The sequence below is a fragment of the Papaver somniferum genome, chromosome 10 (assembly GCF_003573695.1).
Source record: "Papaver somniferum cultivar HN1 chromosome 10, ASM357369v1, whole genome shotgun sequence".
Classification (NCBI taxonomy): domain Eukaryota; kingdom Viridiplantae; phylum Streptophyta; class Magnoliopsida; order Ranunculales; family Papaveraceae; genus Papaver; species Papaver somniferum.
The window spans coordinates 119,075,429-119,147,517 of NC_039367.1; the positions used below are offsets into that span (position 1 = coordinate 119,075,429).

At 40.4% G+C, this 72,089-nt stretch overlaps 1 protein-coding gene and 1 pseudogene across 1 annotated transcript; both read right to left on the reverse strand.

The window, feature by feature from the left end:
- Positions 1 to 8,136: 8,136 nt before the first annotated feature.
- On the reverse strand, positions 8,137 to 32,808 carry LOC113317215 (annotated as a pseudogene).
- A 509-nt stretch (positions 32,809 to 33,317) lies between these two features.
- Positions 33,318 to 37,832, reverse strand: LOC113318238 (CRM-domain containing factor CFM3A, chloroplastic/mitochondrial-like). Its single transcript, XM_026566373.1, has 9 exons — positions 36,848 to 37,832; positions 35,854 to 36,343; positions 35,642 to 35,772; positions 35,068 to 35,418; positions 34,633 to 34,789; positions 34,226 to 34,518; positions 34,057 to 34,116; positions 33,834 to 33,923; positions 33,318 to 33,742 (listed from the first exon to the last, which is right to left on the reverse strand). The coding sequence occupies exons 1-9, from the start codon at positions 37,682 to 37,684 to the stop codon at positions 33,590 to 33,592; spliced, it is 2,562 nt and encodes an 853-aa protein (XP_026422158.1). The 5' UTR covers positions 37,685 to 37,832; the 3' UTR covers positions 33,318 to 33,589.
- Positions 37,833 to 72,089: the final 34,257 nt, after the last annotated feature.

Consider the following 72,089-nt stretch of genomic DNA (forward strand, 5'->3'; position numbering starts at 1 on the left):
ATTATTTTAATTTTATTTCTTTCTTTATTTGGGATGTAATAATTAGTTTTATTTTTATTTCTTTCTTTATTTGGGCTTGTAATTTAGTTGTTTGTTAGGCTTGTAGTTTCTTAATAGTGGGCTTGCTCTAAACTTAACTTTTTGGATTTTGGGCTTGCCTCTTTTGTGAACCAAACTTAACTAAATTTTGGGCTAAAAAAAAAAAAAAAAAATTGCTTCTGATTTCAAAAACCAAATTTTTTCTCCCCATCTTTAAAAACCAAAATGGGCTTTGCCCCTGGCCTTTAAAAACCAAATTTTCATCAACCAAATAGTGGGCTTTGTGTCACACTAGTTTCCTTTTTTTCAAATATGGGCCAACCTCATTCTCTCCATGAATACATGTTTCCCACAATAAAAACTCCATTATCATGTATTGTTTTACCTCAAACCGATGACTTTTTTAAAATAAATGCAAGCATGATACAAATACTTCCAAAATTTCGAGGGTTCGATTCTGATAACCCCTACACTCATGTAAGAGAGTTTGAACACACTTGTCGGACTATGCAACCTGATCATATGTCCGAAGACTCTCTGAAATTGCGTTTGTTTACATTTTCTCTAAAGGAAAGGGCCAAAATATGGTTTTACGGTTTGAGACCACAATCAATCAACACTTGGGACCAACTCACAGATATATTTTTCAAAAAATTCTTTCCACATCATAGGACCATCGCTATTCGTCAAAGTATCAATTGTTTTGTCCAATTGGATGAGGAAACTGTTTTTGACTATTTTGAACGTTTTAATGATTTGTTGAGCGAATGTCCACACCATGGATTTGAGAAGTGGAGACTTGTCGCTATCCTCTATGAGGGACTAGACTTTAAATCTCGAGCCATGGTTGAGTGTATGTGTAATGGTGAATTTCTTGATAAAACTGTGGATGATGCATGGAAATTTTTAGCTGAGATTGCGGAGAAAACCCGTCAATGGGAATCCATTAGGGAAACTGAGACACTATCACATGATATAGGTGGTAATGAATTGAACTTTGAAAATAGCATGTCTAGTCCTTCTCATGTGTATGATATTGAATATGAACCTAATCTAGAGGAACATGAGTTGACTAATGACACCACAACTGCTAATAGGGACAACTATGCATATTACTATGATGATGATGATGATAATGTTATGTTAGAAGAACATGTCTATGCTAAAAATGTTGTGGAACCTTTGGTTTCAAATACATTAGGCTTTTCTGCCCCGACCTTCATGAATGATATTTCTTCTAATATTCCATATGCATGTGATGTTGATACTGATTTTGATATTGTGCAATTATCCTGTGAAGAGCATGACTTAGGTAAATCTTCTGTTGACACTAATGATCCTATGCAGGAAAACATAGTTGATGTGTTTGATTCCATACTTCAACCACAATATATTGCTTCTGTTGATGATAATTTGAATATATCGGATAACCACGATTCTGAATTAGGACTTGTGCAAATTTTTTGTGATGATGAGCATGCTACACATCTTGAGTGTGACTTAGATAATGCTGATGTGACTGATAATATTGATACTCTTGATCTCATGCATGTGAGACACTTAGATGTCACTTTCTTTCCTAAGTCACAATCTGATAGCCTTCCACCCAACCTAGAGTTGGTTTGTACCCATATTGTCAAACCAATTTTTCTGAGAGTCCCTAATCTAGGTTTGGAACTGTGTGCTTCCCAAGTCCTTTTGGACTATTTTGCATCTAAGTATAATATCTTTGAGGAACCACAGTTGGAATTAGCATGTGTACCCGTCCCTAGCAAAGTTCATTTCGAATTAGACCTTGTGCATGATGAACCCCAAAAACTGCGAGATTTTGTATCCAAAATTTTATCTGTTGAAAAATCCAGGTTTGGGGGTAGCTCATTTTGTTTCACAGCTTCACTTGCATGCCTATCATATTATTATTGTGTGAAGCTGTTGAAACCTCTACACTTTGTCTTTTGGGTTGATCCTCAACTCTTTAGATTGTTAGTGTATGGTGAATTTTTTTGTATATAATCCAGTAGATAAAAATTTTAAAAATCCTTTTGTTCCTTTTGTATATATTTTGCTAATCCAATATGATCTCGACTGACATATGTTGGATTCTTGCCTTGAATAACGGAGTTCTAATCTTGCTTTCGCCGAAATCGGGTATTCTCTTTCCTTTTTCTCTACTCAGCATGATCCTCTTCATATGTTGTATTATAATATTGTTCATATTTTGAAACATTGAGGACAATGTTTAGTTTAGGTTTGGGGGTGAAAAGTAGATACTTTGATAATATGCCATAATTGAAAACAAGAACTCCTTCTTTTTGAAAAAAAAAAAAAAGAAAAAAAGAAAAATCATAAAAATCGAGCTCATTTACCTTGAAATGTTGACTCTTGTACAAATATGTATTTTTATTAGGATTCTTAGTCTAGATATTTAGGCACCCCTGATTCTAGCACAATCTACATGTGATAAGAAACTTGCACGCGCACGATCTACCAATACATGTATAGCCTCGATCTTCAAGGTGTTTGATAGGAAGTTAGATTGCCAATCACTTTAGAATACTGAATGAGACTTGACTAGCTTGTTCTTTGGTTGGCTGGGATAGAAGTTGGAGGATACGTTAAGAAAAGCAACCATAGAATTTGACCGGATGCATTCGATAAGGGCCACCTCTTGCTAAGAGTCATGTAATTATGTTTTTCTTTTTGTTCATGTATCAAAAGTGTCACTATGTTGTAAAGATCAAAGTTATTTCTTACAAAAAAAAAAAGTATTTATTCCATGTTTTGTCATGTTAAAGAAAATAGTTCTCTCTTGTTCCAAAAATAAAAGAGAGTAATCAATGTAAATAAGAGTCATGTAAAGAGTCATCTTTTTGTTGTAAATAGTCTTGTAATAAGCAAGGAGGGTGCAGCCATCGATGTATAACGCGGGTAAACTGAAATATCACCAACTCATTGGGTGAACATTCACAATTCTCGTAAAGCCGGACAGCTAGCTTGGCTTAGAATTCGGTTCTTAGCCTAAAAACTATCTCTTGGTGATTAGTAGTCATAACTTCAGGTCATTCTAGAAACATGTGTAGATACACTTTACACTCTTATCACGTGTCTTTAGTTGTTATCAGTGCTAGGATTGTGCCTTAGATAGCTAGATTGACATCTCCATTTTGCTGTGAGCTTCTACTGTCTTGCACATGTCACATTTGATGGAATCTGAGCTTATATTTTGTCCTAGAACTTTGTAGGTACGTTCTAAGCAAACCTTCACGAGACTTCACTCGTCCACTAGGGACACTTAGTGGTTTAAAAGGCTTAGTGCATATGCTAAATGCATTCGAGAGACCAACGACAGTGGTATAGGTAGGATTTCCTTAGTTTTGTTTTACTTGAGGACAAGTAAAATTCAGGTTTGGGGGTATTTGATGAGTGCTAAAAAGTGCATATTTCTATATATTTTTCTTGGCATTTAACTCATCTTTTATGCATTAATTCTACATTTTATCCCATATTCTGTATTTTCTTTGTTTTCAAGAATAAATATTTTTATTAATTAATTTTGCGTTTTTAGGTAATAAATAAAGTTTGGATGAATATCGGAGCGGAAAAGAGCAGAAAAGCGGTGAAAAGCCGGGAGGAATTACACAAGGAAGCCGCGAAGAATGTTGTGCACAAGACCAAAAGGCTAGAAGTGGGCTTGAAGAGGAAGAATTGTTCTTAAAGAAGATATGGGCTTGACATACCCAAGGCCCAAAACCCTCACCCAAATCCATTTCATATATCCATACCCGTTTCCCTTTCTAGCCGTCATATTGGATCATCTCAGCATCGTACGGTCGCTTCATCATAGTGCATCAAAATCTGAAGATCATGAAAAACACTATAGCACCTAACTCCATCTTGAGCCGTCAGTTTCGTTGTACTTCCGCATCCAACGGTCGCTCCTCGCTTCCTTACATTTCGTCGTTAGATCGATCCATCATCTCCACATCCCACGGCTCATCCTCGCTGTTCATCCAATTTGCTACAACCGCCCAACACCCGAGCACCTAACACCTATACCCGTCAGCCAAACAGACCTTACCCAATTTTCCATCGACCACCTTCTTCTCCATCTTCTCCCCCATCCCTCTGCAACAGATCCACCAACTCCATCGCTACCACACCCTCGTCTCTGCCAGCCACCAAATTCCACCGAAACATCACAACCACTCCAACCACTAAAACCCATCATCACCCTATTTCTCTAGCCATCTATATCATCGATTTCTCACCTCACCTCTCCCTGAAACCCTAGGTGAGAAATTGATGAAATAGGTGAGTCTATAGACGTAATTGGAAGGCATGGAGAGGAGAAGGAAGAGCAGAAGAAGAGTGGGTCGAAGAGATGGAGCAATTGTCCCATCTAATTAGGTGAGAAATCAGAAACCCTAACTGCCCTGTTTTGAATTTGGGTGAAAATTTCAAACCCTAATTATGTAAATTGGGTATAAATAGAAGGTGTGGGTATGTGTTGTGGTTATGCCTGGATTAGCCAGAGCACCATTTGGAGGCCTGGATTAGCCAGTGCTCTCCACTGTTAGGTTTTGTAATTTTCTGTTTTAATTCTAATTCTAAATTTCAATTTCAATTACTCTCTATGTTTATCATGTTCTAATTTCATATGCTAGGGTTTAGATGAAACTCTTGATTGTATGTTAAGATAGTTAGTAATCATGTCATTGTTCTTGTAGTGCTAAAAATGAGTTAGGACTGCTAGTAGCCATTTGAACAAGCAAGCCTGTGATCAGCTGTGCTGTAGAAAGACAGCTGATGCTAGGGGTAAGTGAGTGATAATGGTTAAGAATTCAGCCCATTAGAAGGATTGTGCTCAAATGACTTAGGATTGATAGATTAATTGCTTGTTACAAGTAAGCCTGTGATCAACTGTGCTGTAGAAAGACAGCTGATGCTAGGGGTATGCTAGTAAAATTAGTTGATAAATCACCCATTATAGTATTTCCTGAGATGAAACAAGATATGATTCGATTATATGCTGCCTTAGCTTAGGACCAAGAAGTGGATTTAATGCCTTAGTAACTTCACACAGTTCTGCATCTTTTTCATTCACTGCACTAGTTCACTGCCTTAGGCTCATTGCCTTTGTTTAACTTCCACTGTCACTATCACTGTCACTGTCACAATCATTGATTCATTAGTTCACTGCCACTGCTTAGCTTAGAGAACTAGCTTAGCTTAGGAAAGCTTCAACTCACACCCAAGTCCCTGTGGAAATGACCCGTATTTTCCCTGTATACAATCGACACCGTGTACTTGCGGTTAACAAGTAGGCTTCTTCATTGTCTTATTTTCTTACACTCTTAAAAGCCTACCAGGAGGATCCAAGGATATGATGTCAACATAATTTACTTCGAAATTGAAGCTGCGTTGTGCTCTTTTTCCCTTCGATCGAGAATAGTTTTTCCCAAAGGGGTTTGTTACTCGACAAGGTTTTTAGCGAGACAATACTGAAAGCATCAAGTATGTTGAACGTTGAAGACATAAAGATCGCGTCGATATTATTGAAAATATCTGAATCAAAGAAATGAAACACGATAGTCCGTTACGCAACGTAACTTCCAGAATCGACAACATGGTTCTATAAACATCAAAGTCACCAAAGTAAAGTGTGATAAACTCCTTTTGACTGCATTAGACTAATGAAAATTGACTGACATCAGGGGGAGCATCTAATGGTGTGTTGAACTCTTTTCCTTCACCGAGGTTACTTTTTCCCAAAGGGTTTTGCTGCTCGGAAAGGTTTTTAATGAGACAACAACAAAACACTGAGAAGTAATTTCCTAGCTAAGGATGTTGCCTTTCCGACGAGCATTTTCTGCCTTAGAAGTTGTGAAACAACTAGCCAACTTCAACGAAGCAAAGTGATCATCTGCAACGGATCACCTTTACTTGCATCTGTCTGGTTGTACTCTTTTCCCTTCGTCAAGGTTTGTTCCCACTAGGTTTTCCTTGTCAAGGTTTTAATGAGGCAACATATTCAAGTCTAACTATGTTCTACGTTTACGTAATATTGTACTCTTTTTCTTTAGTTCAGGTTTTGTCCCTTTGGGTTTCCCTGGCGAAGTTTTAATAAGGAAATTATCTTAGACTCGTCGATCTTTGAAGATCGTATTGCATGTGATGAACTACATGTAAAATACGAGACAACATGTGAAGTACTACATGTGAATAGTTGTACCAAGGTTTTGTCCCACTGGGTTTTTCCTTGTCAAAGTTTTAACGAAGCAATTGATTTCGGCACAAGTCATCAAGGAGAGGACGATATTTGAAGAACTATATGTGAAGCACTATGTATAAAGTTTTGTTTTGTTATTGAACCGCACAAGGGGAGTGTTACAGGGCCTACGATCCATGGATGTGCGGTCCAACTAGATTCCTAGGGTTGTATATAAAGGAAAATATGTAATGCTTCTACTCTAACCTCCTAATAAGATTGTTCTTCTTCTTCCCATTATCTTTATCTGTTTCACCTATAATTTTTACTACAAAAATAACCCATTAATACTGCATAAAATTTCAAAGGCTATGCAATTGCAGGGGTTAAGATACTAGTCTCTAAAAAAGCCTGGCTAAATTGGGGCCTATGCCACTTAATTGGGGCCTATGGATTTTTTCATCCACCCCATAAAGAATGATAAGGGGTGTCTAAGTTTGATGAAACTACCATTTTACCCTCAAATATTAATACTACTAATTTGTCCCCATCAAATCCTAATCATAAAATTAAAAACTAAAATCAAAATCATAAAACTAAAATCATAAAATTTAAAAACTAAAATCAAAATCAAAATCATAAAGCTAAAATCATAAAATTAAAAACTAAAATCAAAATCAAATTCATTTCCATCTCCACTTCAACTGATTCTTCTTCTTTTCTTCTCAACCCAATCTTATAAACTAGGTTTTAGTAACATAAAATTGCTCAAAAAATGAAAATTTTGAAATCAAATTTTTCCTGGTTTATCAGAATCGGTTAACGTTAATGTATATGTGATCCGATTGCAAAGAGAAACGGTTTACGTTCATGCCCACAAAGACCGATTATCCTTGATATGTTTTCTGGTTCGAGAAATTTGAACCAGAATCGGATTACATTAGCACTTATAAAAACCGATTGTTGACGTATAATGTTAGAATCGGATTTTATATGTGTGTCGAGTAAACCGATTGTTGTTCTCAATTTTTCTGTATCTTCTTTTTGTTAGAATCGGATTACATGAGCATTCTTATAAACCGATTCCTATTATGCAATGTCAGGAATCGGTTTTTACATATGTATCGTGTAGACCGATTCTGGCTAACCAATTTTTTTTTTTTCAGTTAATACTCGATCATAAAATGAGTATGAAATCATACTCGATTTCATTACTCGATTACAAATGAAAATGAAAACTATATGCTTTTAACCAATTTGAAAATGAGTAAAACTTTATACTCGAATTGAAAACGAGTATAACTTTATACTCGAATTGAAAACGAGTACAACTTCTTAAGCGATTTGAAACTGAGTATGAAGTCATACTCATTCTTAACTCGGGTATAGAATGAATTTTAATTTTATTGATGTTTAACAACAAATAATCACAGATAAAAATGAAAAAATTTACTCACAATCGGTGTATGTTTATGCCCATATAAACCGATTCTGGATAATCGGTTGATACCACTAAGAACATAAACCGATTCTGAGTTGGTGTTCTTAAAAAAAAATCAAATTTTTAAATTTTTTTCAAGTTCAAGGGATTCATTAACACACTTTAATTTCACATCTAACACGATATTTTACCACTAATTACCCGAATTAAAACTAATTAATTAAGGATAAATTAGCCATTAAAAAATAGTTGGTTAAGGGGTTTCTATGAATTTTTCCCCAATGACCCTATTTTGTCATGTAGTTATAGGCCCCAATTAAGCGGCATAGGCCCCAATTTAACCGGATATAAAAGAGAACAGTGAGTAAAGCAAGAAATACTACTCGCAAGTCAAATTAAAATCACTCATCTTTCTTCACAACCATAGGACACTAACAAATATGAGCATGTCATTGCTTCCTTCCTCTTCCTCTCTTGGTTGGTTGTGTTTCTGCTTGCTCTTTTCCAGATACTTCTGTTATATCCGCTGCATAACATTCAATTAAGGCATGTTTAGGCGTTAACCGTGGCTGATGTTTGACAAGATTCGTAATGAAGTGTCTTGAGTACCTCATAAAAGTAAGAATTTCCAAAGGCTAAAAGGCTTCTCATAAAAGCAAAACCACTTTCTATCAAATAGGGCAAAGACAAACGTAGCTATGCTCTAAGGTATTGATTCGGTTTATGATCTTGTGTGGTGATACGTAAATAAGAAAAAAGGTTAAGGAGAAAATACAGTACCATCAGGACCCGAACGTAAAAAAGATGTTCTTCAGTTTCTCCATCTTCTTAGCATCTTGTGCCTGGTCCGTCTTGAACTTAAGACCCATAATCATGCCAGCACTAGAAGACCCACAAATAAGCATAATGCACACATCATTTGACATGTTGCATGTAGCATGAAGGGGATAACATCCAATTCATATAGCATCTTTACACAAAAATAGAAAATCTGGGGAATAACCAAATACTCACTCCGTTTCCAAAAGACAGTCCGGTTTGACTTTGTCATGATATTAAGAAGACTATGGTAGTTCACATTCCCATCCTTAATTACTTGTCTAATTTATTTCAATAAATATGTTAGTAGTAAAAACTACCAAAAATTGTATTGGGATTGTAAATAGAAAAAAAAACTAAAACATATTGATTTATAAAAACAGTATCAATAAAGATTGTATACTTATGGAGTATAACCTTAATAAGAATTTAATTTGAAACCATACATATATTGTCTTCAAAAGGATATATTTTTTTCCTTAATTATACAGACTTCATTAATATTCTAGATTGGGTCTCATTAAAATAGAAATTATGAATATAAAAAACTTAAAGGTATGTTAGAGAGTTCATTGGAAAAATATGACTATAGACAGAAGCTGGACACATTTTTGAAACATACAAAAATGGAATAGCGGACGGTCTTTCAGAAACAGAGGGAGTAACACATATTTATTCCAAAGCATTACCATGACAACATACACCACTACGTATCTTAATCATCACATATATATATCAATTAGACTTGACACTGAAGAAAGCACATAAATTTTGTTGCCCGGCATTCAAAGGCGTTCACTCCAAGTATGTTGTGTCATTTTCTGTAGGAATTCTCACTCGAATGCTGAGGATGCATGCTAAAACTTGGCATTTTGGTTTACCCTTTAGGTTTCTCTTAGCCAATGGGTTCTTAAAATGTAGACACTCTTACTTGGTCCAGCCCATGGGCGGAATCAAGGGTGGGCTAACCAAGATTTTCGCCACAAAAATCGCTGTTAATTTACAGCAATTTTTTTGCCTAATTCACAAACAATCTTGGTTTTATTCTAGAATAGTTACATTCACTGCATTATAATAAACTCGAAAGTTAGATTTGCTTTTCGGGTTCTACTCAACAATTATTGTCGATGACATAAAAATTACGCATATAATAAGCTAGCAGTAAAATATAGTAAAGAAGAATTCGTACCTCCGGTTATCAGTAACTTTGAGAACCAACTTCCCGTCACAATGTCGGTATTTCTTTACATACCTTGACTAAGTTTAACCCCAGACTATGAAATGAATCAAGAAAAAATCAATCCAAAACCCAAATTATCACAATAAATAAACAAAGATTAGAATAACAAGAAAGGATTCTGATTGTGGATCCTACTAATAAGGTAAACATCCGGTACCATACCTCATCAATATCATCACATCTGATAATTAGAATTGTTTAGTTTAACATATTCAACACATTATGACTCTATATCTAAGTGGTAGCCTCAACACATAAAATGTTCAATAACCGTGTTTTGAGATCAAACGACTAAATTAGTCCGATTTGCCTAGTCACCTTGAACTCGCTTTCTCAGCAATTCAGAAATCACTAGTTAACTTGAATCTTAACTTGGCCGGCTCATAAATCATAAGACTTCCTACTTCCATTTGTTTTTCTGATCCAAAAATTCTTTATACTAACTGTAAATGAGGAAAATCCTACGACTACATCCAAAGAAACACATACACACCTAATGAAGTAAGCAAACAAGAGATGCACAAGAACAAAAAATATACGTGGTTCGGTATGATTACCTACGTCCACGGAGGTAAGGGATGATCTTTATTACTTGATTCAAGGTTACAAGGAATGTCTCTTCTTACAATCTCACAAGTCTCACTCTCCAGCTCTTAGTATTCTCTCTTTCCTCACTGATCACTTGCCCTTTAACTCTCTACATGGCCCTCTATTTATAACTACAAGTGATGATACATCCAAGTTACAGTGTAAGTCGCGGCGTATCTTCCTTGACGTCCTTCTCGGGTAGCAGGCGATGTCTTTTCTGAGATGTAGGGCTAGGCCTGGTGATATCTTCTCCCGACATCCATTCATCCGATGTCGATCAGTTAGTGAGTATGGACGATGTCGCCCTTGATTCTTAGCCGAGTCTTACTTTGACCAGATTCTTCTTATCTTCTCAACTACTTCGGCAATGTATTTATTGCTCTTGTACTCGATGGCTGTCTCTTCTGTCACCTCCGACCTTTACACGTATTGTCTGCACGGGTTTCCTTGGTGTCTCTTTTCTCGCGCCTAGGCCAGGTAGAATGATTTGGTGCTTTACGCCTCATCTGTTGTCGATGCCCCCACTACCTAGGATTGCTCCACTTGGATCTGTGGATTATTTACACCTACATTTATGCCCCTTTTTTCACTCGTGTGATCGACACGAGGGGAAGAAACTGCTTCGCCTTCCACGTCCGCTGCCATGCCGTGTTTCACACCATGCTGTTCCCCACTACACTCGTCTTCATGACATGTTTACCCTCTCCGCCGGTTACAATTGTTGGGACTATAAATTCGAGCCTTAAACCCTTGGATTTTCACGTTTACTTTCTCCGAAAATTTACATTCTCTCTCCTTAGTTTCTTCTTCCAACTGCTGCTCTGATATTCCTTTATCTCCTGATTCTCTGAAAGTTTCAATCATCCTTTGATCCTTCCATTGCTTTCCCCTTGCTGCTTGTTATCATCTTTAGTTCGAAGTTTCTCCCCAACAGTTCTTCCATGGCTTCTTCGACTCCCTCCATGACAGAGAAGAGGTGTGTTAGTTATACCTTTTCTGAGGATAATGGTGTTCCCATTGATTCTTTGTTTATTGTTGACAGCCCTTCACACCATGATCATCATGCCATTAACTCTATCCTCTCTGATGGTTCTCCTTCATTTGTATGTAGGAATGACAAGAAAGTTGCCAAAGACTTGAATGATGAACAGTTCATCAAGCAGTTGAAGAGTGATTTTGATCTTCATGGTTACGACATCAGACTCTTGTCGGGCCAAAGGGGAGTTCTGAAGAGAAGTGATGTTGTGAATTTCCCTCACTCGGCCGAGGTGATCGTCTGTTGATGGTGGATTTTAGTTCAGGGCTAAAACTGTAAAACCAAATTTAGGCGCTGACATCCTGTAAAGGATAAAGCCACTGATAAGTGATGAATACTTCTTCACTTCGCTAATTTACCTAGTGTTGATGGTGGATTTTCATTAAAGGTTAAAATTGTAAAGGCCGAAATTATGCGCTAAATCCTGCAAATGATAAAGCCACTGATAAAATGGTGAATACTTCCTCACTATAAACTTATAGCATTATCAATTAATGCATGACCAGCCTTGTATTTCCTGCACTGCTCCACTCTCATTATTGGTGCGGCATGCCGACTGAGTGTTGCTCTCAGCAGAGCAACATGAATCTCCAAGCGTTAATAATGAAGCACATACGAAATACCCGTACATGCTGCAATTCTCGGAGTGTTATACTAACCCGATCGAGCATCTGGACTGTCTACGACAGTTTTGGAAATAATCACGACCACGCAAGTCGGCCACAAAGGTGAAAAATCACTCCTGAAAAAATAATCACCAAACGCCAGCCCAGAATGGATATCCAGACTGGTGTGGAGCAGCTTGGAAAAGTTTGTACGCACAAGACCGCCTACGGCAGTCTCAAATTCATCACGACCGTTCAACTTCCCTAACCTGACCAGATTGCAATATACGATTGTCAGAAGTTGGGTCAGCGTGGAGAATTGAGGGTCGCAGAAAAGTCCACTAAAAACCTAAAATTGATCACGACCATCCAACTTCACCAGCATGGTTGGATGGCTTAGATTAACCCTGAGATGGTCGGACACATACCACCGCACTGAGCACCGACCTAATAAGTGCCCCACACAATCGACCTCTCCAGATGAGGTATACAACACGTATTTTCGGTTAGCCAAACTATCTAACACGCGGCCGGCCAAAAACCCTAATTAGGGTTTGTGTCGCAAATCGATCACGAGTGTCCATCTTTTCTTGCTCGAATGAAGGGTCCAAGAATAGACTAAGCAGGTCCAGTGAGTATCAACACGATCACTGTGGGCCCATCTATCTCCACACCTGATCGGCCAAGGCATACCATGACTGGTTGCCTCGATTCGCACGCCCAAACTAGGCGTGGTCACACATCCCAATTGCAAACCAATCTCGACCACTCAACTTCGCCGGAAAAATTGAGTGGCTTAGATCACGTTTCTGTGGGACAATAAGGTACAGACGTGTACACCAGCCCGCGTCTGCATGCCTGACTGATCGGCCAAGACCGACCAAGCTTGGTCGTCTCGAAATACGCGCCCGAAGTAGACATGACGCGCGGCCTTTGCGGCATGATATTTCTGTTACAAATCAATCTCAGCCATTCCTCTTTGCCTGAAAAATTCAGTGGTCTAGATTGCACCTTCATGAGACAGTGAGGTATAGGCGCCTACGCCAGCACGCCGTCTGCACACATGCCCGATCGGCCCTGCAAAATATGTCTCCCACGCTTGGATTCGACCAGGCTAAAGGTTGGTGTTTGAGCACCTCCTATACCCTAATCCAGGTCGCAGATGTGGGTCGCAATCCATCTTGTCCGTCCAACTTCACCAGCTTGGAAGGACAACCTAAGATAGGAATTAGGCGACCAGTGAGGCATCACCACAATCACCGTCCACCACTCATCCACACAAAGTGATCGGCCAAGTCAGGACTTACATGTATAGCCTCCAAACGATCACTCAAAGATGGCTAGACATGCATCTATTTTAAGACGCTTAATCGTGACTTACTCCTTTAAGCTTTAAAAACAGCGATGCTTCACACATGCTGATTATATTTGATGCATTACCTTCATAGAATACACACGATGTTTCACAAATATCGACTTCCTAAATAACTTAACATCACATGCTACCTTTTGTGGGTCCCACGATCCACACACTCGAGACATTAATCATGTCACAAACTGGGGGATACATACTGGGGTATTGGTCTGGCGGTTTACAGCGTGCAGTGCACAACGCGCCATTACAAGAACGTGTCAGGAAGACATGGACGGTTAGTGATGATGGGAGAAGTGGGCAAGACTAATCGTGTGACACTAACACACGCAACTCCACTACTCCATCACTCCACTTTCTCCACTTCCCATGAGAGTCGTGGTTAAGGCTCAATGACTTGTATAAATAGGTTCTCCTCCTTAATTTCAAAACAACACAAGACGAGACAGAAGCCAAGAGTTTATACAATCGTATTCCAACACCAGAACTGATAGCTTTCATTTTGCAAGCCAGTTCAGCTTTCTGACATGTCATACACATCCAACACCTTCACAATCTCAACACCTTCTTCTCTTCCCTCCCTAAGATCAACCCCATCTCCTTCACTTTGTGACCGAAGCAAGTCTGGAACAACCATTTCTTGGTTAAGGCCAGAGTTGTACAAATTGATTTCTCGAATCACAAGCACTCCCGTGCAGTGCATTTGTTTAGGGTTTAGATTCATTTCTCATCCACACACCCCAAATTACCAAAACCGGCAGAAATAGTTTTCACCTATAAACAATTGGCGACCACAGTGGGAGATTAATCTCTCGGTTGCAAAATCAATTTTCAAATCCAATTCAATCTTATCAATTTCGAAATGGTGGATCTTAGGTCTGGATCAGCAACCAATCCTGACGGGACTAGCGCTGACAAAACTCTCGGTGTTGATATCCCAATCAGCGGTGTTACCCTGCAGCCAGTCAATACCATCAATGTATCTCGTGGAATTACTTCCTCTACTACCAGCACCAACGGAGCAGGAGGAGATATTCCATTGGGCGTGACACCTCCTATCACCAGAGCCAGAGCAGCCGAAAACCCTGGCATCTCTTCAAGTGTAACGCCTCCAGCCGTCACCAGACCAACTTCCACCCCTTCATCAGGACGAGGAGCTAGAGGAGCAAGAGGAGGACCATCTCCCATTACCATCGCAGATTTGATGGAGAGGCAGGAAGTCCTTGCTAAGACTCAAACGGATATGGCTGCAACTCATAAAGAGGTACTCACTTTTCTTAAAGCATTAACTGATCGATTGCCACAAGAGCCACGACAACCCTTGGAGCCAACAAGGAACACATTCAACACACCCAGAGAAGGTACTTCAGCGGCGCGGACCTACATGGACCTGATCAAAGAAGCGACATCAAATATGAACGGTCCTGTCATGGAGATTCCTACACTAGGGACTGATCCTCACAACGATCCTCCTCAAGTCAATCGTCTCACTATGAGCCAGAGGCCGGTGGATCAGGAAGCGGTTTCTCTAGTGAAAAGTTTATGCGAACTTTTACACCTCTCGAAGAATCATCGGGCAAAGACGTTTTGCTGCAATAAACCAGAAGAAGGTCACAACCGGACCTACACGTTACTGCACGCATCAAGGATTCAGAGTTCAAGAGGGCCCTCATCGACACGGGAGCTTCTTCGAATGTGATTACTCTCAAGACTCTCAGGACGTTCCAGGTTGGCTTAGGCAAGATCGTATGGCATCCTACCACAATGACAGACTTTGAAGGAAACCAGACCAGCACATACGGGATCGTCCCTTCAACGTATCACCAATGCCTGAAGACTATGCCTAATAAAGAAGTCATTCGTATTCCTACATCATTGTCTTCTTACGCACGAATATGCGGAGTGGAACTGTCCAAACCGAGGGAATCTCCGCAGGAAGGATCAGACAAAGTCCATTGCATCCCACTCCCCCACGTGAGTATCGATCCAGGAGGAGGACCAACTTGCATCATCGAAGGCTAGGCCCCATTATGTATCCTTGCTGACGAGGCATCTCAGTTCTTCTCTCCGCCCAACGGAATGATACAACAACGATGAGCCACAAGAAGAAGTGCTAGACGCTCCACGACAGCTGCAAGATGGTACCAACTCCACAACTGATGAGCTTGACGATGAGGAATATCCTAGGCCTATCTCCATTAGCTCGACCTTGTGTAAGCATTCATACAATCTCCGATCCAAGCCGGTCAAACAATCTCCGAGGCAATTCAGGCGCGAGATCAGGTGTTGCATGGATTCCAGAGACTTGAACGAATGCTGCCCCAATGACGATTTCATCTACCTAACATCAACACGTTGGTAGATGCTACCAGCGAACACGACATGTTCTCCTCCATGGATGGATGTAGCGGCTACAACCAGATAAGGTTGCATGATCATGGTGCAAGTAAGACATCTTTTCAAACCCTATTGGAAACTTTTGTTATACCGTAATACCATTCGGTTTGAAAAGTGCCAGTGCGACGTATCAACGCGTTATGACGACAATCTTCCATGACATGATGCATAAGCAAGTTGAAGACTACGTGGACGATATAGTAGTCAAACCCAAGACTCAAGATATCCTCATAATGCCGCTGCCGCGAACCGTTAAGGGGCTCCACAGCTTCATGGGCAAGGTGAATTCCACGTTTTATACCTGGATTAGCCCAGCTCGTTGCTTCATTCACTCCCTTGCTGAAGAGAGGAGAAAGTTTCGTCTAGACCGCACTACAACAGGAAGCGTTTCAGAAGATTCAACGAATATTGTCATCTCCAAATCATAGCAAAGGGTTCACCTATCATGTCAGCCCGGACAAAGAGCGAGCCAGGGACATCTTCAGATATACTGGAGCGTCCCGAATTCAGGACACTTGAGGGTCACGATCCAAATATGACTGAACAATAAGTGGTGTAATTGTGCATCAATATGAAGGAACCTGTCTATCGTGCTTTGTCGAAGAACCTGCGGTTTCAGACATCCTCTGAACTCCGTGAAGCTGCTAAACGCTTAGTTGCGACAGTACCTGCCTTGCTAGAAGAACAAGCCTGCCAGTAATGAAGAGCATCATGATGTTCGCGGAAGAATACATCTCACCAACAGGCAATACAACCTTCAGCCTTCTGTAAGCAGTTTCACTAAAGCAGCAAGAGGAAAGCCACCGAGATACAACATCCTGCGCATCCAAAATTGCCAACTTCAACTCTAGCACCACGTGCACGACTGCCGCAATAATGAAACAACGTCCAAGATATTCCATATCTGGATCGACGGTAACTAGATCAATGACAGACGCTTTCAGAATTTGTCTCCCGTGGAAAAATTAGTTCCGTTACCAAAGGAGATTGCACCTGGGACTTAATAGGGTGCCAAGTTCGTGCAAGTTGCCACCACGCCTCTCCCTGCCAGTCTCTTCTGATCACAGCTTCTACCAAGAACTTTTGTTGCTCGTCGATTGATACCATCCAGAGCTTCACCATATCAACAACCATTACGTACAAAAGACCCATCGGGCATACAAGATGGAGCCACGTAGACCACGCTTGGGGACTGAGGCTCAGCATGAAATTCCTTCGCCGTCAGTCAAGAACTTCTTCAGCACAAGAGAGATAGTCAATCAAGAAGCATGTAATTCGCAAAGGGAAACCAAGCTGAAGAAGAGGCCGCTTCAACACTCTCTCCAACAGAAGCCGCTTCAACGCTCCCTCCACCAGAAACGGCTCCCCAGCAGAAGCCGCTTCAACGCTCCCTCCACCAGAAACGGCTCCCCAGCAGAAGCCGCTTCAACGCTCCCTCCACCAGAAGCTGCTTCAACGCTCTCCGGTTCCTGCTCGCTCCAGAAGCTGCTCTAACGCTCTCCAGGACCTGCTCGCTCCAGAAGCTGCTTCAACGCTCTCAGCGGGACCCACACCACGTTCGAACATACAAGGTTCACGTTTGGGAAAAGCAAGCACGCCTGGGTCCCACGAGCAAAGGGAAGACCGATGGTTAGCAAGACCGGTGTTAGTCAGCAAGACGTCACAACAGCAAGGCCGGTATTGGTAGAAGTAGCAAAGCTGGTATACGGGACAAGGCCGGTGTTCGAACGAAACTAGACAGCAAGGTCGGTGTTGGTCAATGAGCAAGTCTAGTGTTGGGTGAGGCAACAGGTTTGGTGTCTGGTCAAAGCAGGCACGCGGCGGGTCCCACTCGATCAGGCACAACTATCCCCAGATTGGTCAAAGCAGGCACAGCCGGCCCCAAGCAAAGCAGGCATGCGACGGGTCCCACATTCGGGCAAAGCAAGCAAGGCTGGTATTGAGCCACGTCAGCAAACAAAGCCGGTGTTGCTCAAGTCCGCGAAGCTGGTATTGGTCGAGATCGCAAGGCTAATATCCCGTCACGCAAGCAAGACGGATATCCCGTCACGCAAGCAAGACTGATATCACGTCACGCAAGTAGGCTTGTATTGGGTCACGTCAAGCCGGTATTGGTCAAGGCCGATCAAGGTCACAAGGCTGATATTGGGCCACGTCAGCAAACAAGGCTGGTGTTGGTCGAGTCTATGAAGCCGGTGTTAATCAAGGTCATAAGGCTGGTATTCGAATGAAATAGGCGCACACAGCAGGGCCGGTTTTCAGTCGAAGCACAAGGCCGACGTTTGAAGCATGTACACGGTGGACCCGTGTTTGATCGAAGCATGCACATCTGCCCATGTTCGAAGAAAGCATGCTTACATCGGGTCCCACATTCGACCAAAGAAGGCACAGAGTGGGCCTACATTTAACCGAAGCAGGCATAACAAGCCCACGATCGATCAAGCAGGCGCATGATGAGTCCCACGATTGAGCGAAGTAGGCGGACCCACATGCCTATCAAACATGTGCAACAGGGTGACGATTGGTTGAAGCATATACATGGTGGGGTCCACATCCGTCCAGGGTTTCATGCACGGTTTTCTATGGGAAGAGGATCATACAAGTTCTATTCCCTTCTTATATCAAATACCCAAAGGAGGAAATCGGTCCCACTAAGGTCGTCGTCACACCTGGCGTACTCCCACGAACGAAGCATCCACAACATCCCCACATTCGAGCGGAGCAAGCACGAAGCAGGCTCTCGACAGAAGCAGGCATAGCAAGATCGATCGAAGCAGGCAAGACTGACATCATGCTAGGGGAACGCTCGCCTAGACGCCTCTTGAACGTGAAATTCTCCATGGACAGGACGACCCGTCTCTCCTGGTAACATATAACTTTGTCTCATAAGTTTTATCTGTATATGTCACCATCTAATGCCTACCACACAATAGTGTAACCATTATGTGCTAGGCAGGGGACTTAATGTTGATGGTGGATTTTAGTTCAGGGCTAAAATTGTAAAACCAAATTTATGCACTGACATCCTGTAAAGGATAAAGCCACTGATAAGTGATGAATACTTCTTCACTTCGCTAATTTACCTAGTGTTGATGGTGGATTTTCATTAAAGGCTAAAATTATAAAGGCCGAAATTATGCGCTAACATCCTGCAAAGGATAAAGCCACTGATAAAATGGTGAATACCTCCTCACTATAAACTTATAGCATTATCAATTAATGCATGACCAGCCTTGTATTTCTTGTACTGCTCCACTCTCATTATTGGTGCGGCATGACGACTGAGTGTTGCTCTCAACAGAGCAACACGAATCTCCAAGCGTTAATAGTGAAGCACATACGAAATACCCGTACATGCTGCAATTCTCGGAGTGTTATACTAACCCGATCGAGCATCTGGACTGTCTACGACAGTCTTGGAAATAATCACGACCACGCAAGTCGGCCACAAAGGTGCAAAGTCACGCCTGACAAAATAATCGCCAAACGCCAGAATGGATATCCATACTGGTGTGGAGCAGCTTGGAAAAGTTCGTGCGCACAAGACGGCCTACGACAGTCTCAAATTCATCACGACCGTCCAACTTCACCAGCATGGTTGGACGGCGCAAATTATCCTATGACCGGTTAGGCAAAGCTTGTCCTGTACACCCGCGGACCTTCTTCCTACCTGCATGACCGACTCTTCCCTAACCTGACCAGATTGAAATATACGATTGTCCGAAGTTGCGTCAGCGTGGAGAATTGAGGGTCGCAGAAAAGTCCACTAAAAACCTAAAATTGATCACGACCAACCAAATTCACCAGCATGGTTGGATGGCTTAGATTAACCCTGAGATGGTCGGACACATACCACCGCACTCAGCACCGGCCTAATAATAGCCCCACACAATCGGCCTCTCCAGATGAGGTATATAACACGTATTTTCGGTTAGCCAAACTAGCTAACACGCGGCCGGCCAAAAACCCTAATTAGGGTTTGTGTCGCAAATCGATCACGAGCGTCCATCTTTTCTTGCTCGAATGAAGGGTCCAGGAATAGACTAAGCAGGTCCAGTGAGTATCAACACGATCACTGTGGGCCCATCTATCTCCATACCTGATCGGCCAAGGCATACCATGACTGGTTGCCTCGATTCGCACGCCCAAACTAGGCGTGGTCACACTTCCCAATTGCAAACCAATCTCGACCACTCAACTTCGCCGGACAAATTGAGTGGCTTAGATCACGTTTCTATGGGACAATAAGGTACAGACGTGTACACCAGCCCGCGTCTGCATGCCTGACTGATCGTCCAAGACCGACCAAGCTTGGTCGTCTCGAAATATGCGCCCGAAGTAGGAATGACGCGCGACCTTTGCGGCATGAGATTTATGTTGCAAATCAATCTCAGTCATTCCTCTTTGCCTGAAAAATTCAGTGGTCTAGATTGCACCTTCATGAGACAGTGAGGTATAGGCGCCTACACCAGCATGCCGTCTGCACACATGCCCGATCGGCCCTGCAAAATATGTCTCCCACGCTTGGATTCGACCAAGCTAAAGGTTGGTGTTTGAGCACCTCCTATACCCTAATCCAACGGTCGGAGATGTGGGTCGCAATCCATCTTGTCAGTCCAACTTCACCATCTTGGACGGACAACCTAAGATAGGAATTAGGCGACTAGTGAGGCATCACCACAATCACCGTCCACCACTCATCCACACAAAGTGATCGTCCAAGTCAGGACTTACCTGTACAGCCTCCAAACTATCACTCAAAGATGGCTAGACATGCATCTATTTTAAGACGCTTAATCGTGACTTACTTCGTTAAGCTTTAAAAACAACGATGCTTCACACATGCTGATTATATTTGATGCATTACCTGCATAGAATACACACGATATTTCACAAATATCGACTTCCTAAATAAATTATCATCACATGCTACCTTTTATGGGTCCCACGATCTACACACTCGAGACATTAATCATGTCACAAACTGGGGGATACATACTGGGGTATTGGTCTGGCGGTTTACAGCGTGCAGCGCACAACGCGCCATCACAAGAACGTGTCAGGAAGACATGGACGGTTAGTGATGATGGGAGAAGTGGGCAAGACTAATCGTGTGACACTAACACACGCAACTCCACTACTCCATCACTCCACTTTCTCCACTTCCTATGAGAGACGTGGGTAAGGCTCAATGACTTGTATAAATAGGTTCTCCTCCCTATTTCAAAACAACACAAGACGAGATAGAAGCCAAGTGTTGATATAATCGTATTCCAACACCAGAACTGATAGCTTTCATTCTGCAAGCTAGTTCAGCTTTCTGATACAAGTCATACACAGCCAACACCTTCACAATCTCAACACCTTCTTCGCTTCCCTCCCTAAGATCAACCCCATCTCCTTCACTTTGTGACCGAAGCAAGTCTGGAACGGTCATTTCTTGGTTTAGGCCAGAGTTGTACAGGTTGATTTCTCGAATCACAAGCACTCTCGTGCAGTGCATTTATTTAGGGTTTAGATTCATTTCTCATCCACACACCCCAAATTACCAAAACTGGCAGAAATAGTTTTCACCCATAAACACCGTCGTCACCAAAGGTCAATTGGAGCTCGGACTACGCTTCCCTCTGTACAACCCTAGTCGTCCATTCATGTATGAGGCTCTTTCAAAGCTTCGTCCTCATCGTGCGTTAGCTCAGTGGAATGGTAATACTTTTTCGTCTCATAAACGAGTAGGAGAGTCGAAGTCGGGGCAGTTGCACTCCTACGGCATGGTCCACCTATGATCCGTCCGAAGCAGGCGACTATTCCCCGCTAGTTTTGCTGCCAATTATCGGAGTGGGACTTCCACTAATGGTGACCTCACCGGTTTTGCTGCTAGTCCTCACCGTAATAAGACTATCCCTGATGGTTTCAAGAAGCTTCTCCTGGATGAGGACCCTGAGGGGAAGACGACTAACAAGCAGGCCCGACATACCAGTGATGTGGATTGGGACCGAGTTCCGCTTACTATCTACGGTCCTTTTCTTAATGTCCAATTTCCTCCTCCAGCCGAGTCCTACCCGTTCTGGGTAGTCAATGTTGATCGAGTAAGTCGCTTCGTCTATTTTAACTTTGTCGGCCCGGGTATCCAGATGGGTCATGTTTTGATTCATTGTTGTTTTGCAGTCTCAATCTCAAAGTAGTCAGTTTAAAGCTTCGGTTTCTAAGAAGAGGGATAGGGGTCCTAGTACAGGAGTCGAAGGAGAGGCAGGGAAGGTAACAAATATATTTCTCTTCCTTCAGTACATGTGCTTGCCCCTATTTGTTGCCTTGAATGGATCTAACGAAGACTCATGTGCAAAAATCGAAAGCTGATAGGAGAGATGTGAAGAATGCTCCGGCGACTGAGGGTGAGGACCCCGACAAGCGGCTTCCCTTGTCTCATTTTCTGAGGAAGTTGTCTCAGAAATATTCTGATGTTTCTTCTACCGCTGTATATGGTAAGCCTAGTGGATGGGAGAAAGAATCGAAGGTCGATGAATCTTCCCAAGGGGAAGTTATGCCCCAGCAGTCTGTTAGTAGAAGTGTCACTCTTGCTGATGGTGTTGTTCTCCTTGTTTCTGATGGTGAGGATGATGACGATCTTTTTGAAGAGAACGATAGTACTGGTGGTGTGGGCGAGAAAGAGGATGAATCTGGTGCTGGTGAATAAAATGTTACCCCTGAGGGTGTGTTGTTGGAAAAGGTCTCTCCTGTTATTCCTGCCCCGAGCTCGGGTGGGGCTACCTTCTTTACTATCTCGGGTCCGATATGCAATTCTCTCGGGGCTCTCACTTCTCCCGCCTTTGCCTCATTGTCTGATGATCAGATGATCAGTGATGTATCTTTGTACTCTGCCGGTCTAAAGGGCACTTTTGATCAAATGGTGAGTCGTGTTTCTTTATTCATACATTTATAACGTCGAGTGGTTTCTGACGTTCATAGTGTTTTCAGGTCGCCAATAAGGAGTTGTTGGAGGCTGCTCTTCGGCGAAAGGAACTATCAAAGAAGAAGAGTCTTCATCTCCAATTAAAACAAGAGCAGGACCGAGCCCGAGAGTTATAGAAACGACTGGCTGAGACCCAAGGTATTTGTTTAGAACTTAAGTAGATATGATTGATTTCGTAGTGACAATATCCTGAACTTAGTATTATATTGTTAGCTGAGATGTCTAGTATAGATGCCGATGCAGCTTCTGAATATCGTTTGTTAAAGAGAAAACTGGATATTGAGCTGAGCCATGTTGAGAATCTCCGCCAAAAAATCGTTAACAAGGATGACAAAATTGATCGTCAAGCAACCGAACTTGAAGAGCTCCAAGACAAACTATACCGGTATGAGACCTTCGAATATGTGCCCGAGGAGATAGATGATATGCGGGCGAGTCTTTCCCGTGCTCAAGGTGTTGCCGCCAATAGGGCTCTGTTAGTCGATAATTTGGAGGGCCAGTGTGAACGTTTAAGGCGTCAAAACGTGGATTTGCATGCTGATCGTCAGCGCATTTTAGAGGAAAAAAATGTTGCTGATAGGTCCAATCAGGAATTACAAGGGAGGCTTCAAACTTTGGGCCAATTATCAGAAGAGTTGGAATGGGTTCGGGCTCAGTTGTTAGGTTTGCAGAAGGCACATGATCGACAGAAGGCTGATTGGAGTGATCATAAGAAATATTGCCCCACAAATGAGTTTAATGAACAACGTTATCATGAGTTAACTTCCAAGATTTCATCCCTTGAGTGTAGTCTACTTAAGTCCGAGGAGACCGTTAAAGTAGTTTTTCCTTTGCTAGAAGGTGTTGTAGCCCATATTGTGTTGTGTTTGTTCGTGTTTTGGTGCTATGATGTGGGTGTCCCTGTTACTAATCGTCTTTCTTATTTTTAGCTGAGCAAGGAAAAGTGAAGTCGTTGGAGGAGGAAGCTGCTCGTTTAAAGGCGAGAGAGACCCAGCTTCAGGCGAGAGAGACCCAGCTACTCGGGCAGGTAGCTATTGCCGAGGCGGCATATCTTCAATTGACTCAGGATCTTGCGTCCGAGAAAGAGAAGTTCAATACTGAGCTTATAGTCAAGTCAAAGAGGGTGTGAAGGCAGTCATGGATAAGAAGCGAGCCGATGCTGCTGCTAAGAAGGATGGTTCGGGATCAGTTCCGCCAAAGACCTGAATAGATCCTTTTGTAGTGCTGCGCCACTATTATGCTCCTTATGTTGGGTTGTAAATCGTTATTTTCTCTAACATTTTCTTTTTAAGGGGTGCTGCATCGCCAACCAGTTTGTTTACTGAACTTCTGACATTTTCATGCTTGTTGTTACGAGTATATTTAGTTGTTTTGTCAAGGCATGTCGACATTTTCCTGCATGAAAGTAGTTGAATTAGTTAGTATAGAGTCAATTTCTGTCGAACACACACAACAGGGAGGGTCATCGGGCCCAATGCCATGTCCCGATTGAGGTATCTCATCACCGTCATTTAGATCTAGTGGTAGGTTATTCGGTTATTCCTAGGTTTTATTGGCTCGATATCCCAAGAAGTTATCAATTAACTAGCTTGGGCAAGTGATTTCGGCCACTTGCGATGAGAGCAATGTTGTATGCTCGACTATCGGGTACCCATGCCCCGATAATCGGCCACTGGTTTCCAACCACCAGGGCCCTTAGACTACCTCGTAACTTGCACACTGCCACCGCCCCGAGTTCGAATAGCCCGTCGAGTGTAAGACACCTCGGCACTTGCACACTGCCATCGCCCCGAGTATGAATGTCCATTCGAGTGTAAGTCACCTCGGCACTTGCACACTGCCGTCGCCCCGAGTACGAATGACCATTAGACGCAATTGTCACATTCCCTACTCCACGTGGATTTTTAAGGAAATAAATGACAGAATATCATACCTGGTGATACACCTCTCATGGGTGATATAACTTCAGATGTTGGGTGTTCCACAGTCTCGGCTCGGGTGTTCCGTCTGGTTTCAATATCTTATACGCTCCTTCGCCGACTTTTTCCACTATAGTATAGAGTGCGCCCCATTTTGCCGCCAACTTTCCACTTTCTTATCACGTTCGTAACTGGGTAGCTCCTTCAATACCACTTGTCCAGGTTGAAATTCTCTCGGTCGAATCCTTTTGTTGTATTCACGTTACAACCTCCTTTGGTAGTTCTCCATTTTTTGTAGGGCCATTTCTCTAGTTTCTTCTAAATCATCCAGCTTAGCCAAAATGAGGTCTGCCGAGATGTTCCTGCACCACGCCTCAGTCCTTGTAGTAGGTATCATTGCCTCAGTTGGGAGGATATCTTCGGTCCCATATGTTAGCATGAAGGGTGATAAGCCGGTTGCTTCCTTGAGGGTGGTCCTATATGCCCATAGGACATTGTAGAGCTCCTCGCACCACTCTCCATATTCTCCATCCAACTTTTTCTTTAGGTTGTCGGCTATGGTTTTGTTTATAATCTCAGCTTGCCATTACTTTGTGGGTAAATAGGCGTAGCCTTGATTTTGTGGATCTTATAGGTGTTAAATAACAGGTCAATGTTCTTTCCTTGGAGTTATTGTCCATTGTCCGAGACAATTGCCGCCGACATGATAAAACGACAGATAATATGCTCCCAAATGAAGTGAAAGACGTCTTTATCTCGAATGTACCTTAGTGGTGCCGCTTCCACCCATTTGGCGAAGTAGTCAGTAGCCACGATCAAGTATTTTCTCTGCCCTGACCCGACGTGTAGGGGTCCCACGATATCGATCCCCCACTTGGCAAAGGGCCAGGGGATGATTACTGAGTTCAAAGTCACTGCAGGTGCATGTATCTTTTTTCCAAAATTTTGGCATTCATCGTAGGCTAATGCCATGTATTTTGTGTCGTCATTCATGTATGGCCAGAAATACCCCATGGTCTTAGCTCGGGCTGCCAGGCTTCGACCCGAGCTGTGATTGCCCGCAACCCCATAATGCAATTCATTCAAGATAGAGTGTCCTTCTTCTTTGCTTAGGCACCTCAATAGTGGTCCTAGGTAGGATTTCCTATACATAACGCCGTCTCGCAATTCGTATGCCGCCGCTTTGCTTTTAAATTTATTGATCTCGGGTCGTCCCTTGGGAAATTCTCCCATCTCCAAATATTGGTGCATGGGTTTGCGCTAATCGTCGTTCTCGTATTTATCAGCTGTAGTTACCGCTACATATGCTTTTGTGTCTACTGGCTCAGGGACAGATGGCATCATGATTCTCATGACTCTGATGCCTTCAATGCTTGAGTCTGTTAGCATGGAGGCGATATACGCCAGTGCATCCGAATGCCGATTGTCTTTCCTACAAATATGTCGGAATTTGATGTTTGGTATTTGGACGATATAGAATTGGGTGAGCTCCCAATACTTATGCAATACTGGATCATGTATAGCATACTGCCCAGTGATCTGTCTAATGACCAGCTGGGAGTCGCTGGTCAGTCTCACGTCGTGGATCCCCATTTCTACTATCATTTGTAAAGCATGTATCACGACCTCGTACTCGGTGACATTTTTTGTTGCCTTAAACTCCAGCCTGAAAGAATGAACCATCTTTTTCCCTTTTGCTGTGGTGAAGACAAGCCCTAGGCCGGACCCGTCTTTGTTGGACGACCCATCGACGAAGACTTCCCATCGCGTCGGGATGCAAGTTTCAAGGAGGTCGGAGGAGTCTTCTCGGTCTTCTTCCATTCCCGGGATATCTTCAACTCCTTCCTCATCGTCTAAAGGGAAATCTGCCAGGAAGTCGGCCACCGCTTGTGCCTTTACTGTTGTCCTCATTTCATAGAAGATATCGAACTGCTTGATTTGATCACTCAATTTAGAAATCCGTCCTGACCTCGCTGCATTGTCGAGCACTGACTCTATGGAATACTTCGTAAGCACTCGAATTTTGTGGGTCTGGAAATATGTTCGAAGTTATTATGTTGCAAATACCAAGGCTAGTATTAACTGCTCAATTCTAGTGTAATTTTTCTCTGCCGGGTTCATGGTTTTGCTTATGAAGTACACATGCTTCTCCTCGGTCCCCAAATTCTTGACTAGAACTGCGCTTATGGCATAACCTGTTGCCCCGAGATACAGGGTAAGCACTTCATCAGGCTTGGATCTTTGCAAAGCTGGTAGGCTTGCGAGATGTTGCTTAATCTTTTGGAAGGCATCCTCACATTCCTCGCTCCATTTGAATTTTTCTCCTTTCTTTAACGTCCCGAAGAAATCTTTACATTTATCTGAGGATCGTGAGATGAATCGTCCTAGTGCTGCCAAGTTTCCGTTTAGCCATTGTACATGTTTGATCGTCACCGGGGACGGCATTTCCAACACAGCCATAATCTTCTTTGGATCGGCTTCTATACCTTTATCAGTGATTATGTATCCCAGAAACTTACTCGAGGTAACCCAAAAGATGCATTTGGACGGGTTTACTCGCATATTATATTTTCTCATGGTTCGAAATATTTCCCTAAGATCATCAATATGATTGTATGCCACCTTGCTTTTTACTAAAATATCGTCCACATAGACTTCGATGGTGTCGTGTATTTTTTCATCAAACATGTCCTCTACCAACCTTTGATAAGTGGCACCGGCGTTCCTCAATCCGAACGGCATTTTGGTGTAGCAATACAGTCCTCTAGGTGTGAAGAAAGACGTATGTTCTTGATCCTTGGGAGCTAGGGGAATTTGATTATATCCCGAGTACCCGTCCATCAGTGTTATCGCCTTGTACCCAACTATGGACTCTACCAATTGATCGATGCTGGGGAGGGGAAAACTATCCTTCGGGCAGGCCTTATTCAAGTCGCTGAAGTCGATACATATTCTGACCCCTCCATTCCTTTTAGGGACTATCACCATATTATATATCCATTGGGGGTATTGAGCCTTCCGAATAATCCCCGCTATTTGTAGCTTTTTTAACTCGGCCTCTACTGCTTCCTGCAACTCGGGTGTAATCCTCCGCATTTTTTGTCGAATCGGTTTGAATTTTGGATCTATTCTTAAGTGGTGTGAGCATACTTCTGGGTCGATTCCCTCAATATCATGCATCTGCCAGGCGAACACATCCAGGTGTTCCTTTAATAAGGTTATTAGTTGTTTTGTTTGTTCGTCTGATAGTAAGGTCCCAATTTTCAATATCTTAGGTTCCTCCTCAGTCCGTAAGTTGATTTGTCGGGTAGCCTCTAAGGCCGAGAAGTTAGGCTTTGATTCCTCGAACGACGTCTCCTCCTTTGATTGTTATAAAACTTCTTGCTCGCATGTTTCATAGGTCGCAATGGCTTGTGAGAGTACCTTCTCTAACTCCTCCACTGCCTTAGCCTCCTTAGCTTTGATCTTTTCTCGCCGCTGTCTTGACCGCCTTTCCTCATTTTGTTGAATATCCAGTTGCATACATTGTCTTGCAGCCCGTGGATCACCCAGTATTTCCACAACCCCTCGGTAAGATGGGAACTTTAACTTCTGATGGTATGCCGATGCCACACCTTTGATACCCGCGATCCAAGGTCTGCCAAGGATAGCCTCATAGGGCGATACGACATCCACTACACAAAAGGTGGTAAGTGTGTCCAAGTATCCCTCTCCGTCCGAGACTCTGAGAGTGACCTCCCCCTTTGGCACTGTCACTGTACCGTTGAAGCCGTAGATTCGATAAGTTGAAGGGATCAAAACGTCATCTGATAGTTCCATCCTCTTGAACGTATCGTAAAATAGGACCTCGACTGAGCTCCCACTGTCCATCAGTATCCTTTTCACCCCCCACTCCTCGATGAGTAAGGTAACTACTAAGGGATCTCCATGTGCTTGGCCATTCGATGGGACGTCCTTGTGCGAGAAGGTGATCGGTTGCATCATCCAGGGTTCCATAGGCAAAGTTTTGGCTACACTAAGGATATCTTTTCCCGCCTGATCCCTCTTGCAAATTCTAGAAGTGATACTGCCCCCTAAGTCGTATCTTTGGCTCGCCGAGTGTGAAATGGTGTTGCAGGTGAACTGAGTTCCTCGGTCGATCCTCACTTGATGTACGGGAGCATCGGGTTGTTGGATCGATGTCGGCGTTGTCTTAAAAAAATGTCGTAAGTAGCCATCTCGGATCAAATGTTGAACAATGTCCTTTACCTCCCGGCAGTTGTTAGTCGAGTGGCCTCGGTACTGGTGGTAATGGAAAAACTCGGGATGGTTTCTTGTCTCGTAAAAATGGATTCCCCTCGTCTTTGGGTATCTGATGTCGTTTCGCTTTTCTACTTCCTTGAATATTTCCTCTAATGGTTCATTCAGAGGCTTGTACGTCCTTGGTTCATGGCGAGGTTTCTTTTCTTTCTCAACCCATTCCTTCTTGCCCGAGCCTTGTTGTGGTGCCATCGGCCTTTTCTCTGATCGTTTTGGGTCTTCTCGAGGAACAGGTTCTACCGACGCACTGGCTTCTTGTACTCCTCTATCCTGCGCTCCCTCTTGTATCTCCTCTAAGGCGATGTAATGCTCTTGCATCTTTCTCATCTCCCTTAAGGTTTGCGTCTTCTCAGTATACATAGCTATCCAAATAGGGTCGGATTTTCCTAATGAATTTTCGAATCTGAAAATCTGCTGGTCGACTGGTACTTTTCCGATATCCGTGCACATCTTCCTCCATCTGTCCGTTAGAGATCTTAAAGATTCCCTGAACCTTCGTTCCAGTGTGAACAGTTTGTTCACCCTTGGGCGAGAAATGAATGTTATGCATATATATTTCGAGAAATTTTTCCACTAAGACGCCATAGTTTCCAATGGACTCATCGGGCAAAGTATAAAACCAGTTCTTCGCCTCGCCTTCTAGGCTTGCTGGGAAAAAATTACACATTACCACGCCATAGTTCTTCCATTGTAGTAGGGACATGTTGTACATCTTGATGTGCTCTCCTGCGTCACCGGTGCCGTCAAACCTGGATGGGAAGGTTGGAAGTGTACATTTTGGGGGGAACGGTGATCGTTCAAGTTCCTTGGTGAAAGTAGTTTTCTGTGCTTCGCTAATCACCTCTGCCAACTTGTCGTCATCGCCGTCTCCCGCCAATTTCTTGACCATCTCCTCAAGTTGATTGAGCTTAGCCTCCGTCGCCGCCTCGGATCTCCCATTATGCACTTCTCGTCGGTTGAAGAATTTTCGGGTGGACCATACCCGCTTCTCGTCCGGTTGGGGTCGGGTGCATGTCCTCGGGTCAAGGGAGGTGTTTGAGTTCGTCCTGATCGGGTGTGGCTGCTGGAGGCTCCTCGGCTCGATGACCCTCGTGACCCAGATCTCTGATTTCGAAGTTGATAGTTTTCATGCTCCAACGCCAGGTTCCTTCTCTGTAATTCCCTCATCATATACTCCTGTCTCCTCTGATTTTCCAGAAGTGTCGGGTCGGTGCTCTCGTGACTGGAATGACCATTTCCTTGGTTCCCTACTGTATTGGGTGGTGGAACTGGTGGTGCCACAGGAGGAGCTACGGGGGGAGCGGTTGCAATTGGTGGGATGTCTCGGGTGGTGTCACCCAATTCTAGGTGTACTCGCCTAAGCCTCTCGCATTTTTGTTCCAAATCCCTCTGATACTCTGCGCATTGCCGAGCTCGTCTACGGTCCTCTCGCATTATTCGTGCCTCCTCGTCTTCCTTTGTGTCCGATGCAGTCATTCCATCTATCATCTCCCCTCGTCTCATTTGACACGGGTCAATTCTTAGTTCTCTCGGGGTGAGTTCATCGTCTTGGCCTAAGTCGACTTCCTCATTAACAGTTGCCATGCCTCCACCCGGTGCTCGGGACTCTCCTTGTTAATGCTGTCGACTGTTTTGTCGAGAGTCCGTTACTCCCTCATGCGCGCTAGTTCCTGTTACAGTTCGATTCTTCAGAATCCTGCCCGTCCCAGAAGTACTTGCCATCGGCTCGGGTCTGATTGATACTCTTCGGCTCTCCCTTCCCTTCATACGTCAGAAAAACATACAACACCTCACTTTGGACTGTTTTTGAAAAAGTTAAGGATGAAGTACAACAACTCTGAATTTCAGAAAAAGAAAAAGTTCAACCAAGTATGATTCCTTTTTGCTTCATCTTGTTGAACTCAGCAAAAAAGGTTGTTTTGACAAATAAGACAATCTTTAAAAATGTTGTTTTGTTGCGTCTCTTTCGGTACTTTTATTATGCATTAATCATCGTTTGTCCCAACATTCTTTGTGCCAGAAATCATTAATTATCCGTACGTTTGGTCGGAAAATTTCTTTCTTGACTAAGATTTGTGGTGATGACCTCCGTCAATCGATTTGTCGGTGTCTCACCAGCACACGTTGTCCTAACAAGTTTTCTCTTCCTTTTGGCTTTGTGATGATGTTGTAGGGATCTTGTGACAGGGTTAAGATGAGACTATTGTCAAAGTACTCATCGCACCCTTTCTAGCCATAGCTTTTGAAAAACCCTAACTCAACGATTTCGAGCTGATTTTATCGCTGCTACTGTTGTGATTAAGTTACCCACGACCAGCGGGGTGTATTTTTTCTAGCTTCTACCAAACATAAAAGACAGTTCTTTTGGGATTTTCAGTCACAAAAGAAAACATAACCGATCAAAACTTAAACTGGACTTCTTAATCAGAACTATTTGACGTAAAGAGAAAGTTTTCAAAAGCATACCTCACAATCTTATTTTACAAGAGAACCTTGTAAAGTAAAGGAAATTTTGATTAATATGCAACGAGAATCTTGTTTTGCAAGAACACAGCAACTCTGATTGTTGACACGAGTCTAAATCAGAACTTTACAAACTCGATGAAAATTAAATGAAAACGAAAGTAATACACCGAGTTTCAAAAAGGAAAGGAAGACAAGAAAAAAGCTTTAAAAGACTCGTCCATCAACCCATATTTCTCAACCATAAGAGTCTTTCACTTAGCGTCAACTAACATCGAAGGATGTATTTAGGAGCTTGTGAATCCCTCTTTAATGGCCTTAATGCAAGGTATCAAAAGATGTTACACGGTCCCCTTAGTCGGCGCCAGAATGTAGATGAGGAAAATTCTACAACTACATCCAAAGAAACACATACACACACCTAATGAAGTAAGCAAGTAATAGATGCACAAGAACACAAGATATATGTGGTTCAGTATGATTACCTACGTCCACAGGGGTAAGGGATGATCTTTATTACTTGATTCAAGGTTACAAGGAATGTCTCTTCTTACAATCTCACAAGTCTCACTCTCCATCTCTTAGTATTCTCTCTTTCCTCACTGATCACTTGCCCTTTAACTCTCTACATGACCCTCTATTTATAACTACAAGTGATGATACATCCAAGTTACAGTGTAAGTCGCGACGTATCTTCCTTGATGTCCTTCTCGGGTAGCAGGTGATGTCTTTTCTGAGATGTAGGGCTAGGCCTGGTGATATCTTCTCCCGACATCCATTCATCCGATGTCGATCGGTTAGTGAGTATGGACGATGTCGCCCTTGATATTCTTAGCCGAGTCTTACTTTGACCAGATTCTTCTTATCTTCTCAACTACTTCGTCAATGTATTTATTGCTCTTGTACTCGATGGCTGTCTCTTCTGTCACCTCCTACCTTTACACGTATTGTCTGCACGGGTTTCCTTGGTGTCTCTTTTCTCGCGCCTAAGCCAGATAGAATGATTTGGTGCTTCACGCCTCATCTGTCGTCGATGCCCCCACTACCTAGGATTGTTCCACCTGAATCTGTGGATTATTTACACCAACACTAACTTTGTGAAATTATATGGCAAACTAATTGATGCCTCAATCGATAACAAAAGAAGTAGCAACTACACCAGTAACTAATTATTTTCCTTGCTAAATCAAAGTTTCCATTAGTAGCAAAGAGGATACATAACTGGTGGACACTACAGCCACTCAATCTCAAAAATTAATTAACAAAAAGGAAACGAGATCGTACCAAAAAGAAAAAGCAGTAATTAAATATATGGAAGGATACAGATTGGGGATCCGCGCGAAACAATTGGATAGATCGTTCCGCGAATTCGTCCCACGAGCTTAAGTACACCATCTTTTGGAACCCTGAATCGAATGAACGGATGGTACAGAAGATTTTTGTTGTTTCTAGGGTTTCAGAATCGTAATTACGTTTATAAGGGGTTTAACGTCAAACCGTTAAGAAAAAGAACGACCAGTCTCTTCTTGCTTATTTTCGCGTAACTTCACCTACTCCACCCTATACTTCCCTCAAAAGCAAGAATAACCCCTCAGATAGTGTTTTCGTAAGCATAACCCCCTCTTAAACCCTCGGGAGCAATTCCTATATTTGATCCCACTATGAGATAACAAAAGTGAAAAATGGATGGATAAATGGTAAATATTAGTTTGTCCATTTCGGTTTATGAAGAGCCGCGCGGGTCTACTTCAACCACAGTTTTTTTTTTTAATTTAAAAAAAGAACGGTAGTGAGCCCAAACTATTAAATTTGATCGAGTTGATTTTGCATAGTGGAACTGCCCTTGATTCGATCGAGTTGTTTATTTCCATGCTATCTCATAATTTTTATAGAACCTAACTGATCTGAAATGTTAAGCTAATTTTCGAGAATATGTTCTTCATAGTCATATAGATTTAACTTCTGTTATTTTTGTACATCAAAGTGAGTTCTATAGATAAAACACCTTTAGAACTCGTCAGATTCTACCCCGTTCATTTATATATAGGGTTTTTAGAAAAAATTTACAAGTTCCGAATCACTACTCCAATCACCGAAACTGCTGTTGTTGACTTCAAGGGTTCTTGCATACTCTGTATTCGGCTCCACAAAGGCGTACGGTTTTGACACATTAGAACCTGACCTCCAGGATTGTTAGTCATCGGCAATCCTATTACCTTCATCTTCATCATTATAGTCCCAGTCATCATCGACACCCTCGTCATCTTCATCATTATAGTCATAGTCATCGTCCTCTTCATTGTGCACACTGCTATATGTTTCAAGGTAAGCATCATCACCCTCCTCCTATGAGAGAACAGAAAATGTAACAAAAATAACAAACGGTCATGAAGTGACTATCAAGTTAGTGTACATAGATGAAGATCCAAAAACATACCACATCATCTTCGTCTTCAGTAGAGTATGTTGAATCAAGTTTTGCATACAACTCTTCATCTCCATGGTCCTTCACAGTTTCCATTTGATTCTGTACAATGAGCCGAGTATAAGGGACTAGACGCACAAAGAGTGACATAACTTGAACCAGACTAGTCTATTAACTTCTATTTGAATAACACTAATCAAACAATTGCTATGATACTGTGGATTTTAACTCTTACAAGTTCTGATCTGAGAATATCCACCCTCCTCTGAACAGCTGAAATATGATTATAGAGTGCCTGTTTGTTGAAAGTAAAAGAATCAGCTAACACATTGTAACATCTGGCAAGAAATGCCAAGAATTAGAAATTAAAGGAAACTTTGTAGGCTTAAGAAATTTGAAGGTACCTCGCGCCGTTGAAGCTCAATAGAGCGTGCCAAAGCCTTCCTTTTCGTCAACAGATTCTTAGGCCTCAAAGTAGCAGGACGATGATAGTCTTTTCCTCGGAAGACAATGATGGCGTACCCTTGTGAAACTTTGTCTACTGAAACCAAGATACCCCCACTCTCAGCCTCTAAAGCTAATGCTAAGCTTCTGACCTGATCAAAATTTTTAGCCTTTGCCATAACCTTAACAAGCTCCCTGTATTTCCAGTGTAGGTGCATATTCTCCACTGTACCATCAAAGACACCTCGCCTCCCTGCAAAATTTATGAACCCCATAATTCTCGTTTATAAATAAAAGCAACACCAGGAGAACAATAAAAACAGCTAGTTGTTATTGATCCATTTTCTACAAATAGAGAAAATGTTACCAAGGAGTAGGAACGCTTTCATTCTTAAACCGAGTTTGCGGAACATAAATCTCTCCTCGTCGCTTATGCTTTCTTGATCAGTTGGTTGCTCTACTGGCTTTAAGCATTCCTCCACCTTAGCTAAAGCTTTTTCAGCTTTATCCAACTTCCGTTGAGCCTGTTGCACCATAGGACTAGAAAATAAGGAGTCTTCATAATATAAACTCATTTTAAATAAAAGAAAAACCAGTGCCCAGCAATTAGACATTTACACCATGCTACAGGTTTCAGTATGTCATAGACAGGCATGAATGAAACCATCAGACTGGGATTCGAAGGCTTCTCCTAGTAGACTATTCAGCTAAATCTACACATTAGCAAAATGGCTAGTATCTAGTTCATCATGAAACCTTTATTAATAAATAAGGTTTACTCATTTCAAAGCAAGGAACTTACCAAACGAAGCTTGGACTCAAGCTTTCTAACAAGGGTTGCATGTCGTGCTACTTCTGCCTCTTGTAACACTTTGTCCCTTTCGGTGTCATTTAGCCTCTTCCCCCACCGGGCATCAGCTTCTAATGTTTCACCAAGTGTACCAGTGGCCCCAGATCCTGAAGTTTTATCAGTAATAGGAATGAAAAACGATGAGGCTCTCAACCGTGCTTGCTCCTCTTCATCTTGATAGTCCTTTGCCAATCTTTCTCTTTCTAATAGTGCTTCTGTCACGTCTGGGGTTAAGAAATCCTTTCCTCGGTAAAACACAATGAAGTCTTTGTTTCTAGTAAGCATTGTACCTCCTGTAAGTTTCTGTGCATCAGCAAAAGATCCAGTCAATTTGCACATTATAAGAAATGATCAAACAATTAGCCAATAACAATTGTAACATTTTTCAGACAACTGATTTTACAGATGTTTTTATGTGTACAACAACTTCGATCGTGTACTAATAACAGCATATCTGAGTAACACCTTAACACAGTAAAGAGATAACTGACGACAAAGTACAAACTCGAAGCAAAAGAAAACTTACCTTGATATCCTCAGCCATTCTCTCACTAGTAGTAAGTTGCACACCTCGCTTCAGAGCAATCTTTGCAACCGAACTACTTTCCCACAGCTTGACCATGGCCATTGCCAGTCCATGGTGTTGCCTGCTTCTTCCTGAAGGACAAAGTTCAAATCAAAATTTGCACTAAACAAAAGAAGCAGAAATCACTAAATTAAAAGGCACAAGAGTACAACCTACAGCGAAATGTGGAGGAAGGACTCTGGCAAGCCGTCGGAGGGCTGTACCTTCCTTAAGTCCAAGATTAGATCTCACCCCGTAGGGAAGTATTCTGTACGGTGGTTTGTAACCAGGCACAACACCTGGGAGCAAATCAGCATCTACCGGTAGTGGTTTGGGTCCAGGCCAATCTGTATATCGTGGTCCCAACCCATCCAATATCTTGTCAATTTCATGTTCATACTTCACTTCTGGCACTGGGTTGACAGTTGATATCTCACCAACTTCCGAGCATACTTTGCCCGACTGGGTATTAAAATTAGAGACACGTTGTATCTGATGCTTAGTATTACTCTCAGCAACTGGTGCATAATAGTTATTGTCAATGTTGCTAGGACTCTGAATTTTCCTTTTTTGGTGATGCTCCGAAGCAAGCTCATAGCTCACTCCCCTGTATAAAGAAATAGAACTGCCTGAACGCCAAATCACCAAACCACCAGTTTTCCTCTGAATAGCATATAAAAATACATCTTAGCATGAACGAATGGATAGCTTATATTCTCTACAGGATCAAAACTATTACAGGCTTCTTGAGTGAAATCTTTTGGCAGGAATATCACTTTAGTTCTAAATACGAGCATGTTGAGTACTACGGAAAACAATCCCCGCAACCTCACAGACTTCAGATTAACTAAACACGATAAGACAATGATGAACTAAAACTGTTTTGTTTCTGAAAGCAGTATATGTATAACAGCTGCTTAATCATTTTTTATTACAAAACAGTTAACTTCTTGCAGTCTTTTTGACTCTAAGATAAAGGATATGCCATGGATATTACTGCTTGCGAAAAAAGTCACGATTCCATGTAATACACTTATACCCAACAACTGAATAGCATTACTAAGAGCAATGCAGGCAACATTAAATTTTCTCGTCTTAGTCGTATACAAGCTAACAGATACTAGCACAAGCAAACCTAAATAAACTAAAAGGCATAAAGAAACTCACCTCTAATATCTCATGCAACCTTTTCATATTAAGCGCCGGAGGACCCTCACATTTGAGCCTTACGATCTCTGAACTCTTCCATTTCTCATGAATCTTCTCCACAACAGCCTGAGTAACACCAGCACCTCCAACTTTTGTCTTCGACTTAGTTTTAACTACTAAATTCCTCAGCCTCCTCAATTCTGATTCAGGAAGTGTTAGTTCAGCTAAGGATGTCCTACTTTTACTTCGAACCGAATTTCCCTCCGCTTCTTTTATCATAGGCTTTTCCCATGGAAATCTAATATCTCCATTACCACCAAAATAATTCTCAACATCTAAAGGAGTATGTGAGGAAGCCCCACCTCTTGTCCCTTCTTCAATATAAAAAATATCTTCTACTGAACTTCTCTCTGGCACTCTCCTCCCCTCTCTCTCACTAGAATCATCAACGTATCCAAATCTCTTCAGTTTCTCTACAATTTTTTCCATTGTACTACTACCAGCAGTACTTGTGCTAGTATTACTCTCATCATCTTCGCTTGAAAACCCACCACTATTTTTATAGCCCTGAGGTCTTTTTATAGTATTTGAATGGTGGATTTCGTTCCACTCATTATTAGACAATCCACCATTAGACGCAGTCTTTTGAGAATTATTCCTGGGTGGGTTTCTTTCAGGAACAGAATTTGAGCTAATTGAATTCTGGGTTATACTCAAGTAAAGTTTTTTCGAAGAAATTGATGAACCATACCTTGCAAATTGCAATGGATAGCCACTAAATCTTGATAATGATGCGGTCTGAAATGAATCCAAGAAGCTTGCTTGGTAGATTTGGCAACTAGGTACAACAGACATCAGAAACCTGAACTAGTATGAAATCAAAAACAAGCAAATTTAAGGAAAAAAATCTTGATAATCATAAGGGTTTTCAGAATTTATCTGTAGTATTGTGGGGAGTAATAGTAATAATCTCTTCAAAGCGGGCATTTTATCTTGCTGGAAACAAGATTTGTTAGCTGAGTTAGGGCTGCATATGGATTGGTTTTTAACCGGAACCCAACCTGGTCCAAAGCGAGCAGTACTGGAAACAAGATTTGTTAGGTGAGCTGGGGCTGCATATGGATTGATTTTTAACCCGAACTGAACCTGGTCCAAACCAAACAAATAACCCCGAAAACAAAACAGCGATTCCGAAAACAGTTCGCGAGTTATAACTCCAGAGGTGTCACCATCCTTCCACAAAAAACCCATCAAAACAAAAGTAACACAAAAACCCCAAATTTAAATGTTGGTTTCATCAAATTTAATTTTCGTTTCATCATAAAATATGATGAAACCAACATTTAAATTTGGGGTTTTTGTATCAATTTTTAATTATTTGGGGTTTTTTGTATCAATTTTGTTTACGATGGAGTTTTAATGGATCCCACCATTTGAGTGGGGTTTTTGTACCACAAGTTTGGTCACCTTGGGTTTTTTATGACTAGTATTGTTCCGAAAAAGGGAAAATTAAGCTAAGACCTAAAAAAAGAACGATTTTTTGGGGACCATGGTTTTTTTGGGGGACCATGGTCCTATTAGGCCACCTACCCTACAATGTTAAGGGATGTCCTAAAATCAGATGAGATTACTAATTTGGCCCTTACCCTAATTAAATTAACCCTAACCTAATAACTACATCTAACTTAATCTAAAACAAACCTAAACATAATCCTAATCTAACCTAGCCGCACAAAAACAAAAACAGTTTTGAGGAACTGTTCTCCTCTTCTTCTTTCCTCTTCCCCCATTTCAACATCGTCTTCATCGATTAATCGTCGATTCATAAAATTTTCATCGCCGATTAATCAATCGACTATAAGAATGGTTTTTCGAAAGAAAACCAATAGACTCCCAGGAACAGGTCCCCCATTAGGACATCTAGCAAATCAACCAAGTGATTTTGAGATTCATAAAGAAGTGGAAGAGCCAAGTGAATCCATAATCCAGTATAATAGACGCAGTAAGAAGCCTGATTCTGCCATGGGACCGATTCGCAGGTATTTTCCAACAAACCCATACTTTTAATTTGATTTTGATTCGTTTAATTGAATAGAAATCATCAAAATAGGGTTCGAATGGAAGTTACAGTGCGATGTTCGGTTAGGACGAATTTCTAGAAAACCCTAGTTTGTTAACCGAACTTCCTGAAAGGAAGAACACGAAGAACAGTTCGGTTTTATAGGATTCAAAACCGGGTCACCGAACTGCCAGTTCGGTTAGTTTGCAAAAAAGCCTAAAACTTTTTTCTATCCGAACTTCACCACTTTTGCAACAATTTGTTTTTCCACTTGTAACCGAACTGTGCAATTTTGCCCGCTATTTTGAGTTTTTGTGTAACCGAACTGAGCTATCTTGTTCGGTTGGTTCGCATAATATTCTAAAACTATTTAGTAACCGAACTTTACCAAAAAAAAAAAACAAATTTCAATATAACCGAACTATGTTATTTTGCCCTATATGTTGAGTTTCAATTTAACCGAACTTGTCCAACTATGTTGTGTTGCATACATGTGGAGTTCGTTTTATTCGCAAAAAAACCTTGACAAACCGAACTCTTCACTATTAGTTACCAATGTTGAGTTCGGTTTACTCGCAAAAAACCTTGACAAACCGAACTCTTCAGTATTTGCACACATGTGGAGTTCGGTTTGATCGCAAGAAACCTTGACAAACCGAACTCTTTACTATTAGTGACCAATGTTGAGTTCGGTTTATTTGCATAAAACTTTGACAAACCGAACTCTTCAGTATTTGCACACATGTGGAGTTCGGTGTGTTCGCAAAAAACCTATTCAAACCGAACCTTACGCTGAGAACCCTTATGTTGCATCTGATTTAGTCATTCATTTATCGGTTAATCTAATATATTTTGTTTTCTTGATTAGAGGAAAACAACCTTTACTGGAATATCTGAGAAATCCCACGCCTCGAGGAAAAGTACATTGTGGTGTCGGTAAGCGTGGAACCAAAAATGCTAAGTATGGAGGTGGGTCATTACCGGGTGTTGTCATCCAAGATGGTGTCAATAGAGATAATGTTGACAACGTAAGCCAACAAGTTAATGAAGAGATTGTGGAAGATATGGGCAGTCAAGAACATAATCAAGGTGGAGAAGATGAGCCAGTTCAAGGAGGAGGAAATGAGGGTACGATGATGAGGGTGAAAAAGATGAGGAAGATGGAGACAAGGATGGAGATAAGGATGATGATGGATCAGAGGAGGACTCGGATGAAGAGGAAGAAGAAGAGGAACAAGCAGACATAGTGGTAAAGAGACCTATAAAGATGCCTAAAAATCCTTGTGCTAGATATTCATACATTCCTCATAAGGATTTGTGTTTGCCTCCAAAGAATCCAACATATGGTACTCCAAGAGATGGCGGGGAGGTATTGATGGGCTTCAAAAACTCATGGGATGCCAAGATCTTTGCGACAAAGGTATGGTTCAATCTTAACCATCAAGATTTAGATTTCTCAGTCATTTTATTATATTTTGACATATATTGTTCTTTTCTATATATATTAGTATATAAGATATGATGTTGTTTTTTTAGGATCATAAAAATGATGTTGGTGTTTTGAAACGTCAAAAGAACAAGGTATGGAATATAGAAAATGAGTGTGATGAGGTTCACTTGGCGGTATTTGATTCTGTACTATGGAACGGGATACAACATGCGTACCAAAAATTTGATGTTGTCATTGTTACTGCATTTGCCGAGAGGGCTTATCCAGAAACGGATACCTTTCATCTACCTTTTGGTGAGATAGCAATAACTCCGGATGATTGTTTTAGAATCACAGCCCTACCAATTACAGGAACAAGTGTTCGAGATGGCTACGATCCCTCGATGAGTTATGAAGTTCTTGAAAAACTAGTCGAAAGGTGTCTAGGATGGAGCGATAAAAAGGCACAATGTGAGTTTAGGCGAGCTAACAAAGAGCCTAAGGAAGGTGATAAGTATAATGAGTTTGAGGAAGACCGCACGTACAATAAGAAGTTGAAAAAGATCAAGCTCAAAACCTTGTTTGATGAGTTTTTAGGGACGAAAGATTTGGTTGCTCAAGGAAAGTTGGTGATGACAGAGGAGAAGACTAAGCACCATGTGACTGCTTATTTGTTATATCAACTTGGAACCATCTTCTTCCCTGACACTTCAGGCCACGTGGTAAATGCTCATTACCTCCAGCTATTGGACCCCTTGGATGAGGTGAACAACTACTCTTGGGGCATTGCGGTTCTTTCATTCGTTCAAGAGGAACTCAGAAAAGATTCGAGGCTTAGGAGTCTATATTTTTGAGGCTTATACACCCTTGTTCAGGTACCCCGTTAAATTATCGTTTGTGTGTTTGAATATATAAGTGAATGAATGTGTATTGTTACTAATCATATTGCGAATGTATTATTTTTTGCCTCTTCTCATAGGTTTGGGTGTACGACTACTTCCCTAAACTGCAATTGTCTCATGCTCGCACTCCTTGGCCTTATGGGAAGCCTACAGCTGGTAAATATGAATTTTTGAACTCACGGGAAAAGAATAAGGAAAAAAAGGTGTTGGAGTTGAGGGAGACATTGGATAAGTTAACAGTGGAAGATGCGGTTTTCCATCCTTACAACATTGCATCAGATGAAGACGAGGAGGATGTTGATGTTATTAATTTCTCACTTGTTGCGGGTTATAATGGACTGTTGTTTCATCTTGGGGGTTGTACAATGTATAATCCTCGAAGAGTACTCAGACAACTTTCTTGTGTCCAAAGTGTCCCACAAGTGGAAAACTTCAACTTCAAGGTAAACAAGGTCGGAACTAAGAACATCGAGAAGAATTTCATCCCCAAATACGATCATGCTCCATCAGTGGACCACTGGAAGAACTTTGGGGATTATCTTGTTCCAGTCGAAGAGTTACAAGATTTGTTTGATGAGCCAAATGCCGCTGACGATGGATATATGGAATGGTATGAACATTTTTCTCATCCTCGTGTAATAAACAGTGTCCAACAAGCCCGTGCTGATAAAGAAAAAGCGACGGCAATGGAGAAAGAGGCTCATAAGATTATGAAGCATACCCCTATGTGTGGTGATGAGGCCTTGATCTTGTGGAATTCGGCGGTAAGATATTTACTCTTAGTTTTGTTTTTCAAAATGTTATAAAGTATTGAAAAATGATAGTTACTTATGTTTTTGATGAGAAAAGGTGAAGGCAAGTGCTAAATTGTTGAAGAAAATGATGGCAAAAATCCGGAGTGGAGAGCCGATGGACACTCGAGAACAAACAGACCTCTACAACCAAATAACTAATGTTTTTAATCCCAACCTTGTCGATACAAGCCAGGTTGATCCAAGCCAGACCATGCCGTCGAAGAGGAGTCGCCGAGAAGGGGAAGGTTCAAGTCGGATGGTTCAACAACAAAGCAGTGGAGATGACACTCCTAGTAACGAAGGACGACCTAAAGCTCCTAAACGCAAGAATAGAAAAGTTTCTCGTAGTGGTCGTGGTAAATGAGTGATTGCAACAATTAGTACTTTGTTTTATTATGTTTGGAAGACTTTTTTATTGCAGATTTGGTAGTTTGTTTCCTTATGCTTGGAAGACTTTTGTTTTCCGGATTTGGTAGTTTGTTTTCTTATGTTTGCTTCCAACATTTAGTTATGTGGATTACTAAATGAATTTCATAATTTGGTTTTTAATTTGTGTTTTAAAGGATTAGTTTGGCTATTTGACTCATATGTGTTTCGTTAAATTCAAATTTTTGGTTATTTGACTCATATGTGTTCCATTAAACTCAAATTTTTAAAGAAATTATTAGGAAGGTCGGTTAGTTGATTAAATTTGGTAAACCACCGAACTTGATAAACAACAAGTTCGGTTGTTTCGCAGATTTAATCAACTAACCGAACTCATTAAGAACAAAATTTCAAAAGTTACAGTGTAATGTTCGGTTACGTGGTATTATTTCGCAGGTAACCGAACTATGGAGCTCAAAAATCAGTGAAAATTTTTCTAAGTTCGGTTACCTGCAAAATAATACCAGGTAACCGAACATTACACTGTAAATTTTGAAATTTGTTGTTGCTTAGTTCGGTTAGTTGACCAAATCTGCGAAACAAGCGAACTTTTAGTTCGGTTTTGTCTATGCATTTCCTATGTAACCGAACTTGTATTTTGAAATTTGAATGACACAAATTTCAAGTAACGGCTATTTTTCTTGCCGTTATACACCTCTTTGGTTATAAATATGTGTCTCATAGTTAACATTTTGTCTCAAAATCTTCTAAAAATGGCAGCTAATAGTGCTAAATTTACTCTAGAGGAAGATCTCTCATTGCAGGAACTACAAACTATACTATCCAAAGAGGGGTGAAAAACGAAGAATGAATGGTATTATGAGTCAAAGTTATTGGGAAAAAATTCATGAGCAATTTTGCTCCGACACAGGAAACCCTCATAACCGTGATCATATACCTTTGTTATGTCGATTTGATAAGATTAAAGAGAGAGTTGTGGAATTTATGGCTTTGTTTCGGATTGTAAGGCGGTATCGACTTAGGGGTGAAACAGGCGAGGAAATTCTTTTAACAGCAAAAAATGAATGGCGAAGATGGAAGACAAAGAATTTCAAATATGAAGATCATTTCCGCATCCTTGTGCAGTTTTTCGTAACACGTTTCAGATATTAAATGTTATGCAATTTTAGCTTTAGTATCACCCACAACTTTTGTTTGTTATTTTGATGTTGTATTTTAATTAATTATTGAACTTTTAAGTACCCGAATTAGTGAAAATGCTTTGTCCATAAGAAGTTTGGTTTGTTCGTTATTCTGCGGGATCAACCGACCTGCTAGTTCGGTAGTATCTCAAATATATGTATGCCACTGAACTATCTGTTCGGTTACCACCATAAATTTGATAGGTAACCGAACCTATCACTGTAAACCAAGAGTGACTTTTTGTATAAAAGCAAATTATGCAAACACACTATAATACACCCAAATTCCAAAAAACACAATCTTTAATTCTTATGATGATGTTCAAAGCATACATATTCTAGATAAGGGTACATTTAATCATCCCCAAGGGAAATTGAACCTTAGTGTATAATTTTGTCCGATTCCTCCAAAGCTTTCCACATCTCCATGTTATGTTCATACATAATGCACCAACCCAACATTGTGTCGGGGTTAAATCCATTCCAATAAGAGCATCCGCATATCGGAGTCAATGGACAATTGTCTTCTAATCGAAGGCCTACAAAATGGTTGTGGTTAACGAGCGCAATCACCACTCTCGTACGTCTAAGTTTCTCGACACATATGGTTGTTTTGGGAGTGTATGTGAAACTAGAACCTTTTGAGAAATAGTGAACCACGCAATTGAATGCGTCGGCGATTAAGTGCCCGCATATCGGCATGTCCATCCAATGATCACTTGTGATTGGATGGTCCCCGTGGAGACGCATTTGAAACCTAACAAATTGAATATTGAGACTAGCATCACCATCGGACAACATTGTCTTGTAAAATTCCGGTTTCTCCATTATCTTCATCAACATCCTTTGACAGACATAAGTGATTTGATTATCATCATATAGCTTGGCACCTTGAGTGAAAGGCCCTATTTGTTGTACGGCTACATGGAAACCGCAATTACCATCCGGAGGGACGTCATGGGTGGATATGACGTAATCTCTAATGTAAGGAGGTAGCTCTTCCAAGTACCTTTTATCATCAGGAGGTGGTGTATCAATTGGAGCCTTTATATTCACATCTCGTTGACTTGGTTGGCTCGGTTCCGATGGAGTAGGTTGAGAGTGTAACTTTGGTCCTTTTTCTTCATATCCCGTTCACTTGACTCGCCTTTTTCAATAATTTTCCTTCCCCTTTTCTTAGAATCTTCTTGGTACTTCGCCGCGGTATACTCATTCCCTGAAGGATCTCTAGTAAAAGGAGTAATTTCACTTTTACTTTTATCCAACACCTTTGCATATTCTCTAACTTGTTTTTTTGTTTCTTTGGTTTTTGGCCTACCTTTGCCCTTGCCTTTATCCGGTTCTTGCACATTCTCCGAAGTATGCGGAAAAACGATTGGCCGCATGTCATCCCAAAATATTTTCCTTTCGAGTTTGTTCATGTTCAGGTACATTTCGATAACCATTCTTCCCATTTCATTGTCACCAAACTCTTCTCCGACATCGCCCTTTGGAAGAGGGACAAAACTTAATTGTTGACAATATGGATCAATATCGCTTAAAGGGATTATGCCATGTTCATACTTAGCTATCATGTGGCGACAAGGGAGTCTCATAGACTTCCTCATGTTGGAAACACACACCTCGTCCGGTTTGGTTCCCCATATGTCGATCAAATTCACCTCAACCATTAACCTCTTAATGCAAGCATGTGAAACATTATAGTGGAGCCCCTTGAACAACCGAAGGTCCGACATTTTCTTGATGTTACCACCTTTGTCTACAATCTTTTTGTACTTCATGATGCGGCTTTTTTGGAACTTCTCTTTAATTCTCTCAATATCGCGTTTGAAGTAACTCTTCATTGCGTTAAACACAACACAAAATTATCGACACATCCAAAGATATTTTTCTTCAACCGGTGGTGAGCCGATTCTACCAAACTTGTCGCTTGATTCCCAAAGTGTTTATAGTTGTTGGTAAAAGCATAAACGAAGCGCTCTTTGTGCGGTTCCAACCATTGCTCCACCACATACGTTATTATATCCTCTGGATATTCGGGGCTAGACCAATGTTCTCTAAATTCGACAAGATTTAGATAATACTCTTCTTCGGTGAGAAACCAAGTCAATGCCTCCCATTCCCCGGAGAAGGCAACCCATTTAGCGTGATTTATGGTGTATTGTTTATCGAATTCCTCTTTTGCATCCTCTTGTTCATCTTCCGGTAGCTTACTAATCTCTTCCAATCCTTTCCTCTTAGGTGTACAAAGTTTAGGCTTGCACCTATTCATCACATTGCACCATATGTGAAATGTACAAAGCATATTATGTGCCAATGGGAAGACCTTTTCTATTGCGTTCATCAATGCTACTTCATTGTCCGTCACGATAACCCCGGGGATATCATCATCTCGGTAGATCGCCTTCACTTGTTGTAGCGCCCAAGTGTAACTTGGTTCTTGCTCGTCCTTTAGAAAACAAAAAGCAACGGTAAACGGTGACTTCGTCGACGTACGACCAACAATGTTCAACAATGGCATCTCGTATTTTTTTGTCTTATAAGTGCAATCCATTATGAGAACTTCATGGAATGATTGAGCCAATTGAACACTCTTCGGATGAGCAATGAAGAGATGAGTAATTTCTTCTTCCGGACCTACCTTCTTTTGAATCGCGTAGCCTTTCTCTTGAGCCAAAAAAAAACAATTGTTGCATTACTTGTTTGTCCTTCCATTCATTCCTTTTAATTGTCTCAATTGCATTGTAAATGGTGGAAAAGATGATACGTTATCCGGGTTATCTTCCTTTAATAAGCGAAGCATAACGGTAGGTGGAATACTCATTTTCCTATACTTAGCAATTTTTTCCATTTCTTGAGGAGTGAGCCTTGCGGCCATTGCATGTCCTTCAAGATCTTCTGGGCGAGGGTGGTTATGAAAACCTACCACCTTATCCATAGCTAGAAACCATTTACTCGTTAATTTGCTCTTGCTAAATACTAAATTGAACGGGCATTTAATTTTCTTTGAGCATGTTGTATTCTTCCTCGTCATCTTTCCTTTATACACATAACCCTTCCTCTTGTGACTAACATCGGGATCTCCACTTCTCTCACAAACCATTTCAAAACGAGTTTGGCTTTCTTTTCCATTCAAAACTAAGACACACTTGACTCTCTTAGTATGTTCTCTAGCCCAATTCTTCGCATCAATAGGTAAGTCAAATACCAACTCATTAGCATAGTGATGAGATGTATCTTCGTACAACATACCAACCGGAGAAGGTTGATCATGCATTGGTATAGGTTGGCATTCCATCTACAAGAAATATAACAACATCAATTAGAATTACATTAGAGTTCGGTTACTTAAAAATTTTATCGCAAAAACCAAACTCTAAGTTCGGTTCATAAGGCAAAGTTGAAATGTAACCGAACTAAACATTGTACCTTTTGATTATTTTTTTCTGAGTTCGGTTGTTTACGCTTTTGTTTCAAATTTGCGAAACAAGTGAACTTAATACATTTAGTATACTCTTATATTATGTCAAGTTAGGTTAGCTAGTTCGTAAACATGCAGTTTGCGAAACAACCAACTTTGTACACTAATTTAACTCTTATTTGTACGTTAGTTCGGTTAGTTATGGTTAATTGGTTGCGAACCAACCGAACTTTGTACACTAAGTTAGATCTAATTTTTACGTAGAGTTCAGTTTGTTAATTTGTTACGAACCAACCGAACATAACGCTGGTAATCCTAGAAACTTCCATTAACGGTGAGTTCGGTAACCTGCGTGTTTGGATCAAGTAACAGAATTGCACTTTCAGCCGAGTTCGGTTGCTTGTTCATCATGCGATGGAACCGAACTACACATTCAGGAGAGTTCGGTTACATATTCTTCACAGAAGGTAACCGAACTATCCCAAATCCAGTTGAAAATTTTATATTTTTAGGAAAGTTTTGACCAATTCAACATGCATTATCCAAGTTTGGAGCATACCTGGACACCCAAATACTCTTCCTCCGGTTGTGGTTGATAAAATCCATCATATTCATCTTGAGATTGAGTTTGGGGAAGAATAGAATCACCATCTAAGAAATAACTCATATCCGGATCATTGTGAAGATTAACAAATATTCTAGGAGTGGATGGAGATGAAGAATCAGATGAGTCTTCATCACTTGAATACCCAAAGTTAGTGAATTGGAAAAAAAATTTATTTTCCATGTTTTTCTCCTTCATCTTCTCTAACTTTACTCTCTCAATAATTCTACTCATCTAATAAAAAAACTCATCTTTTAATTTAATCTCACTAATTAATTTTAACTAAATCATTTCACTAATCATAACCTAAAATTAATTATGAGGGTAGTTTAGGTATTAATATAAATATCTAGATATGGGGTGACCTAGGTAGTTTAGGTATTAATATTAATTATGAGGGTACTTCTAATGTCTTTACCCAAAATAAAATCATGGTCCCCCCAAAGAAACCATGGTGCCGAAAAAATTGTTCTAAAAAAAAAAGAAAAAAATTATTATCAGGCCGAACATATTGTTGAGTTTTCATGACATCCATAATTATTTGAAATTATGAAAAGAGGGTAACAAGACATAAGTACCCTTAATATATTTACTTATAAATCAAAGAATTCTTGAATTTTTTTATCTGCTCAGTAAAGAGTCTGCATAACTCGTTATGCGTCCTGTTTTTTCAGGGGTACAATAGGAAAGCAAACTAGAATATAACACATCTAAAAAACCATGCCTTGGAATTTTACAAGTTTTATCTCGTTGGAAAGCTTTTAAGGAGATCTACACAACGAGTACAAACAACAATATTAAATTTGAATTTTTAACGAAAAAGTCGGAGGTGGTTTTCATTTTAGGAAAAAATTTCGAAAACTAAATACATAACCATTACAGCTACCAAAAAGGATGCATAACGATGCAGACTTTCAAAAGATGCATAACGCATTATGCAGACATATTTTGGCTTATGGATCCACTAATATTTGGTTACTAGAACACCACTGCCATAGTGGGGAGGGCCGACCAAAGAAAAATGAAACACCGACGCAATTGGATTGTAAAAGAAAAATTGTGTCTAAAGTGAAAGTATCACTTTTCCTGAAACAGATGGAGTACGTCGTTTTATTAGTTTTAACGGAAAATTAGTTGATGCATAAACCTAAATATGGCTGCATAATGTGTTATGCATGCATCCTTTGTGGTGGTTTGCATGATGGCTACGCATTCAATTTTTGAAAATTATAAACACCTCCGAATTTTTCATAAAAACTCTAAATTTGATATTGTTGTTTGTACTCATTGTGTAGATCTTTATAAAATCTTTCCAATGAGATAAAATTTGTAAAATTCCAAGGCACAAATTTTTAGATATGTTATATTCTAATTTGCTTGCCAATTATACCCCTGAGAAAAATATGATACATAAGGAATTATAACACAATTTGATTCGTATACCTATTTGCCCTTCCTCTTTGGTTTATTTACGAAAATGTCTGATAATATTTCCTCTTCCTCTTCGATTTATTTACGAAAATGTCTAAAGGAAAAAAAGAAATTAAAATCAAGGAAGGGCGTTTTTGGTTTTTTAGTAGTAACCATTTCCAATCTTTTTATCAAATTGCACATTTGCGTTATGTTTCATTTTACAAAAAAGTGGTCATAAAAGGGACTCGGTCCCTTCGGGCTCTCCGGTCGGTCGGCCGAATAAAATCATCAAAACGATGTGTATACCTAAAAAAAAACATTCCAATAAGAAAAAAGGATGCATAACGAATTACGCAGCCACCAAAAAGGATGCATAACACATTACGCAACCACTATTTGATTATGCATCCACCAATTTGGTTTATGCATCCACTAATTTGATTATGCAACCACTGAAACATCGTGTACACCTACAAAAGATAACAGTAAAAAAAGTACATGAACTATGTAGCCATTATAAAGGAGGTTTGGCACACTATGCAGTCATATGCTGGTGTACGCACCCAATAATTTGATTATGCAACCACTAAACCATGTGTATACCGAAGAATGGCATTCCAACATATCATATAACATGTTAAGCAGACTTTCAAAAGTATACATAACAGGTTACGCCTAAAAAATAACATTCCAATAGGATATGTAGTGTTTCAAAAGTATGTATAACAGATTATGCCGACTTTTAAAAGTATGTATAACAAGTTATGCTGAAATTTTTGTAGTTACGTAACATTTCATGCAGCCACTAAACCATGGATACAAAAAACAAATTTACAAAAAAATCCCCCATTTACAATGAGTAATAAGTCTTGCGATTACAATAAATACAATTACTTGTTAATCATCGATACAATTACACTAAACATTTAACAAAAGAAAGTTTATAAACGAGCAACAACACAAAAAAATAAAATAGAAAAAAAAAAGCAACATAGATGATAACTTCAAAAAAGTGCACATGTGAACTTCATATGCATTCACCTTTCCATTTCCGCTATGTAATAGACAACCCAGTCCAAATAGCAGTCTTCACAAAATGTTACCTGAAGCTCAAATTAAGAAAATTGTAAAATGGAATTTAACCAAGCAGGGAAATCAATTCAAACAGTAAACTAATATTAAAGACTCGAACTCGATTCAAACCAATTGCCCAACTTTATGTTATGTTGGTGGATGTGGATTCTATGGAGGAGAGTTGGTGGTGACGTGAATCAGTAGTAGCTGGTGGGAAGCAAATTGGTGAGGTTGAAAGAGCTTGTGGTTCACTGTTGTACGGCCAAGTAACTGCTGGTGTTGACTGCGCTTGAAGATGCTGGACTGTTTTGTAATTTTTAATCCTCAAAAAATGACAAATCCAAGTACTAACCTCATCTCTTATCACAAATAAGTTGTGTACCAAAAGATCATAAACAAAATTTGGACATTTTCTGATTGAGTAAGATGTAGCCTAATGAAGTGTGGGTTGTTTTCAATTAACATATCCTTGGCTACGTTGCTAAATGTAAATGAGTCCATAGCAAGTGAGCTAGCACATAGACATTTGAATTTGCAACATAAAACAAGAAAAAATAAATATGGTCGTGATTGTTAACTAGTTAACTAGTTAGAACATTGGGAACTTCACTAGTTATAGCCCCACAATTGCGCCAAGGAAATAAGAGTACATCCTAAGAATGACATTTTATTAAACAAAAAGTGACAAGACTTCCAAGTACCGGTGACTAATGGTAACTGATGCACGTTGTTAGAGCATAGCTCGGTTGAACTCACCAAGCGTTGGCATGTCAAGTTTGGTTGTCATATTTTAGTGTGTCAAAAATCATCTAAAGTTGCTCGATTATATACTAGAGTCAACTTCGTTTAGGTTAGACTAGAAAGTCCACGAATGTTGAGACATACAAGTATTACTCCGAAGACCTGAAGAATGTGAAGAAGTAACGAACTACAATGACGACATCATCCTTCCACTTGAGGTTAGTAATATTGACTTGAACCATTTCATTCCTAACGTATCTTTCAAGTCGTGCTATATTGAAAACATAATTGCGAAGCTTTATATATTGTACATATTGTATAATACTCTAGTGATGTGACATGGTCATAATTGTATGATCATAGTATTAGGGAATTAGACTACGAAGTATAATGCTTATCTTTTGAACTTCGTAGATATGACATCGACATAATCTTGTATATACTGTTATGATTATGTGAATAGGTTATGGTAAAAATTCCATCCTAGGAAACAGTGTTTTACATTCGTTTAAAGGAAGTACATTCATGAACTTGTTTCGTGAATCGAAAGGGAAATCATTAGGCTTATTGGTTCGGCTATTCATTGCAAATCTTTGGATGACCAATATGTGTGAGATGGTAGAACCGATCTTAACCTTGGTTATGTATCTTTGTATAACTAATCACAATGCCTGACTTATGATTTGGTATGACTGATTTTTATTAATTGGTGTAACCGATCCTAAGTAATCACCATGTGATGGTATGATCGATCTTTGCAATTGGTGTGACCGATCCTAGTAATTTGTGTGACCGATCACAGAGTATTGTGGTAATCGATCCTTGTAATTGGTAACTGGACTTGGTAACTGATGTAACTGGTCCTAGTAACTGGTGTGACCGATCGCAATTATTTCCATATTGAAGCATAACCGATCCTAGTAATTGGTAGAACCGATTGAACCCATGTATGTGATTTGATATTTGATCAATCACATAGTTATCTTGGAATACATGTCAACCAATTTTAAACTTGTTTGGAATTGTGGTATAACTGATTCCAAGAATGTAAATCCATGTAAATATGAATAAGGATTTACAGTGAAAAGATGTCAACATACTTTGAACACATACAGTAACTCTTATCATTTATTGTTCAAAGATATTCCTTAGTACTCAAGGAGATCATGTGCCGAAATAAATTGAGAATCTTTTAATTAAGGTTTTTGGTTTTATATGCTTTAATTACCATCAATTAAATGCATATCTCTAGAGAATAAAAATTAGTAATGTGCATTTACTAATTGGAGATTTTCTATTGAAAGATTTCAGAAATATTGGACAAACATTTATTGGAATTAAGAAAACCAAATTTTGCCATTCATTGCAAATCTTGAGAATATTTTTGATTTTGGAATTTTTCTTGATGTCCAAAAATCCCTGGTCTATAAATATACCTAATGGTGGGATTTATGGGTCCATGGGATTTGGTGGAATTATGTTTCCTTCGATATGTTTGGTTGTCCTAATCCCTGGAATCACGTTTCCCATGGGAATCAGTTTTCCAGCAAATCCTCCATATGGAGTCTAACCCCTCCCCCCTAAGATTTGCTGGAAAACTTATCAAGAGATTTATGGACCCATTTTTTTTAAACTTTAAATCTCATATATATGCAACTTTAAGATTCCGAGGGTAATACCAAACAGTATATGGACTTTAAAACAAGACAACTCTATGAATCCGAGAAATTTTAAATGAGTTACCAAACACACGAAGGGATTTACATAAATCCAAGGATTTGTACTCCCAAATCCTAGAAATCGTGAATTCTACAAACAAACCCACCATAAGTTTGTATTTCTATCAAACTATCCTAAGAGCCAGGCAAACTTCATTTCTTGTTGTTTCTGGTGGAGTCGTCTATTTGGAGAGGAAAGTATCCTAATTAGGTGAAATCTCTTACGACTTCTCGTTTAAAGACTTCTGTGAGATCAAGAAGCTCTACGATTACTGTTGGTGCAAAACTAGATAATTACAGTATTATTAGTTTTCGATTGATTTGATTGACTAACGGTTGTTGAAATTTTGATTACACCTAGTTTGTTTATTCTTGAGAATCTTCTCTTCTGATATAAGATTCACTCAAACTAGATCGAAGTATCGATGGGATCTTTAGAACTGTTGTTAGATCTAAAGACATCTTGTGATAATACATTGTTAACAGACTCCGTTATGTGTGTGATTGATCACAAGAGATTCAAGTGGTGTTGTACAGGTTATTATTGAAGATTAAAGAAGATTTGAAGATGAAGAAGATTTCTTATTAGTTCTCATAATCTTTGTGTGTGCACAAACCTTGATCGGCTGGGATCCAACTAAAATTGGATTTATTCGATTGATTAATTGCGTGAGATCGGCATCGCTTTATAATTTCTCGTTGCGATCAATACTGATTGATTGTGAATCTGAACTTAACTGCTTTTGTAGTTATTGGATAGATTTATCTAACCAGGCAAAGGATTTTATTAGATTAAACGGAAGAGCCTTTACATATGACTTGAGATATCTTTATCTTGAAAGAGCCTTTACTGTTTGGAATACGATCCAAAGGAATTGTACCAGTGCGTGACCTTCGAAGTCGGAAGCGAAGGGATACTGAGGAAACTAAGTGAACTAGGGGTAGTTGATTGGTCTCAACTATACGAAGTTGGTGTAGATTTTGTATAATGACTTAATTCTGAGAGTATTCAATTCTGGACTAGGTCCCGGGGGTTTTCTGCACTTGCAGTTTTCCTCGCTAACAAAATCTTGTTGTGTGATTTACTTTTGTTTTCCGCAATTATATTTGTTTATATAATTTATAGTAAATTGCACTTTACGTTAACTCTGATATACTTGATAGTGATCCTATAGAGTTTGGTTAAGTCTGAACCTATTATCAAGTAACACACTTGGTAGTCGTATTGTCTCGATCTTGTATCCATAGACAATCACACAAAGTGTGAATACCGAAGTTGTTGTATTATCTCGACTTTGTCCATAGAAGATCACACTTGGTAAGAGGACTTATAGGTTGAAACAACAAGATTGTGGTGCATTTGGATACCCTCGTCCTTTCAATTGGTATCAGAGCAGGCAAACACGAAAATATCTAACAATCCGTGTTTGGTGCGATCCAACCTTGTAGATGGTGGATTTTCGGCAAAGGCTAAAATCGTAAACCCATAATTATACGAACTTCTGATCCAGCAATCAGACGCGAGTATTGAGACACGGGTCTCTCATCGAACCTCTGACTGAGAATATTGTCTCTCAGAGTACATGCAGATATGTAGTCTCTCGGCTGGACAACGACATATCTCATGAATACCGAACACTTCAGTAATTTTTTCTATATAGAATTACGATATTGACGGCTCCTAGACAGCTTGCTATGCTAGTATAGAGCGATAACGTCTTCAGGATATAAACAACAGTTTTCCTTGACTATATAAAGGATATGAAGCTCCAGCAAGCTCATGTCAGAATAATTAATGCTCCTAGACAGCTTGCTCTGCTAGTATAGAGCCATCAGTTAATTATTCTTAAATTCTTGGATTCATCCACTGAATTTCTGAAAATATTCAAATATTTTCGTAATATTTCGTTACTTCAATCTATGGTTCTTCCCAGCAGAATGCCATGGGTTAGTAATAAATATCCAATGCACGGGCATCTGAGCTACCTCTAAGTAAGCCCCAGCTCGAAAGGTGCAAGTGTACTCAACGATGATACACTAACAATCACCGCGCAAACGAGTATTTCAAAATACGACGAAACGATGAACCTATGCAAAATAGGAAAGAAAATAATAAATAATTAAAATATTGACCAAGGCGCCAGGGGATTGGGATCATTGACCGGCCGACCGTGCCATGGCCAATCCCACGCCAGTTTTATATTTTATCATATTTTTTGTTATTTTCCTTGATCTTATGAAAGCTCATTGATCTCATAGTATTTTCACAAAACCATGAAAATATAATATAAAATTAGGGAAACTCGTGGGACCGGCTGGGAACGGTCCCACGCGCCCCTTATTTTTTTATTATTATTTTAAGGTTTCCTTGTCCCATGCAATTCCTTGATTTCATTGTATTTCTTTCAAATTATGAAAATTCCTTCAAATCATGGAAAATAATACACAAAAATTACATAAAATTAGGGAAACTCGTGGGACCGGGCCCAAGCCGGCCGGATATGCCCTAGCCGATCACACACACCCTTATTTTTATTATTTTAATATTATTTGCTTCCTTGATCCCATGGAAACTCCTCCACTTCAAGGAAACTCCTTAATTTCAACAAATTCTTTATTCATGATATTTTCATAAATTCATGAAAAATATATAAAATTAGGAAAAACATCACGACCGTGGTCACTGGCCGGCCGGCCATGCCTTGGCCTCAGCTCCCACGCTTCATCATTCCTTCATTTTATAATTTTTTCCTTCATCTCATGAAGTTTCCTCAGTTTCAGCAAAACCCTGATTTTGTCATATTTTCTCGAATGGATGCTCAACGCACGCCAGAAAATATCAAAATTCTCAGGATTGAGACACGACGTGACATGTTACCTTGACCGACCAGGTTGGCTCTTGGTTCGCAATGACCGTCCCACGTATTTTCATGATTTGACCTAATTTGCGCAATTGCACGTATTAGGTCCAAACTCTTCCAAATAATTTTGGATTTTCATGAATGATCGTCAGTCGATCCCGTGACCACCCAGGGATTTTTCATGACCCCTTGGTCGGTCCCTCACCTCTCTCATAATTAATTAGGTTTTATCACCTAAGGCTCAGACGAGCATTATATGAGAAATGATTGAACCAGCATTTAATCATTCTTTCATCAACAAGTCACCAACTCTTCAAGTGACCTTGGTATTTTGCTCACATGAGCATATGGCGCTACATGGTCGACCATGATCCCATGTAGCCGGTCCCTCCTTATCCATGGTTGATTTTGAAATAAACATCAATTGGTCATCAATTGATCAAATTAGGGTTTCTGAGTCCAAGGATCATAATTCCAGATTCGAACACTAATAACTTTACGACGATCTCATGATCAGTATCTTATTAATATGCTCGGTTCAACTACCAGTATTCTAATTAATGTTTTATTTTGGTCACGCTACCAATAATTCATCAGACGAGCAACACTTGCTCAGATGAGCAATATTTTCTCAAACCAAGGAATATTGGTTCAACTCAATATTCAACAATTCATCGAATGAGAATACTTGCTCACCTCACTACAACGTGAGAATTATACCTCTGTCTCAACAGACACGTTCAATTCATGAGCTTCAGAACATTTTGCAAAATCATGTTCAACTCAGCAAATACATGGACTCATCGTCCCATAAAGTCATGAAGTCAACAACTGACTAATTAACCACGAGACGTCAATCGTGTCACATGGGGGATATCAACTAGGGTTTTGGTCTGGCGGTCTACGGCACGTGTGTTCATACACACGATGGAATGTGAGCAAGTCGTGCAATCAGTTGAAGGAGTTAACAAAGTAATGGATGGAAAATCGACCAAGTCTCCGCACGATGAGCAACTGGTTTCAAACATGATTTCCATTCTCCCACTCTTTGATTCCATCAACTGTCACGCTTCATGGGATCATGGTGTCTACAATTCCAGCAATATAAATAAGTTTCTAAATCATGATTGGAGAACAACGAGGAATCTCACGTCTCACAGACAACACGAGATTAACTCAACATCTGAGTAATTACTCTCAACAGAGATTCAATCATTCAGAACTTATATTATTCAGAATTCATAACACACCCATAATCTTTGATTACCATTGATTCCACACATTTCTCAGCTTCCCTCCTACGGATCAACCCATCCTCTCTTGTGACCGAATTTACTCTGGAACGACCATTGTCTTGGTTTAGGCCGGAGTACTACAGATTGATCTCTCGAATTCAAAGCACTCCCTTATTGCAGTGCATCTGTGTGAGGTTGAACATTTCGCTCGGTTCAAGGAGTCTCCTCCGTACGGTCGTCTCCTCAATCCCGTAAAAACCAGAAAATCTTTTTGCCCCACAGATTGGAGACCACAGTGGGAGATCATTCTCTCGATTGCAATCTGATGCTTTCACAAGATGGTTGGTGTTAGGTCTTCATCAGAAGCTCCAAACCCTAATCAGAGTATTTGAAATGGCGACATTCCTCACGCTCGTCCGAACGACTCTGGTAATATTCGTCACTCTTACTTTACAACTCATTTTCCCTCTATTGATGCGTTCAACGGAGAAATCCCATCATTGGCTGAATTGGCATGGAGGAAAGAAATTCTGACTAGGAGCATCAATCGATTGAAAGAGGCAATCGATGAACTCTTCAACTGTATGGTAGAATTAACAAAACTCTTGGGAGAAGAAGTGGTAGATCATCCCAGCGCTACTGCCAACGATACCCCTCAAACCAACAGCTTCACTACTTACGAAAAGCCGGTGGACCAAGAAGTTGCACATCTGATCTAAATTTTATGTGAGCTTCTACACTTCTTCAGAGATCAACGTGTGAGTACATTCGCTGCACTCAACCAGATATCGTCAGACATACCTCTGACTCCGTCGTGCCTAACAGCTGAGGAAACACCCGTGATGTCTGACCATTCAATCAACAACATCACTTTTGGAGAAGAAGACCGCATGGCAGACGAAGGACACAATCGAGCCCTGTACGTGACTGGCTTCATCAGAGACTACGAATTCAAGAGAGCCCTTGTTGATACAGGTGCTTCTACAAATATTATCACTATGAAGACTCTCAAGACGGCCAGATTCCCACAGCACAAGATTGTACGTCACCCTATCCTGATGACAAGCTTTGAAGGAAGTCAGATCCATACATATGGGTATGCATACATCGATTTGAAGGTAGGGCCTATTCAGTCAAAAGTCAAGTTCCATGTGATCGAACAAGAGCCCGACTATCACATGATACTTGGGCGCTCATGGCTCCATGATAACAAGGTGGTCCCTTCCACGTACCATCAATGCATGAAGGCACTACTCAACAAAAAGATCGTTCGCATCCCAGCTTCGTCATCTCCTTATGCTCATGTCGATGCTGAGTTCCTTGCATCTCAAAAGAGCATCCCGGAGCCTCCAAGCAAGGTTTGCAGCATCCCACTCCCACGTTGGAAGGCTATTGAAAAGGTCGTTGACAAGCCATCACCCTCAGATGCTAAGGCGATTAAGTCATCTACTACACCGGTTAAACGCCGTAATGATCAGGTTTCAACTCCAGGATCAAACTTCATAACCAGCCATGATACAGAGGGGAGGATCGTTTATCGTCGACGGGAAGATTAGCAATTAATCAGGGAGAACGATGAAAAGTCTCCCCACCCTAAAGAATCATGTCAGAACGAACCGTCACTCAAAGAAGAGGTTCAAGACGCCCCACGACAATTACAAGACGGCATTGACTCTACCACCGATGATCTCGAGACAATCAATATTGGGACTAAGGATGATCCAAGGCCGATCCTGATTAGTTCAGCACTGTCATCATAGGAGCGGGAGGAGTTGATAAAGCTGTTGAAAGAATATCAAGATGTTTTCGCCTGGACGTATGAGAAAATGCCCGGTCTAGACGACAAAATGATCACCCACCACCTGCACATTGTTCCTGGCTCCAAAGTTGTCAAACAACCGCCTAAGGAATTTAGACACGAAGTCGAGGAGAAAATTAAAGTCGAGATCCAGAAACTACTAGCAGCAGGATTCATCAAGCCTATTCAACATCCAACGTGGCTGGCAAATGTTGTTCCTGTCAAGAAGAAAAATGGTCAAATCAGATGTTGCGTCGATTTCAGGAACCTGAATAAATGTTGTCCAGAGGATTATTTTCCTCTACCCAACATTGATATGTTCGTTGACGCAACTAGTGGCCACGGTATGTTCTCATTCATGGATGGTTACAGCGGATACAACCAGATCAAGATGTATGAGCATGATGCCAACAAGACTGCATTCCCGACTCCCATTGGTAACTTCCACTACACTGTGATTCCCTTTGGATTAAAGAATGGAGGTGCCACTTATCAGCGAGCCATGACTGCCATATTCCACGACATGATGCACAAACAAGTGGAAGACTACGTCGATGATGTGGTGGTAAAATCGAAGACTCGAACGTCTCACCTCGAAGTCTTGAGACAAGTATTCGAGAGATGCAGAGAATACAAATTAAAGATGAATCCTTTGAAGTGCGCTTTTGGTGTTTCCTCTGGAAAGTTTTTAGGATTCCTAGTCACAGCCGAAAGAATCAAAGTCGATCCGGACAAGACGAAAGCTATCACCACATGCCTCCTCCACGCACCGTGAAGGAACTACAGAGTTTTATGGGCAAGGTAAATTATATTCGACGCTTTATTCCTGGATTGGCTCAACTCATTGCCTCATTCACCCCTCTACTGAAGAAAGGAGCAAGTTTCACCTGGACAGCCGTTCAACAAGTTCCATAAGATACAGCAGATATTATTGTCACATGCTGTCATGAAGTCTCCAGTACAGGGACGATCCCTGATTCTTTACACAGCCTCCAGTGACGTTGCTATCGGAGCACTCTTTGCTCAGGAAGACGACGAAGGCATCGAACGACCAATCTACTACTTCAGCCGCACAATGAGAGATGCTCAACTCTGATATCCAAAGGCTGAAAAGGCATGTCTAGCATTAGTACATGCAATCCATAAGTTCAGGCACTATTTACTGTCCAACAGGGTTGTACTCATCTCCAAAGCTGATCCTATAAAGTTCATGTTATCAAAGCCAGCCTTGATAGGGAGACCAGAGAAGTGGCTACTCCAGATGTCAGAATTTGACATAGCTTGCACGCCGCCTAAAGCGATCAAAGGCCAAGCAGTTGCAGACTTGGTCGCTGCTTTTCCAGGAGAAGATACAACAACATTACACGAGCATGACCCGGTGAATTTCCAGATATCTTAGTTATCAAAGAAGAAACATGGCTTCTATACTTTGATGGATCCGCCATCCCTAGCAATGACACCGGAGGAGCGAGCATAGTGCTGGTGTCCCCATATGGTGAAGTTTTCTCACATTAGTTCAAGTTGGATTTCCACTGCACCAACAATTCAGCAGAATATGAAGCCTTCTTATTAGGATTGTCCCTGGCCAAGCAAGCAGGAGCGACACACCTTGAAATAAGAGGAGATTCAAAGTTACTGGTCAATCAGATGAATGGAGCATACTCTCTCAAGGAAATCACGCTCGCTCCATTCCGAACTGAAGCTCACCGACTATTAACTCATTTTGCTGATGCCACGATCGTCCATACTGGACAGACCAACAACAGGCATGCTGATTGCCTAGCAACTCTCGCTTCTAAGTTGTAGTTCGAAGGGGCATAGAAAACAATCACTGTACAGAGGCGTACTGTGTCGTTTACCTGGCTCACTCGAGTCGAATACATTTCAACAGACGATTGGCGAGCACCCATCATTCATGAATTGAGCAGCTCTATTTCATAAGGAAAAATCAGCCTCAAAGAATTGAAGAATTATTTCCTGCTTCACGGGGAGGTGTATTACCGAAACCCTGATGGATCTCTATCACGGTGCCTTGGAAACGAAAAAGCGGAAGAACAACTCAAGCGCATACATGAAGAAATCTGCGGACAAACACTAGTAGTAACACTTTACAGAAGGCTTCAGAGGGCAGGATACTACTGGCCTTCCATGGAAGCTCAAGCAAGGGTTCTACAAGGATCTTGTCCCAATTGTCAGACACCTCCCTATCACTTAGAGGTTTTGACATTCCACAACACTGGGGACTGGAGGGAGCCTTACATCAAACATCTCCGGGACAACGAACTACCAACAGAAAAGAAGCAAGCAGTCAAACTCATTCAGAGAGCTAAGAGATTTGTATTTCTTGACGGGATCTTATACCGCAAAAGCTTTGGTGGGAATTTACTGAGATATTTAGCTGAACATGAAATCCCAACAATTCTGAAGGAAATGCACGATGGAGAACATCAAGGAAAGAGAAAATTATTTCTTCAAGTCCATGAGAAATATTACTGGACGACCATGGAAGACGATGCAGCTGCATATGTTCAGAGGTGTCACCAATGCCAAATCCATGGTAATCTTATCCACACTTCTTGTCTCTCGTTGAATTCTGTGAATAGTCCATGGCCCTTCTACAGATGGGGACTGGATATCATCGGGAAGATCAATCCAGCATCTTCAAAGCAGCATGAATACATTATCACTGCAATCGAGTATTTCACCAAGTGGGTTGAAGCGATTCCTCTTCGAAGCACCACCGGAGCCACGATTGCAGCCTTCATCAAAGAGCACATAATATGTAGATTCGGTGTTCCTAAACACATTGTTACTGATAATGGAACTCCTTTCGCCAATAAACATGTGACTGAACTGCTCGAGGAATACGGCATCAAACAAATCATCTCCACACCATATTAACCCCAAGGAAACGGACAAGCGGAGAGCACCAACAAAACTTTGATCTGAATTCTCAGTCGGACAATTCATGACAATCCTCGAACGTGGCATGAACAGCTGCCTATGGCTCTGTGGGCTTATCGAACCGCACTAAGGAGCTCAATCGGAACTTCACCATATTCCCTCGTCTACAGAGCAGACGCCATACTTCCAGCAGAAATCAGAATTCCTTCAGCAAGGATTGGAACATCCAGTGGAGTACAATGGGATGAGGCCGAAGTATCCAAGTCAAGAATCGCTGAATTAGACATGCTCGAGTCAAGGAGAGATAAGGTGGAAAAATACATAGAAACCTACAAACAAAGGATCTCCAGGGCCTATAACAAAATGGTAAGACCTCGAACATTTCAAGTAGGAGATATGGTATTAAAGACAACAAAGCATATTCAACAAGATATGTTCGCTCACAAGTTCTCTCCGAAATGGGAGGGACCATATGTAGTCATCAAGGCAGTATCCAGTGGGTACTACAGGATCTTAGCTGTGGATGGAGGAGTGGAAGGGAATATAATCAATGGAAAATGGCTCAAAGCCTATTACGCCTGATTCATGGAAGCAATTACCTTTTCATCATTTCAAGCATTTCAAAAATGTAATTTTTATTCCTCCAAAGAGCATGCAAATGCTCCTTTGTTCATTAAACATTTCATAAATGAGAAAATTTCCTTCATATCATGATCAATTATTCCACCTAACCAGAAGCTTAAACCTATTCAAAAACAACAATCATAAATGCTCACTCAGAGCAAATCATCCAACAATGGGTAATCTCTGTAAGCAACCCTGTCAAGCTTATTTTGAAAACTTTTGGTTTTCGTCTTCAATTCCTGCACCGCCTTCTCAACCTGGGCCGACTCCAAAGCGAGCATCTTCTCCTCCTCCATTAAAGCAGTGGTCAGAGAAATCGCATCAGAAGCCTCCGCATCCTTATGAATCTTGATTATCTCGAGCCCAATGCGAAGCCATCTTACATTGAACTGCAATGTTTCGCCGTTCGAAATCATCTCATCCCACCTGTGCAATTCCTGATTCTTGACATCTCGCAGGCGCATCTGGTCCATCTCCTCAATGATCGGTAACATCCCTGCAACTGTAGTTAGGAGGGTTGGTAGAAAACCCTTCCACACCTCGGTCGTGGCAATATGTCCATATCTTTTCCAGATCTTGGTGTAAAGAGGCGTGTGACACTTGGGGATGACGAATCCACCAACCACCTCATTTTCCGGGAAATTATTGATCATATGAGACTCAAACGATAGTCCAGCTGTTGGATATTCACGAGCGTGAACCATGTGTTCAATCTCTACGGATTCTGCAGAGTCTTCACCAACTCGGGTGCTGCTGTCTTCAACCTCAACCACGGTCCCAGACTTTCCACTCCTTCTCCTTCTGGCATCAACGACGACACGAACATCCGCCTGCGACGAAATGGAGAAGTATTTAATTTTACCGAAATTGAGCATAGTGGAACTGCAAGGGTTTTAAGGGTGCTTACAGATGATCCATCCTCAGCATAAGCCGACCTATACTGGGCAGGAGATCTAACAGTCCGCTTGGGCCTCGAGTTATGAGATGAAGAATTATTCTGGTTATCCTGCACCAAATCATTTTCTTATGATCAGATAATCTCGATCAGACATATACGAAAAAGGTAAACAACTTACTGAGATGGACGCTTCTACTTCACGTTTCGACTGAGGATCATCTCGAGAAGAAATACTACTGCTCGACATAGCGATAACAAGGTATGATCGGAATTTCTCTGCACGATGAAACTGACTCAGAAATGGAAGAAATATTCACATAGATGATAGACTCAAAGTCTCGAAGATATATATTAGACACGGTGGATGTTTATCTTCTACGAACCGTCAGTTCATTTACGGGCTTCGCGGAAACCCTAAGCTTCAAACGAGATCAATACTGAAGACGCGAAGGAAAATAACACACCGGAGACTGACGACGACATAGTCAGGGAATGGCCACACATCTCTCTACACGTCCCGTGTCTCTTAACCGTATTTTGGTACTTCTCACAAGACGGAAATCATCAAAAGAGAGTATGATGGATTCAGGCGCATGGGCATTGGTCCGTTTCATTCGATCAGAAGGAATCAACATTAATAAAATATTTATTGCTCAGAAGAAATCCCTAGATCTAAAGCAAAGTCATTTAAATCATCAAAGAAATGTCTACTACGAAGGATAAAGAACATTCAAATGTTTAAAGGAGATAGAAGTAAAACTACTCGTCAGACTCATCTGAATTGTCAGATTCGTCATCACCGTCCTTCTCGTTATCCGAGTCATCAGATTTGTCATCGCTATCTTCCTCTTCGTTTGAATCAGCGTCAGGGATGAAGTCTGGACGAGCCTCAGGATCATCATCTGAGTCCGAGTCTTCTTCTGCTTCAGCTTCGGCTTCAATTTGCTTCATGGTCCTCCGAAACTCTCTTTCGTATCTGTCAGGCTTGATCTTGCGCTCTGTAAATACCCACGCAGTCTCCTCTTCAGAAACATCAGCATCAGAGTCAGAGGGTACCCCATCAAGGAATTGACGTCTCTCCTCAGCCGTTTGTACTCGGCGCCGAATTCGATCCCTTCTGTGCTGACGATTCTCGACTTCATCATCTCAGCCTTACTCTTCATAAGTTCAGCATAAGTGACCCTGCGATCATTCAAGGGTACGCTAGACTTTGTTCCCTCATCATGAGTAGTCTTAGCTTTCGATTTGGCTACAGAAGCTTTGGAATCCTCATCAGAAGAGCTGGAGGAAGAAGAAGAGTAATAATAATCGTAATCGTTGCCGCTGGAAGTTGACATTTTCTGAAACCAGGAGCATAAAATTATCAACGTGCAAGTAAATCCATCTGCAAAAATGGTAATTCTTAACTCTTACCTTTTACGACTCCACTAACAGTAGTGATAGTAATGCAAGAGTTAACACCTCAAAATCGTTCGTTCCTTCGAAACCTACAAAAAACGAACGAAGCTCAGATTTTCATAAAATCATGAACACTGCCACCACTGTAATATCATGAAAACTAAAACATTATTTCATCATAAATAGTTGCTTACTTTGAACATTACTCGAAATCAAACTTGGTTTTTGAAAATACATATTTACGAAAATGGGAACAATAACTCACGTTTTCGTTTTGTGAGTTACAACTCACGCAAAAAAAAAAATTCTTTCCCGTGGAGCATGTCACGGTTTTGTTTAAAAAAGTATTTTTCGTGGACTGGACACAAGTCTACATAAAAAAAAAAAAACTTTTTCCTTCGTATTATCGTCATTCTTTAAAACGAGGGTTTATTTCGGTTTTGTGAGAATTCACTCCTTTTACGATAAAACCTTGGTTCTCATGAAAGCTCATAAACTAAGTTTTATCACTGGACCTAAGTCTATACAAAAAAAAAATCTCTCATAAATCAAGGATTATTATTAGTTTCTCAAACTAACGATCAAACGAACATACGTTTTCAAAAACGAGGGTTTTCAACGAAACTCACACTCATATATGCACATGTATATAATTTTATTATGATCAAGGAATGAACAACTCATGAAAATCATAAACATCAGCAAAAAAAAAAATTACCTGATTTGTGGTGGCCGGACGACAGTCGGTCGGCGTCGGCGATCGACGGCAGCTGCAGCTCTGGCGAAAAATATTTCTCCTCCTGTTGCTGGCGTGAAGGTGGTGGAGAGGTGATGAAGTTGCTGGTCGTGGAAAATTAAAAAAAAAAGAAAAAAAAAGAAAGGGATTAATTCCCTTTTATATCAATTTTTATTTCCAAAACCTAATTTTACAAGGATTTCCTTATTTGGGCCCGACCCGCGAATCCTAAACGACCAAGGTTCCATCGTCCGAACGGTTCAACGCCACTTTATGCTCATCAAACGATGCTCTATCACGCCACTGAGATCTTCATTCAAGTCATGGTATGCTCGCACTATCAAAATCCGATAACGTCTTAACTTACGACTAAGTTTAATTACTTATATTGTTTATGACCGGAAAATCACCATTCAATGCTGACTGAGGAACACGGCTTTCCTCACTAAGCAGGGGACTTAATATAGATGGTGGATTTTCGACAAAGGCTAAAATCGTAAACCCATAATTATACGAACTTCTGATCCAGCAATCAGACGCGAGTATTGAGACACAGGTCTCTCATCGAACCTCTGACTGAGAATACTGTCTCTCAGAGTACATGCATATATGTAGTCTCTCGGCTGGACAACGACATATCTCATGAATACTGAACACTTCAGTAATTATTTCTATATAGAATCACGAGATTGACGGCTCCTAGACGGCTTGCTCTGCTAGTATAGAGCGATAACGTCTTCAGGATACAAACAACAGTTTTCCCTGACTATATAAAGGATATGAAGCTCCAGCAAGCTCATGTCAGAATAATTAATGCTCCTAGACAGCTTTCTCTGCTAGTATAGAGCCATCGTTAATTATTCTTAAATTCTTGGATTCATCCACTAAATTTCTGAAAATATTCAAATATTTTCGTAATATTTCGTTACTTCAATCTATGGTTCTTCCCAGCAGAATGCTATGGGTTAGTAATCAATATTCAATGCACGGGCATCTGGGCTACATCTCAGTAAGCCCCGGCTCGAAAGGTGCAAGTGTACTCAACGATAATACACTAACAATCACCGCACGAACGAGTATTTCAAAATACGACGAAACGATGAACCTATGCAAAATAGGAAAAAAAATAATAAATAATTAAAATATTGACCAAGGCGCCAGGGGATTGGGTTCATTGACCGGTCGACCGTGCGGAAAATCCCACGCCAATTTTATATTTTATCATATTTTTTGTTATTTTCCTTGATCTTATGAAAGCTCCTTGATCTCATGGTATTTTCACAAAACCATGAAAATATAATATAAAATTAGGGAGACTCGTGGGATCGGACCCCAGCCGGCCGACCATGCCTCAGCCGGTTCCACACGCCCCTTATTTTATTATTATTATTTTAAGGTTTCCTTGATCTCATGAAATTCCTTGATTTCATGGTATTTCTTTCGAATAATGAAAATTCCTTCAAATCATGGAAAATAATACACAAAAATTACATAAAATTAGGGAAACTCGTGGGACCGGGCCCAAGCCGGCCGGATATGCCCTAGCCGATCACACACACCCTTATTTTTATTATTTTAATATTATTTGCTTCCTTGATCCCATGGAAACTCCTCCACTTCAAGGAAACTCCTTAATTTCAACAAATTCTTTTATTACATGATATTTTCATAAATTCATGAAAAATAATATAAAATTAGGAAAAACACCACGAGACCGTGGTCACTGGCCGGTCGGCCATGCCTTGGCCTCAGCAGTCCCACGCTTCATCATTCCTTCATTTTATAATTTTTTTCCTTCATCTCATGAACTTTCCTCAGTTTCAGCAAAACCCTGATTTTGTCATATTTTCTCGAATGGATGCTCAACTGCACGCCATAAAATATCAAAATTCTCAGGATTGAGACACAGACGTGAGCATGTTACCTTGACCGACCAGGGTTGGCTCCTTGGTTCGCAATGAGCCGGTCCCACGTATTTTCATGATTTGACCTAATTTGCGCAATTGCACGTATTAGGTCCAAAACTCTTCCAAATAATTTTGGATTTTCATGCAATGATCGTCAGTCGATCCCGTGACCACCCAGGGCTGATTTCATGACCCCTTGGTCGGTCCCTCACCTCTTCATAATTAATTAGGTTTTATCATCTAAGGCTCAGACGAGCATTATATATGAGAAATGATTGAACCAGCATTTAATCATTCTTTCATCAACAAGTCACCAACTCTTCAAGTGACCTTGGTTTTCGCTCACATGAGCATATGGGCGCTTCATGGTCGGTCCATGATCCCATGTAGCCGGTCCCTCCTTAGTCCCATGGTTGATTTTGAAATAAATCATCAATTGGTCATCAATTGATCAAATTAGGGTTTCTGAGTCCAAGGATCATAATTCCAGATTCGAACACTAATAACTTTACGACGATTTCATGATCACTATTCTTATTAATTATGCTCGGTTCAACTACCTACCAGTATTCTAATTAATGTTTTATTTTGATCACGCTACCAATAATTCATCAGACGAGCAACACTTGCTCAGATGAGCAATATTTGCTCAAACCAAGGAATATTGATTCAACCCTCAATATTCAACAATTCATCGAATGAGAAATACTTGCTCACCTCAACTATCAACGTGAGAATTATACCTCTGTCTCAACAGACACGTTCAATTCATGAGCTTCAGAACATTTTACAAAATCATGTTCAACTCAGCAAATGCATGGACTAATCGTCCCATAAAGTCAACAACTGACTAATTAACCACGAGACGTCAATCGTGTCACATGGGGGATATCATCTAGGTTTTTGGTCTGGCGGTCTACGACACGTGCATTCATTCACACGATGGGAATATGAGCAAGACGTGCAATCAGTTGAAGGAGTTAACAAAGTAATGGGTGGAAAATCGACCAAGTCTCCGCACGATGAGCAACTGGTTTCAAACACGATTTTCATTCTCCCACTCTTTGATTCTATCAATTGTCACACTTCATGGGATCATGGTGTCTACAATTCCAGCAGTATAAATAATTTACTAAATCATGATTGGAGAACAACGAGGAATCTCACGTCTCACAGACAACACGAGATTAACTCAACATCTGAGTAATTACTCTCAACATAGATTCAATCATTCAGAACTTATATTATTCAGAATTCACAACACACCCATAATCTTTGATTACCATTGATTCCACACATTTCTCAGCTTCCCTCCTACTGATCAACCCATCCTCTCTTGTGACCGAATTTACTCTGGAACGGCCATTGTCTTGGTTTAGGCCGGAGTACTACAGATTGATCTCTCGAATTCAAAGAACTCCCTTCTTGCAGTGCATCTGTGTGAGGTTGAACATTTCTCTCGGTTCAAGGAGTCTCCTCCGTACGGTCGTCTCCTCAATCCCGTGAAAACCAGCAAATCGTTTTTCCCCATCCTCAAACCTATAAGAATTGAATCTAATGGGCGATTTAGTTAACGTATCAAAGAATTTAAATACTCTTCAATATGATCCAAAAGACACATTAGAGTATTACTCAGTACTTGTCAAGATGTTAAAATAAAATGTTGAACAAAACTAGTCATATGTTGAAGATATCAGTGATATCTAGATTGATAGAGGACTGGTCAAGGATACCCTAAAACTTCATAAAAAGAAGTCTCATAAATATTCAATGTTGACATCTAGACATTTAAAACCGAACAAGAAGAAACAATACAAAGGTTTCTTTCAAAAAGGGTGAAAAGTCTTGAATCAGAAGATTTGTTGTGCAAAAAATATGATTAAACGTGTTAAGTGATTATTTAAGAACTTAACAAGTCACCCTAACTCAGAATCAAAAAACCAAGTTAAAAAATTTGTGGAACCTGTTGAAAAATGTCTGGGAGCCTTTGCACTCAAAACTACTTCTCATTTCCAATGGTTTATAGATAGTGGTTGTAGCAGACATATGACAGGCGATCTCTCTTGGTTTATAAAGACTACAAAGGAGGTTCTGTAACTTTCGGAGATGGAAGCAGTTGTCTTATTAGCAAAAATGGAACCATCAAACTTCCAGGTATTCCTGAAATTCATGATGTTGTTTATGTCAAAGTAATGAAAGTTAATCTTCTTTCAGTAAGTCAAATTTGTGATAAAGGTCATAAGGTTATTTTCAATATGGGAGGTTGTGATATTTAAGATAAGTCCGGAAAAATAATTTTTCGAGGACGAAGAAGTATGAATTACTGTTATCTCCTTGATATACAATCTAATCTATATTGTAACCTGACCAAGGTAGAGTCAACTCATTTGTGGCATGAACGGTTTGGTCATATCAACTACCGAATGCTGGGTAAGCTCATTAATCGTGAACTTGTCAGAGGCGTCCCCAAAATAAATACTAAAGTAGAAGGTGTATGTGGTGCTTGTCAAAAGGGTAAGCAAGGAAAAATTTCACACAAACTTTCTCGAGATATAGCCACTCGTGCTCCTCTCGATCTTATTCATAAGGATCTTTTTGGTCCAATCCAACAAGCAACTATTGGAGGAAAGAAATATGCTTTAGTAATGGTAGATGATTACTGTTCACATGGATTGCTTTCCTAAAGCACAAAAATGACACTCTTGAGGAATTAAAGATTATTGTGAGTAGAATTCAAAATGAACAAGGTCGCAAGCTTAAGAAATTAAGAAGCGATCGTGGTACAAAATTCAAGGATACAAAAGTATATGAATACTGTAATCAACTTGGAATTTCTCACCAATTTTCTGCTCCCATTACACCACAGGTAAATGGTGTGGCTGAAAGAAAGAATAAAAATATTCAAGAAATGGCTACAGTAATGCTTCGCAATAAAAATTTACCACTGACCTTCTGGGGCGAAGCTGTTTTCACAGCTTGTTATCTTATAAATAGAGTTTATCTAAGGTGAAAAACTCTAAATACCCCTTATGAGTTATGGTATGGAAGAAAACCCAATCTAAGTTATTTAAGGGTTTTTTCGAAGCAAATGTTATATACTTAAGGACAAAGAGCATAGAGGAAAATTTGACTCCAAAAGTGATGCAGGAATTTTTCTTGGTTATGCTTCTGATAGTCGTGCCTTCCGAGTATATAATTTCCTAACCAAAGTCATGATGTAATCAGTTAATTTAGTTATTGATAAAATTAGTGATTTTCGCCAAGATAATCATATCGTTGCTGAACTTCCTTCTTCAGAAACTGTTAATAAGGAAAAACATATTGAAGAAGAACCAAAAATTGTTCCTACCATTTGTGACATAGATGATAAAGATGATAGTGACAGTATTGTTGAATAACCCAACGATACTGAAAATGTAGTCCACAAACCTGCTAAGTGGGTTCATCAAAGACATTCCACAGATGATATCATTGGAGATGCCAATGCCAGAGTTATGACTGGAAGGGAACTCCAGAATGTCTGTTACTATACATGCTTTCTTTCTTCAGTAGAACCAAAAAATATTGAAGAAGATCTTAGCGATCCCGCTTGGGTAAACTCAATGCAATAGGAACTTAACCAATTCGAAAGGAAAGGAGTATGGGAACATGTCCTTAAACCAGAAGGTGTCAACATCGTCGGAACAAAATGGATTTTCAAGAACCAACATGGTGTACACGTTTGGGAACAGTTACATAAACCTAAATGAGGTTACATTTCATTTGTGTGTAACAAGTTAAGTTCGATTTAACGGTTGAAAGATATTAGCTTGGTTGAATCAGGTTTTTCATCTAACGGTGAATGTTGAATGCTTTGTTACCAAGGTAACTTGGATTGCAAACCCTGATTTGAAAACTATATAAACGAGAACTCTAGCAACTGGGAACCTAATCCCCACACCTCCTGTGTGTTACTAGTTGCATAACTAGAGTCAATTCTCCTTTAACCTTAGGTTTCTTCTCGATACCCTGTAGGTTAACGACTTGAAGACTTCATTGGGATTGTGAAACCAGACCCAACTATTCTCTTTGTAGTTGTGTGATCTGATCTTGTTGTTTCTATCGTGATTGAGTGCAATTGTAAAATTGGCTTGAGATTTATATCTTCGATAGGCAAGATAGAAAAGTAGTCACAAACACCTTCGTATCATCGTTTGTAATTCCACAATAACTTGTTTCGCTATTCGATTAAGTTTATTGTGAGGTGATTGATAATACTAGGCTGTTCTTCGGGAATATAAGTCTGGTTTATCAATTGGTTCCTGTTCACCTTGATTTATCAAAAGACGGAACAAAAACTCTTGGGTATTTCTGTGGGAGACATATTTATTCAATCCTATAGACTTTTTTATGTGAGACAGATTTGTTTATCAAAAAGTCTTCGACTTTGGGTCGTAGCAACTCTTAGTTGTGGGTGAGATCAGCTAAGGGAATCAAGTGTGTAGTATTTTGTTGGGATCAGAGACGTAAGGAGCGCAATTATACCTTGAATCAGTGTGAGATTGATTAGGGTTCAACTACAGTCCAGTCCGAAGTTAATTGGTAGTAGGATAGTGTCTGTAGCGGCTTAATACAGTATGGCGTTCAATTTGAACTAGGTCCCGGGGGTTTTCTGCATTTGTAGTTTCCTCGTTAACAAAATTATGGTGTCTGTGTTATTTATTTTCCGTATTATATATTGTTGTTAGAGCACTGCTCGGTCAAACTCGCATGCATTGCTATCTCAAGCATGTTTGTCAATGTTAGTGATCAAAACTATAAGTCTTGATTTCTAGTCTCTTATAGCTAAGTCTCGGACTAGGATAGTAAGTGTAGTTGAGCTCAAGGACTTCATGGCGATTCATCATACAAGTAGAAGATCTACTCAAGGAATCGGTGGAACTTCTCGACAAAAAGGTATGTGGAGACTTGAACTTATCTTCACTCAAAAGTCTATCTATTCTATCTCCTACTCTTTGAGACAAAAATCGTATGCTATATATATAGACTAGATCATACACGTTAGGTATTTTGAGCCGAGTATACCTCGCCTATCTATATCTCGAAATATATGTTGGTCAGCTTTTCGCTTCGACCAAGTTTATCTTTACCTAGTGACGAAAGTCATGAATGTTTCAATCACTTTGAAAATTGCATT

Coding starts and splice junctions, on each gene's coding strand:
- LOC113318238 (XM_026566373.1), bottom strand. CDS start 37,684: ATGTCTGTTGTACCTAGTTGCCAAATCTACCAAGCAAGCTTCTTGGAT. Junction 36,344..36,847: donor GGTTGCATGAGATATTAGAG/GTGAGTTTCTTT, acceptor TATGCTATTCAG/AGGAAAACTGGTGGTTTGGT. Junction 35,773..35,853: donor TCCTCCACATTTCGCTGTAG/GTTGTACTCTTG, acceptor TTTGTCCTTCAG/GAAGAAGCAGGCAACACCAT.